The 72,089-nt window shown below is 40.5% G+C and overlaps 2 protein-coding genes across 2 annotated transcripts; one reads left to right on the top strand and one right to left on the bottom strand.

Annotated features, from left to right (window-relative positions):
• The first annotated feature begins 7,341 nt into the window (after positions 1 to 7,341).
• On the top strand, positions 7,342 to 11,789 carry LOC140232691 (uncharacterized). Its single transcript, XM_072312806.1, has 7 exons — positions 7,342 to 7,516; positions 7,791 to 7,942; positions 8,532 to 8,645; positions 9,176 to 9,868; positions 10,192 to 10,259; positions 11,204 to 11,266; positions 11,504 to 11,789. Coding segments are annotated over exons 2-6 (999 nt in total). The 5' UTR covers positions 7,342 to 7,516; positions 7,791 to 7,819; the 3' UTR covers positions 11,205 to 11,266; positions 11,504 to 11,789.
• Positions 11,790 to 21,397: 9,608 nt separating this feature from the next.
• On the bottom strand, positions 21,398 to 67,538 carry LOC140232865 (uncharacterized). The gene is made up of 28 exons (XM_072312978.1): positions 67,363 to 67,538; positions 66,382 to 66,572; positions 65,075 to 65,353; positions 64,341 to 64,429; positions 60,689 to 60,901; positions 59,828 to 60,127; positions 57,932 to 58,042; positions 57,085 to 57,142; positions 54,976 to 55,080; positions 53,628 to 53,692; positions 52,901 to 53,113; positions 51,717 to 51,882; positions 48,104 to 51,073; positions 47,424 to 47,603; positions 46,732 to 46,949; positions 46,169 to 46,297; positions 44,746 to 44,844; positions 43,913 to 44,149; positions 42,382 to 42,602; positions 40,048 to 40,221; positions 39,065 to 39,146; positions 38,278 to 38,442; positions 37,255 to 37,432; positions 34,875 to 35,082; positions 28,668 to 28,777; positions 25,281 to 25,422; positions 24,741 to 24,867; positions 21,398 to 22,561 (listed from the first exon to the last, which is right to left on the bottom strand). Exons 1-28 carry the CDS (start codon positions 67,536 to 67,538, stop codon positions 22,373 to 22,375), a joined length of 7,395 nt encoding a protein of 2,464 aa, XP_072169079.1. The 3' UTR covers positions 21,398 to 22,372.
• Between the last annotated feature and the right edge of the window lie 4,551 nt (positions 67,539 to 72,089).

The raw sequence follows: 72,089 nt of genomic DNA, 5'->3' as shown, positions 1-72,089 counted from the left end.
ACTCCAAACGCACTCACAAGTTTTTTCATTTGTCTTTTCGCCCATATTGTTTCTTCGACTCCAGGTCGATGGCGGGCCAGGGTCATCGATTTGGGCATGGTTTCCCGGCAGACGTCTTCCTCCTCCTACTACTTCACCCCGGAGGAGAAGTTGCGATATCTGAAGGGCGAGTTATATCAACACATCGCCCCAGAGGTCGCCCTACAAGATCAGGCGACCGACGTCCTCAGCGATGTCTATCAAGTTGGTCGTCTGCTCAACATGATGGGGCGAGCTGCAGGCGACGGGACTTTAATGCTCATCGGTGCGCTCTGCGGTAATCCCAACAGAGCTTCCAGGCCTGCTTTAGGAGCTGTGGTCCAAGAGCTGGAAAGGATGGTGTAGATAGGATGCATCGGAGTCCGAAAAGATCTCATAATCTCTCTTCATTTCATTCTTCAAGAAAATACTTGGTTAGACACGCATTTGGGATGTTATTGACGCAATCAACAACATGCAAAGACAATGTGAATTTGATTGTTTATAAGCAACGATTTTGTTGATAATAATGAAACTGGCATAATGATGACGAAATCAAGATGATTAACTTTGAACCAATGAATGAACAGTAAAGTTGGCATGACACTGTAATATTCACGCAAACAAGGAAATAAGATGATATTTGCATAATGCATCAGTTTCATTCTGTATGCGCACTGTTCAGCTATGAAATTACCATCAGACCCATAGATGTCTGCTTTTACCAGATAAGTAAAATGAGTAACGAGGTCTTTCATTCGAAAAGGTTTATGGCATCTTTTCGGACTTTGGTGCAGAGGTAAGTATGTTTGTACATATTTCTATATTGTTATCTTTCTTCTTGAATCATGATAGCTACGTCACAGCGATGATGATGCAGTCATCAAAATATACAAAAAGTCATTGTGAATGAAAGATGAATGGTTCTTATTGGCTTGACTGCAAAAGCCCGTGACCATGCAAAGACAGCCAGCTGGGCTGTGATCACTGAATGAAAATTACCTTGTTGCGGCAATAACCAAAATGCAGCAGCTGCATGTAAAATATTTAGTCTACAGTTTGCTTGCTTGTAATGATCACAGATGCAAAACGCTGATTTCTTTGTCTGAATGAAAGAGTGTGGAACAACAGCGAAAACTGTAAAAGAGAACGAGGAGAAAAAACAACTTTTACAATAATTTCTTTAAATGATGAAACTTTTGTGATGGAACATATGTTCAAATTCAGTGACAATGTCACCTCAAGTTGCCAATCTCTTTTGAAGGGGCTCATGCACAATCAGAAACCTTAATACAGTGCACTCAAACAAACATTGCATTGGGGGAACGGAGATGGAGCATGATCTAAGGTTGTCCATCACAGTGCAGAGCGAGGTGGGGCTCTTCACTTAATTACAACAGCAGCAACAAACAGCGGGTAAGTTGTAAGGAGATGAAATACCAAATGGTTTCCCATCACAGTATAGAGCGAGGTGGGGCTCCTCACAACACAACAATCGTAACATCACAAGCAATATTTATGTTTTCAGGAGATGGAATACAAATTTAGACGTTGTCCATCGCAGTGCAGAGCAAGGTGGAGCTATTCACTCAATTACAACTGCAACAACAAATAGCGGGTAAGTTGTAAGGAGATGGAATACTGTATGAGGTTGTCCATCACAGTGTAGAGCGAGGCGGGGCTCTTCACAAAAACAAAAATATAACAACAAAAACGACGACGACGACGACGATAACAACAACAGCAACAACAAAAACCAACAGGTACGTTTTAAGGAAATGGAGGTCGTCCATTCATCGCAGCACAGAGTGACGTGGGGCCTTCACAAAAACAACAATAGCAACAGCATAACCAACTGGTAAGATGTAAGGAGATGAAATACTGAGTAAGAGCTCGTCCATCACAGTGTAAAGCGAGGTGGGGCTCTTCACAAAACAAGAGGAACAACACAAACAACAGGGTAAGTTCTCATGAGATGGAATGATACGAGGTTGTCCATCACGGTGTTGAGCGAGGTGGGGCTCTTCACAAAATAACAACAGCAACATGACAAGCAACAGGGTAAGTTTTAACGAGATGAAATATTACGAAGATGTCCAGGCTCGGTGTGGCTCCTACACAAAATAACAACAGCAACATCACAAGCAACCATAAGTTGTAAGGAGATGGAATACTTCGTGGTTGTCCATCACAGTGTGGAGCGAGGTGGGGCTCTTCACAAAACAATAACAGCAGACACACCGTTGGAAGATGAAATCATGTTGACAATCACGGTGAAAAACATGGACTCTTCACAAACTAACACTTCCTCTATCAAAAGCATTTCCGATATTAATCCCAATTCGGGTTTGGTGTCATAATGTTGTTGGACCTGGGCCCCATTGCATAAAAGTTACTATTGTGGTAACTTTGCCATCCAATGGTAACTACCATGGCAACAATACTCAACAGCCAATCACAATCAAGAATTCCATGGAAGTTACCACTGGATGGCAAAGTTACCGCAATAGTAACTTTTATGCAACGGGGCCCAGAAATGATCACAAAACCAAGCAGCATACCGAGGCTTGAAACAGTCCATAACCACTCCACCTTATTTTGAAGGAAGAGAAATAAACTGCAGACAGGGTGAGGAGGGATTATTAACTCACCTTAGCCAAAGGCTCATGTGAGCTATTGCACTCATTCATTGTCCGTCGTGCGTCGTGCATCGTCTGTCGTCCGTTGTGCATCGTTCGTAGTGCGTCGTGCTTAAACTTTTTACATTTAATCTTCTTCTTAAAAACCCCATAACGGATTTTCACCAAACTTAGAAGGTTTCAACCCTAGGGGGATATGATCGCAATTTGTTCGAAGGGGGGGGGGGGGTGGGGGAGGGGAGGGGCAAGCCCTCCAAACTAAGGAATCTGTAAACATCTTCTCTAGAATCAAAGATGATAGAGCTAAGTTAGTGCTATATGGGTGACTGTGTAGCTTCAAGTTTGTTCATGGCAGATCGGGGGATGGTGGGATGGGAGGGGACGCATGGACTTTTCATGAAACTTGCGGATATCATCGCTTATGATGAAAGAATGTGTATCTTTGCAAATGGTCACCATTCCTATTTTGGGGTCCTATGTAAGGGGCACAGTGCCCCTTTGTTGGGGGGGGGGGTGGGGCAAAGCTTCCAAATTCAGAAATCTTTGAGAGTCTTTTTCTCTGGAATCAGAAGGGATTTCAAGCTGAGTTAGTGCTATGAGTAAGTAGATTGGTGACTAGTTTCTGAGTTTGTTCATGGCAGATCCGAGGTGGGCTCGGGAGGGGGTCAAGTTCGGGCCCAGTTTCATGCTTTATTCATCTTTTTGAAAGTACATAGTCAGACTTTTACCAAATTTGAGAGGTATTATCGGTAGAGTGTAGAATATATATTTGTACAAATGGGCGGAATTCCCCAATGGGGGGGGAGGGGGAGCAGGGGAACAATGCAGGAGGGGGGCGGGGCCCAAATTAAGGAATCTTTACAAATCTTCTCTAGAATCAAAAGTGATAATCTAAGTTAGTGATATCCACCAAATAAATGTGAAATTACATTGGTAACTGCAATCTCAAGTCTGTTCATAGCAGTTCCGGGGAAGGGGGGGGGGGCAAATGTTGGCCTAATTTTCACGTTAGTGTTTCTACTCCTTCTTGAAAACACGTTGATAATTGACAATTTGTCATCAAATTTGGCAGACATTTTCACAAGGGTGACAATATATACATATTTAATACAAGGACCCTAGAATCTCCAAATTAGAGAATCTAAAAACCAGAGTAAATACACTTGTGAATGTGCTTTCAAAGTTATTCATGGTAGATCCAGGGGTCAGAGGGGCCGAATGGGGAGCAGTTTTCAAATTCTGATCTTTCTTTTTTAACTGCATAGTCAATTTCTTAAAAGTACTTGGCGGTATTTTTGCCGTTGTGATGGAAGATACAAATGGACACCATGCCTCCTTGAGGCCCGCAAAGTTGCCCCCGAAGTTTGCTAAGTTCCCAGGTAATGTTCTGCAAGAATGCATGGAAAGTGAACCTGCGATTCTCAGGTGAGCGTAAGACACCCCCTCCCCCCCCCCCCCGCTCTCTTGTTTTGTTTCTTGTTCTTCAAATTGATATAATTAGCATTTGTCATTTACGTACAAAGATACGGTTCAGGGAGCTTGCATGGTTGATGTACGATGCCGTACGATTTCATCTCTCCACGCAGATGAAAAGCAAAGACTCTGAGGATGATCAGTGACTCACAATGGACATAGTGTAAGAACATCATTCAATTGTATGAATCAGATATCTTTATGACGAGACCTTTGGACACAATAAACTGCCTCTATGTGTGATGATGTGTTTGCCAATAAAAACGACAAGACGAAGAGTTCCTCACGAAATATATTGTGTGCCTTGAGTCTTTGTTTGAAGTTTCTTACGTCACTTTGTAGTTAATGCTCGGAGTGAGGCGTGTGTTATGCAATGTAAGGGATGCATGAGAGTATGAAACAAAAACTCACACAAATTAGAGCTCACATAGTGAGAATTACGTACTGGGAACACAGATGGTGTATTATCATGCAGGATTTCTATGCTGAAAATAATCATGTTAACATCTAAAATGACATATACACATGTATATATTATACTATAGTATCAAGAAACCAAAAAAAAAAAAAAAAAAAAAAACTAATAGAAAAGATAAAGAGGAAATCATATTAAGATGCACCAGCGTACAAACACGTGTTTGTCTATCAATGAATAAACCCAGAACCGAGATTTGGAGTTTTGATTTCAAGGCAAGCAGAAGGAGGAGTGTCCGCACTGTTCATTAGGTGAAGTGTATCAAAATTCAGCACAGATGCTGCAGTAAATGAAATGAAAGGTTGGAAATACAACAAAGCGAAGTACACTTACGAGCAGTGTGTCTGTGCCTGTGTCTGTGCTTGTGTCTGTACATTGTCTGTGTGGTATTGAACCATATTAAGGAAGCGACTGGAATAGGTTATAAAACTTTTACAGGGATAATTGGCAACTAAATCATGCTGGCATTTAAAACTTTTCATATCCCGTTTCCTCGTCATGGGTGAATCAAATCTACCATCACATTTTTTTTTTTTGACACCAACAACTTAAAACAAAGTACCATTGCAATGCATTTTGAAAAACTTGGAACAATTCATTTATCTTTTCCCCACTGTCTTTCATGCAGTATAAACATTTACATGTATCTACTTTCCCAAACAGCTGCAATAATGGGATGATATGTTTATATATTTCATCTACACACAGGCATATAATACAATGTCTGACAATACGTATATAATTACAAAATATGTACAAAGGTACCAAATAAACACGGCATGAAATATTGTCTTCAATATGAATTCATGAAACGAAATGAAAGTAGATTTGTAGTCCGAGACGATATGACGAACCTTTTGTCGCATACTAGTAGAGCAGAAGGGCAGTGTAGGTGTATGATGATTTCGTGAAATAAAAGATAAAAGAATGATTGATGGTTGCAACCCTGTAATTGCTTTCCAGCTAATTGTCTCGCCCTTAATTCGTCCTTTTATCCGTGGTCATACATCAGAAGCAACTGTGGCACTGTACTGTATAAAGGTGAAGCAGCAGTTCACATATTCAAATTTATGCATAATATGCACGGACATGAGGAAGAACAGCCGTGCTGGCTGAATCATGTGCCGTGCTGAAAAAGATATGTATAATGAAATGAATATGAAATGAAATATACACACATGTTTGAAGCTAAGTTCAGTTTCCGTTTGAAATTGGATTTATTTCATGTAAAAACCATTTAAGGAAGTATTCAAACGCATCGAATGAGCGACTCCGCACCATGTTACTTTGGAATAAAATCCAACGAGAGTTCCTTATTCCGAAGGTTCGACCTACCGAAGGTTCATTAATCTAAACACAAAATTGAAGTTCGTAAATCCGAAAGCTCATATTGTAGTACGCACCAGTTTTTTTTTTTTTTTTTTTTTTTTCCATTTTCGGATTGAAGAACCTTGTTTTATTTTCAAACTATCGACGAACCTTCAGAATGACGAACCCTATTTTCATTTTCGTCTATAAAGTGACCTTCTGAATGATGAACCTTTATTTTATTTTCGGATTAACGAACCTTCGGAATCACGAGTATACTTCATTTTTTAATTAATTAACATCATGATAAGTAGGCCTATTATGTAATCTGTGCGTTTCGGATTAACGACCCTCCTTTCATTTCCGAAGTATGTCAAACCTTCGAAATAACGAACATTACCCTTCAAAAACATCAGTCCCTCTTGTTTCCCATGTTTCACTTGGCAAAGATGATACCAAAAGTGTCTTGAATGATTAGAGCTTCTTCAGCAAGGTAGCTATGGGAATGATTAAGACCTTTATCTGCCAGTTTACTGATGTTGTCAAATTTGTTTTACTGAATCGTCAAGCTTCAAGTAAGCTTTTTAGTGTTCAGGAACAACATCTATGGTCAACGAGAAAAAAAAAGATAACATCAAAAATACGAGGGAAATTCGAAACAGGATATCGGTACTAAAGGAATTCATTGTCACTATGACTTCAGAATCATAATTATAGATCTTTCTTGAATTTAAATGGTAGAAGGACAGAGAAGTTACACAAACCTGATACCTCAAAGAGGATATAATAGTAGGCAGTGAGTATATAACCTGCTTGTACAACGTACAACTCCACCTGTGAAAGGACAAAAAGGTATAACTTCTCAGTGACACGATGCATACAAATTAGTGTTGCCAATTTGAATACGTAAATGCATTGATTACCGGTCATCATTTTCAAAACCTACACAAAGACAAATAGATATTATAAGATTTCCTGTATTCATAAGGGATGAGTTTTGGTATTCTTCCTTGTCATGGTAGAATTACCAGACGACAAAATAACATTACTTGAAAAAAGAGTTGATCATGAGCAGCATTACGTCTTCTTATTGGCTAACTGTATTATAAACTTTATTATAATGTAAATATAGCACAGTCTGCAAGAATCTTCAGCCTATTGAAGGAGGCAGACTTAATCAGTTATAAGAAGAACAAAGAGATTTTCCCCAGTGGTGGGGAGAGGAAAAATCTCTCTGAAGAAGAAGAAGAACTGCTAGGTATTGTTGTTGTTCTTTTTTTTTTTCATAGAAAGAACTGCGTAGATAACTCGGCGCAGACGCATCATTCACGCCGTATGCTCTGTTGCGTTTTATGTATGCGCGCTATAACCATTTCTGACGTCATGACCAAGAGGTCTGCGTTACGCACCTTATACGCGCATGGGATACGCCTTGTGGTATGCAAAAATACGCGCGTTGACTTGACAACATATCCAGGGTAACAGAAAAACAGAGCAATAGCATTCTGTGTGCTGACTTCGATCGGAAGTGTTTTGTCACGGAATTTTCTCTGATATTTTCGTATTTCTGCGCTCAGAGAGACGACAAATCGTATTTTGTCAGGTCAGTATTAATCATTTACACTCCATTACGCTAGCATACGTAATTACTAGCTTTTTAGTTCACTGATTTTCATGATATTAAATTTGAATTCTTTCTACTCGAGATAAATCAAAGACACAAAGTCAAACCAAGGTCACGCATTACACTGCACTGTACACACATGGACGCCGGGACACATGCAAAAAAATTGAGTGGGGTACTTCGTGACTGCATACGATGGACAATAACATTCATTGAGTCTAGACACATTTTTTCTTTCATCTTGTTTTTGTAGATATTGAGATCTAGTCTGACAGACGACAAATGGAGATGTTTCCCAAGTCCCTAATTCACGTTCCCGTACCATGGGAGTTACAGAAGAGGGCTCGATATGTCGAACCGTGGGTATGGGCGACCGCAACGTCACCCGCGAGCAGCCCTGCAGATGTAAGCAAGACAGTCCCTATATGTCACTTGTATGCCACTACAATAAAAACCATTGCACTATTCTTTTTTTTCAGTGCTTCAAGAATATTTGGTGCTACAAATCCACAATAACGTTTGATTCAGATTTAACAAATATGAGAATGTTAACGAAATATACAAAGGTAATCGAATGATTGTAGTTACAATGAAAATATTATTACAACTATTATGAAAAGTATATTATGTATAGGCCTATATGCCTACATGGATGATTAAAATCACTCAATACAAGCCCAGGACTCCCCTTAATTTTATACTACGCCTACAGATCATTGAAGTTCAATAAGTAAATAAGTAAAAGTAAATGAATAGATATCTCGTTTTGAAGTATTCATTTCAAGGGGGAAGACAATATGCAGAGTGTTGGATATATTTACTTTTATCTAATAATTTTGACAAGGGATTGACCATAGAATGCACTTCAGCTTAATCGGACGTTTACAAGTGTTGACTTAAAAAGAAAAAAAATAATGTAAATTCTAAGTGCTTTTGATTTTAAGCAGTATTTACGGGAAATTTTGTTTGTGTTCTTCATTTCCCCGTTAATAAGCTTGCTGAGACAGCCCGCAAAGGTCCAACGCCGCCAGTGTACCTGGCAGGCAACCTTCTCCTTCAACGCTTGCAGGAATCCCTCAAGAACAAGCTGCTGAGGGAACAGATTGCAGTATGTTGAAAACCTAGAGCTATTTCTTTAAATGACATTTTTTTTTCCTCTCTTTTTACCTATTAAGTTCACAATACAAATCAAGAGAAAGCACAGAAATTTTACATTAAAAACTAGTTTAAACCAAGACAAAATTAGAAGTCAAACTTTTAAAAGTTAAAGGGTCTATATTTTACTCAGTCATCATCTACTTGAGAAAAATAAACCAATCAAATAACAATAACAACAAACAGATTTTCTTTTTTTTTGATGATGGAAATGAATAAACTATTGAATTGAATTGAATTGAATTGAATTGAATTGAATTGAATTGAATTGAATTGAATTGAATTGAATTAAATTGAAAAGTAAAGCCAATACCTGTTTAATGGTTGGTAGGCCAGAACTATGTTCTAAAATTATTATTTTCTCACATGTAAAGAGGCTGTCATGTTACATTCTCATCAATTAGTTATTGTACATGTATCATATACGATTACATGAATGCCGAAAACATTTTCTCTATTGTACTATCTCCTCATTTCTGACAGGCTTTATCCAGCAAAGTTCAACTGGCTGAGAAGAAGGTAATGCGGGCGAAGCGGACTGCAAATTTCATCGGGGGCATGGCCAGCCACTCCCTTAAGAAGGCGACTCGCGCCCAGGAGGAGACTCGACTGGCCGACCTGATGGTGAGGCAGGCGGAAGATCGTGCGTGTCGTGCTGAGGAAAGGACACGGAATGCCGAGAAACGGGTGACAGCGATTCAGGAGGAGATACGAGTAGCCGAGACCAACTTGCGGCTGATCGGAGAGAAGGTGATGATCGCTGAAGAGATCGCGGCGAGAGCTCAGCAAAGGGCGTCATCTGCAGAAGAGAAACTGGCTGTGGCAGAAGAAGGAACTAACATCGCAGAGGAGAAATCTCGGCTCGCCGCCGAGAGAGCGACACGAGCCGAAGATAGGCTTATCATCGCCGAGGAGAATGCGAGGCAGGCAGAAGAGAAGACGATCATTGCCGAGGAGAAAGCGAGGCAGGCAGAAGAGAAGACGATCATTGCCGAGGACAGAGCGAGGCAGGCCGAAATGAAGGCGACGATGGCCGAAGAGAGGGCGAGGAAGGCCGAAGAGAAGACGAGACGGTTCATGGACAAGTATCTGGATGCAACATCACAGATCGAGATCTTGAAGATGGAGCTGGCTTTGGCTAAACCTAAGAAAGATCCTCCAAGGAGCCATCTTCAGGTGAGTACTCTAATAGAGCCTTAGAAAGACAAAAGAGAAATGGATATTCAATGTCATCTTGTAATTTGACAATACAAAAATAGAAGAGGAAATAGAACATCTATAGCAAATATCGAGATCATTGTATATATCTATCTTTTAATTTTTGAAGCGCCATGAGCACTGATCTGTGCGCTCTGCAAGTAGCCACTATTATTATTAGCATTATTATCATTATTATTATTATCATTGTTATTATAATTATTATTACTACTACTAAAGTGATGCATAGAAAATTCAACACAAAAAGAATAAAAATCTGCTTCTTTTTTGCCTATCCCCAGGATCTTCAGACTGTCGTGACTGTAACTTCCGCGGCCGTTTCTCCCTCTCGTAGTCCGTCAGCATCATGGTAAGAATACTTTAAACGTTATTTATTAAACTTAAACACAGTGCGTGTCCCGCCATTATCAACTTTTTTTTTAGACTTAAAACCTAGATGCCTTTAAACATTCTAGATCGATACCATCCAATCAAATAATAGGGTTTATGAATGTCAGCTACAAATCAACTGAAAACCAACAGAAGATCCAATGAAAAAAAAAGATGAGACCGGCTTGTACTTATCGTACTTCCCCTTTCCCAAAGATATACATGTTCTATAATTCTTCATAAAGATTACGACGGGTGAAGTCGGTAATAGTTATTCTGTGCATTATAGATAAGTTTGATAGAGTGATGTCATTTGAAGTGCTTACCTTTAATCGTCCGCTATGCTCTTTGTAAATCAGTACGCCATGTCAAGCCGCAGCCTCGGCACCTCCTAGCACCCTCCCATCCCCATCCTCACACGATTCGACGCCAGTCGGCACCGCTGGTCCTTCGTCACCCAGCCCCTCTCCTGTGTCAAACTCCCTGTCCCCTGTGTAAGATTGTGGTTTTTAAGTGATGTTTCTTAATAAATGAATTTCGTACTTAATGGACTCTTTGTAACACAGAGTGCAGCTAAAATGGGATATCCAGCCATCTTGTCAGTCGGAAAATGAAAACAAACAAAAAAACAAACAAACAAACAAACAAAAATTTACGCTTACTTGACGAAGAGATAACATGGTATTGTTTAACATAGAACTGAATCTACACAAAAAGAAAATTGCAATTGCCCATGTAAACTATCTGAGTTTTAACCTTCATTCAATAACAAAAGACAGTGTTTCAAATCGCTCAGAATTTCGATGATCATAATAGTTATCGTTTGAGTCTTCTCTCACATTTTGGAAGACTTCTCTTTTTTCTCATAGGAAGATAAAGAATTCTATACCGTTAGTTTCCCTCTGTCTCTTTCTCTTCTTGCAGACATGCGCCCCTTACATCCAAACCGACATCTTCCCATCAAACGTTGGCAACCCCCACTCCTCGGTAAGAACTATTAAACTCACAAACGTTGGAAACTATCATGTTAACACTGCTTGCAGTATACCAAAGTGTAATCCTTCGACAATCGAAGGTTGACATTATCTTGTTCTTGTGATGATTAACATTTTATAAGTATGCCAACATCATTCTTTCGTAAGCAATGAGTACACATGTGATTCCTAACGGAAAAATTGACGAAATTGGTACGACTACAGGATTATTTTGTACTCTCTTTGCCAGGCCTACCAGCACTCCATCTCAGGTGGGTACGACGACTGGGGCCGTTGCCAATAGCAACACCACGGCGAGAACTCCCAGTCCGCGTGGTGCTGCTGCACCATCTTCACCATCCGTTACCAGCAAATTTTTGGTTACCAGCTCGTACATTTGGACCATCACCGATCTCAAGGAGTTCCACCCTACCAAAGGTTCCATCATCCTTGGACAGGGGTCCTACGGCACGGTTTATCTGTGCAGGCACCGCACCACCAATGAGCCAATCGCCCTCAAGACTTTCACGCTGCCCTCGTCTATTAGCCAGATGACCAAGAAGGTAACTTTTCTTGTTTCAATCATTGTTTTACCTCTACATTCCATCATGGAATTAATCGTTTCTTCATCTAACTGCTTCTTTGTATATATATATGTTAAAAAACAACATTTCTATAGGTCGTCCATCTGATTTCAAAAGTGTGGTGACTATTGTTTGATATGCTGATAAGGATCAAAGTGATAGTCACAGTGATAAATAAAAATCATAGTGATAATGATAACAACGATAGATGATAAAAACAAAACAATGCTGCAAGGTTAGATGTAAACAATAATATTTACGTTTCCATTCATTTTAACTTAAATAACTTTTCAGGTAGCTGAAATTCAAGAGGAAGCCGCCTTGTTGGACCTATTTGGCAGGGAGGAATGCTTCCCAACGTACCTAGGATGCCTTGAGCTCGGTACTGGGTGTATCGGCCTGGCGATGGAATTCATCGGTAAGCTAATAACAAACTTTGTAATGGTTGACTATACGTAGTCGGGATAACTATGCAATTTTTTACCCAAACAATGACAACTTATAGAGAATTACAGTAACGACAGGACGCAGAACATTAGCACCAAAGCGACTGATGTCGAAAATTCAAGAAACATTATTAGTTGTGGCATTCAAATTTGGGAAAGCAGTAAGTATTATTCATTAAAAAAAAAAAAGACTACAATAATGTATTTTGTGCCACTGATGTGTTATTCTAAGCAAGTGTTAGGTCATATTGTTTTCATCCCAACTCACAGAAGTCATATTCACAAATTCACGGTGAAATCTTAAGTTTTAAAGACATCAAGAAAGTATCAATTCTATATTTGTGTTAAAGTACTGAAAGGAGAATGTCAACTTAAGTACTATAAACCAGCGTTATTATCAAACTGTTACCAGGTGACGCGGTAACGGGAGAGACCGTGACTCTCCACAAGGCCATGCGGGGCGGGGTCCCTACCATCACCCACACCAACTGGTTCCGTCTGGCCTTAGAGATTTGCAAGGGTCTTCAGCTCCTTCATCAGAGAGGATATCTGATGAATGACTTAAAGGAGGATAATGTCCTGTTAGACAAGTCCCCTTTAGGTGAGTTCAAGTTCATTAGACCAAAATACATGTCAAACACACTCGTCCCCCTCCCCCCCCCCTTCCCCCATTTTTGATGAGCTTTTTGCAAAAGACACTTACGAAATATTTTTATTTTAATCCCTCGAGTAGCACACCTAACGCATCAACGGACAGCTAAGTTTGAAGATTTACCAGATTCATAGATTGATGAAAATACTTCCCTCTTTTACATTTCAAGAGTGAGGTTAAGGAGTGTATTTCCAGCCATCATTAAATTTTTATTACCCATGAATGCATATTTTTGTTCCTCACTATACTCCAAACGCACTCACAAGTCTTTTCATTTTTCTTTTCGCCCATATTGTTTCTTCGACTCCAGGTCGATGGCGGGCCAGGGTCATCGATTTGGGCATGGTTTCCCGGCAGACGTCTTCCTCCTCCTACTACTTCACCCCGGAGGAGAAGTTGCGATATCTGAAGGGCGAGTTATATCAACACATCGCCCCAGAGGTCGCCCTACAAGATCAGGCGACCGACGTCCTCAGCGATGTCTATCAAGTTGGTCGTCTGCTGAACATGATGGGGCGAGCTGCAGGTGACGGGACTCTAATGCTCATCGGTGCGCTCTGCGGTAATCCTAACCGAGCTTCCAGGCCTGCTTTAGGAGCTGTGGTCCAAGAGCTGGAAAGGATGGTGTAGATAGGATGCATGGGAGTCCGAAAAGATCTCATAACCTCTCTTCATTTCATTCTTTCAGAAAATACTTGGTTAGACACGCATTTGGGATGTTATTGACGCAATCAACAACATGCAAAGACAACGTGAATTTGATTGTTTATAAGCAACGATTTTGTTGATAATAATGAAACTGGCATAATGATGACGAAATCAAGATGATTAACTTTGAACCAATGAATGAACAGTAAAGTTGGCATGACACTTATTCACGCAAACAAGGAAATAAGATGATATTTGCATAATGCATCAGTTTCATTAAATATGTGCACTGTTCAGCTATGAAATTACCATCAGACCCATAGATGTCTGCTTTCACCAGATAAGTAAAATGAGTAACGAGCTCTTTCATTCGAAGAGGTTTATGGCATCTTTTCGGACTTTGGTGCAGAGGTAAGTATGTTTGTACATATTCCTATATTGTTATCTTTCTTCTTCAATCATGATAGCTACGTCACAGCGATGATGATGCAGTCATCAAAATATACAAAAAGTCATTGTGTATGAAAGATGAATAGTTCTTATTGGCTTGACTGCAAAAGCCCGTGACTATGCAAAGACAACCAGCCGGGCTGTGATCATTGAATGAAAATTACCTTGTTGCAGCAATAACCAAAATGCACAAGCTGCATGTAAAATATTTAGTCTACAGTTTGCTTGCTTGTAATGGTCACAGATGCAAAACGCTGATTTCCGTGTCTGAATGAAAGAGTGTGGGACAACAGCGAAAACTGTAAAAGAGAACGAGGAGAAAAAACAACTTTTACAATAATTTCTTTAAATGATGAAACTTTTGTGATAAAACATTGCTATGTTCAAATTCAGTGACAATGTCACCTCAAGTTGCCAATCTCTTCTGAAGGGGCTCATGCACAATCAGAAACCTTAATACACTGCACTCAAACAAACATTGCATTGTGGGAACGGAGATGGAGTATGATCCAAGGTTGTCCATCACAGTGCAGAGCGAGGTGGGGCTCTTCACTTAATTACAACAGCAGCTACAAACAGCGGGTAAGTTGTAAGGAGATTAAATACTAACAGGTACGTGGCCCATCACAGTGTGGAGAGAGGCGGGGATCCTCTCAACACAACAGCAACATCACGTGCAACAGGTTAGTTGGTATGTCGTATAAGGAGATGGAATGCTAAGAGGTTGTCCATCACTGTTAAGAGCGAGGTGGGGCTCTTCACATAACAACAATCGCAACATCGAAACAACAGGAATGTTGTAAGGAGATGAAATACTAAGAGGTTGTCCATCACAGTGTAGAGCGAGGGGGGGGGCTCTTCACAAAAACAAAAACGTAATAAAAACGACGACGAAAACAACAACAACAACAACAAAAACCAACTGGTCAGTTTTAAGGAAATGGAGGTCGTCCATCCATCGCAGCGCAGAGTGACGTGGGGCTCTTCACAAAACAACAATAACAACAGCACAACCAACTGGTAAGTTGTAAGGAGATGGAATACTGAGTAAGAGCTCGTCCATCACAGTGTAAAGCGAGGTGGGGCTCTTCACAAAACAAGAGGAACAACACAAACAACAGGGTAAGTTCTCAGGAGATGGAATGATACGAGGTTGTCCATCACTGTGTTGAGCGAGGTGGGGCTCTTCACAAAATAACAACAGCAACATCACAAGCAACAGGGTAAGTTTTAACGAGATGAAATATTACGAGGATGTCCAGGCTCGGTGTGGCTCTTACACAAAATAACAACAGCAACATCACAAGCAACCATAAGTTGTAAGGAGATGGAATACTACGTGGTTGTCCATCACAGTGTGGAGCGAGGTGGGGCTCTTCACAAAACAATAACAGGAGACACACCGTTGGAAAATGAAATTATGTCATCGATCACAGTGAAAAACAATGATGGGCTCTTCACAAACTAACACTGCCTCTATCAAAAGCATTTCCCATATTCATTCCAATTCGGGTTAGATGTCATGTTGTTGCACCAGAAATGATCACAAACCAAGTCGCAATGCCGAGGCTTGAAACACTTTACCACTCCACCTTATTTCGAAGGAGAGAAATAAACTGCAGACAGGGTGAGGAGTGAGTTTTAACTCACCTGAGCCAAAGGCTCATGTGAGCTATTGCAATCATTCGTCGTCCGTCATGCGTCGTGCATCGTGCGTTCGTAGTGCATCGTGCTTTAGCTTTTTACATTTTAATCTTTTTCTTGAAAACCCCATTATGGATTTTCACCAAACGTAGCAGGTAGTAACCCTAGGGGATATAGTCTTAATTGTTCTAATGGGCCGGGGGGGGGGGGGGCAAAACCTCCAAGCTAAGGAATCTTTAAAAATATTATTCTCTAGAATCAGAAATAATAAGTTAGTGCTATACATAGGTGCCTGTATAGTTTCAAGTTTATTCATGGGGGGGGGGGGGGGGGGGACGCATGAACGTTTCACCAAACTTACGGATATCACCGATATAGAATATGATAGAATATGTATCTGTGCAAATGGTCACCATTCCTTATTTTGGGGTCCTAAGGGGCACAATGCCCCTGTAGTGGGGAGGGGGGCAAAGCTTCCAAATTAAGAAATCTTCAAGAGTCTTTTTCTCTATAGAACCAGAAGGGATTTCAAGCTGAGTTGGTGCTGTGAGTAAGTATAGATTGGTGACTGTAGTTTCCAAGTTTGTTCATGGCAGATCCGAGGTGGGCTGGGGAGGAGGGGCTTAACTTCAGGTCTGGTTTTCACGCTTTCTTCATCTTTTTGCAAATGCATGGTCAGACTTTTACCAAGAAATTGACAAGTATTATCGCTCGAGCGTAGAATAATATATTTGTACAAATGGGCACTATTCCCCACTTGGGGGATGAATCTTTTTTTTGGGGGGGGGGGGTGGAGGGGACCATATTGGGGTCTGATTTTCACATTGCAGTTTTGCTCCTTGTTGAAAGCACATAGTATTGTCACCCAAGTTGATAAGTATTATCACAATAGTGACAATTATTTAATACATGGACCCTAGAACCCTCAAATTAGAGAAGCTAAAAACCAGAATACTCTCGAGTAAAAACATTGGTGAATGTACTTCCAAAGTTATTCATGGTAGATCCAGGGGTCGGGCAGGGGCTGAATCGGGGTCATTTTTTGTTTAACTGCTTTGTCAAAGTTTTTTAACTCTTGGCAGGTATTTTTGCCATTGTGATTGAATATACAAGTGGACACCATGTACCCCTTGAGGCCCTCAAAGCTGCCCCTACCCTAAAGTTTGCTAAGTTCTCAGGTAATAGTCTGCAAGAATGTGTGGAAGGTGAACTTGCGACACTTATCAATGCTCAGGTGTGCGCGAGACCTCCTACCCCCCCCCCTCTTGTTTTGTTTCTCGTTGTTCAAATTGACATGTTTAGCAATAGCATGGTAGATGTACAATGCAATACAATGTAATCTCGCCATGCAGGTTAAAAACAACGAGGATAATAACCATCCAAACCCGTTTACGAGGGTGACCTGCCAATCACATGGATATAGGGTAAGAACATGAAGTAAGATGGAATGATGATGACCTCAATTTCTATCCTGACTTATCACTTCCATTGTATGAATCAGATATGTTTATGACAAGACCTACATGATAAACTGCCTCCATGTACGACGATGTGTCTGCCAATAAAAAACAAGACGACGAATAGTTCCTCATGAAATACATTGTGTGCCTCGAGTCTTTGTTTGAAGTTTCTTTCTTACGCCACTTTGCAGTTAATGCTCGGAGTGAGGCGTGTGTTATGCAACGTAAGGGATGCATGAGAGTATGAAACAAAAACCAACACAAATTAGAGCTCACATAGTGAGAATTACATACTGGGAACACATGGTGTCTTATCATGCTGGATTTCTGTGCTGAAAATAATCATGTTGACATCGAAAATGACATATACACATGTATATATTATACTACAGCATCAAGGAACCGAAAAAGAATGTATTAAAGGGGATGGCTAGAAACTGATCAGTGGGAATGCTGGGGGATGATTGTTACAATCCTTGTGGGATTCATTTAAGAGTATATTATATATCTATTGTTGTGTGAAAATTATTTGCTTCAGAATGGTCTCATATTCAAGTAATGTGCAGTTTAATGTTTCCAGGTTAGCATGCCTGTACAGTGACGGGGCGATCGTTGACGCCCGTCATCTACATCATATTTTTTGACACCAACAACTTAAAATAAAGTACAAAGTACTATTGCAATGCACTTTGAAAAACTTGAACAATTCATTTATTTCTTTCCCACTGTTTCTTATGCAGAATAAACATTTACATGTATCTACCTTCCCAAACAGCTGCAATAATGGGATGATATGTTTATATATTTCATCTACACAAACAGGCGTATAATACAATGTCTGACAATATACATGTATTTACAAAATTATATGTACAAACGTACCAAATAAACACAACATGGAATATTGTCTTCAGAATGAATACATGGACTGAAATGTCTGATGAGAACAAAATGTAACAATTCATCATTTTTCTGTTAGACATTATCACAATGAATTGACAAAGAACACTGTATAATGAATTTTACATTGTACATATCAACTTTAGTAAATCTACAAAAGAACCAGGGACTTTCACTCATTCATACAGAAACTACAAAAATCCACGTATGACCAACATACTTTTCTCTCTCCCCACAATTATTTCCATACTTTAACAAGCACAATAACAAATCCATACTGAGTCACACATCTTACGATTACACACACTGTGCTGAAATAGTGCAAAATACTTTTTAGGTGCTATTACACAAGTAACAACATTTATCACCACGTATAAACTTTATCTTCATACCAAGTACATGAAAAGAAAAACATCCCACAAAAAATAAAGAAAATACAGGGAATCCTGTTATAACTACAAAGAGGTACCTTTTAAGGAGGGGAATTCAGCAGTCTAAACTATCCATTACTGTAATTAGTTGGTCTCTGTTTTTTTTAGTATGTTTACGACAAGGCATCGATTATAACAATTAAATTTGGCAGTCCCAAGAACCTCGTTATGACGGGTTTTCACTGTAACACTTCGCTCTTGTTTCAACAGTGCTCTGTTTACACTCCAAATTCATCAAAATCAGGTGTAATCATGAAATATACAATGAAAATATTGAGGCCATATACACTGCATTTCAGAAGAATAGAGGAGGGTGGAGGCCTGTGCATTATTGTTGACACAAGTAGAATCAATAACAGAAAAGGTAGAAAACAATTAAATTATATCTACAAGATTTTCATGGCAGAGATAACAGCTGTACCAGATAGGATCAGATCTTGAGTTGAACTTGATGGCATGTTATCAAGGAAAATATAAGAGATTAATATATTCAGACCCATTCACTGAGAAATCAGTATTACTGACTATAATAAAGAATATAGTAAGCACATGAACTGGAAGATCCTAGTTTTCTACTGTTCTATTCATTTTCACTAAAATATTCTTCAGTTTGAGTTACAATTACACAGAAATATTGTGTGCATTTCATTTCATTCATGAGTGATTTTTCTTTTTTTTTAAACTGATTTCATCATTACTTCTGAACAAGAATCCAGTGGAAACAAAGAATGCTTCAATGCCTGCAAGTACCTACAGTCCCCTACAATGACTGTATACAAACTGACTAATGTATGGGATATTTCCTTTACATTTGCACAAATCAACATGCCCACAGCAAAACAGTGAAGACAGTGACAGCAACCCGCACATCACTGGAAGACACTCTCAACCTTTATTGCACTAGAATGAATGCTCTCCAAATTCACTCGACTTTACCATATTTCAGTTTCCAACAAGTACCGAAAGCATCCACAGTTACTCAATAACACACAAAGGCCAATTCGCCAATGAATGTGTCTGCACACAACTTACAAACTTGCGCACATTACAGAAAGCGTATATTGGTGTACTATATAAAGCTACTTACCTTCTTTGTACTATGATACATGGCAGTGACATTATGCTGGATATATTCTGGACAAAACACTGACAAAACCACAAGTAGGCAAACATATATCAATTACTAATGCCACATCGGAAAAGAATATTCAATAAAATTCATTGATACCGTTCAATGCCCTCACATTCATAGATTTGGTCAATTTTATATAAAGTTACTAACAGTAATACCCACATAGCACCAATCTTTGATTATTCAATTAGTAATCATCACTTTTCATGAAACCCATAATGTCTCTGAAAGAATGACAAATGAATATGAAGAAAAAAAGTAAAGAAACTACAAGAAAGCAAGAAAGTAAATGCAAGACAGCCATGGCATTTGAACAGCATCAAATGAAAGATTTTACATCATTTCAACATCATGAAGTCAGGAAATGTGCATCTCAAAAATAGCCATCTTGGTCTCTTTGACTGTAATGTCATTTACTGAGGATTTGTCACACCGTGACTCATATGTGACCCGCCAAAACAAAAGGATCCTAAAGTTGCTGATGGCTGAGCCGAGAAAATCGAGTTTGAAGTCAGATCATCAAAATCGGTAAAAATGATTGGATTTCTGTCTTTGGCATTATTTTGTAGTCTCATATATTGTCTATCATCTAGCCGAAATTTCGAAGCTAAATAATCAAAGGAAAGGCAAGAAATAAGTTTTTTTCTGGGCCATGATTTTCCAACTTTCAATGGAACACAAACATGTCCTAATATTTGGATTTAGCGTCGCAGCTAGACTCCACCCCTAACAACGAGGGAGTGATCTCATTGGTCAGTGTGTGGCATCCAAGTTACTGATTGGTCGTGCGTAGACCACTACCACTAAGCTTCAATGAACATCGCGGAGGTTGCTAGGAGCATACTTTCTATTGTCAAGAGGTGAAACTGTCTTGCCTCCCCCTAATCATGATAGCTTCCGAAGGAAAACTTTCAAGGCGGTTTTGTGGAAACCGATTTCCCTCGACATGCGCTAATAAAATCATTGACATCTCCGGAGCCAAGTACTTTTATGAGTCGTGTTATATATGAAATTAAAGTAGAAGAGTAAAGGAATAATGTCATGTCATTTTCAGAAAATTGTCCTCACCCGACTTTCAGATTTTATTGTTGTAGCGGGTCACATATATTTTCGCCATGCAACATTATTGCCTTGCTACCTTCGATTTCCTCGACACGAGGACCTCCAATCCTTCAGGACATACGAAGTCAACAATTTTTCCGAACTCAACCAGATGGGAATCAAGTTGTGTTTTCTTTTCTTTTAATTTTTTGTTTTTGTTTTTACAGAAGAAGAAAATAATGCAAATAATGCCATACCCACAAAACTGCAGCAGGTTATTTCAGCAGCACCTGAAATATCAGGACATAAACCAGACATCATGTACACACCTATCTGATATTCACATTCAAATGATTTCATATGATGATATCAACAAGGTGCTCATTATATAATTTCACTATGCTGTTTTCACTCCTTTGCCTTTATTCTCGATATATTTTACTTTGATCAAGTCTTTGCTTCAATGCAATACTGTATACGCCATATATTTAGCATGTCTAATTTTTCGCATATCAAAACTTACCCAACATTTTAGCGAGTGTTAATGCATTCATGATTGTGCAGAGTACAGCAGTGGACGGAGAAATCAGGAAGTGCCCAAATTCATTCACACAGTAGGTGCACCAAGACTTAGGCCTTCAAAATTATATTGTATATGGGGAATATTCCATGAGATTTTTTTCTCACAAATTTCACGAGCTGGATGCTATTTGCAAATTTAAAGACGTGTGAATATATTGAATCTGATCACGACATGAATGTGGCTGACATCCATGCAAACACTTCTCCATTCAGGACTATACTCCACGATTGCGAATTCAACCACTCACAAAATCGTTTGGAAGTCCCTATTCGTGAGAAATTAGACTGGATAAATACATGGCGTATACAGTATAATCACGGCCCCTGTTCATGTACTTATGTACCAGTACATGACTTATGCGTGCACTGTCAACTTAATGACAGGATCACAGTTAATATTTTAGTGTGTTGCTGACTCGCAAAAATTCACAAAAATAAATACCCCACTATATGACATAACAGTAAACACAAGTTCTTCACTGCTCATAGGAAAGTGGAAGAGTCTTTTTGGTTACTATCAGCACATCTATGCCATAAGAAATGCAGTATTTGATAACCATGCACCTTGCCATGAGCATAAACATTCCACCATAGCAATTCCATACATCATTTGCTTTGGAATGATGGTAGCAAATCCAAATGGGACGAATAAGTGCAGGCCTCAGCCCTCTATGTTTACTCTAAACAACAGGAAAGGACATTTGGAACATTTCATACTGGATTGTACTTTTGCATTGTGAGCTTGTTGCCGACTCAGCTTGTCTTTTTTGGGACGAACAGCATCCTGCACATGATGTCATCACTGACTGCCGGGTTGATTCCCAAGATCATGCATAATTATAATGCTGTCATTCAGTATAATGCTTGACCACCCATGTAGTGGTCATTGGTCCAGATGATTCCTAGCAAAATAGGTCACCATAGCTTGACTATCCAAATATAATCAGCCTAAGCATTTGTTCAACATGATTCACACTGACCCTCTGCTTGCTAGACTGACCATGAAACTGGTGTCACTCTGACCCCAAGAGCCAGTCTCCGGGTTAACTTGATGACCAGGATGTCGCCACCTGGTGGTCTGAAAGATTTTTGAGCTGATCTCCTGGTCAGTTTGACCAGAAGATTCAAGTCGCTTGGTCTGGATGAGTCTCACAGACATTCTCCTGTCAGTTTGACCACCAGGTTGTGGTCACTGGTGGTCTGGATGACCATGAATGCCTGGTGCTTTCCTGCAACCTTTGGCCTGTAGCTGACCGGTATCCTGACAAAGTGCTTGGCCCGGATGGTGTGGGTGTGGTGATGGATGTGAAACGGTTGCTGCGGGCTGAGAAATTTGACCTGATGTAGATACACAAAGAAAACCAGGAAAAAATAAGCTTGGGGCAGAGTAACCACAGCTCACAAAACTTGGCAAAGCAGCGATGAAGGATCTTAATTTCCTTTCTCTACATGTATCCCATGACCTTTCCCACTTGATAAAGGATCTTGATATTTCCCTTCAATCAATCTGCCATAATTCACCCATGAATGTTAAGTATCGCGATGTCTTGAGATGATATATCCAGTTACACCAGCAGCAAATGCGTTCTCTCACAAATTTTGATGGTTTGAATAATGATAACAAAGTAACAATGACCATAAAGAAAGAAGTGAAATACAGTACAAATCTACTTCTGACAAAAATAGCGTGTAGCTTTACATGATACTCTGCAAATAGCTGTTCAGACAGAGAGAAAATGAAGCATATGTAGAACGTGCTTGTCAAGTACAGATGAAAATTATAGCCAAACTCTGAAAATAATATATATCGTCGCTGGGGTGACAAGACCTTGTATCTTCAATTTTCGTGAAAAATGACTTTTTCCGATTAATGGTCAAATAATGGGTTAAGTGATGTCCTGACCAAGTCCCAACTGTCTTAATCCAAAAATGACGCCACCACAGCATGTCAAAGGAAAGGTTATCCCATTCACTATAGTGCTTTGGCTGCCACGTTTTTTGGCTCTCCTGAACATTTGACATTTTGTAGATATGAGGTCTTGTCACCCCAGCGACGATATACATAGTTCACACCTACTAATACATCAGTCTTGTGACTAATTTTATGGAAAACAAGGAAAAGTAGAAATTACGCGGTGTGTAATATATGTCCCCGCCGGAAGTAGCATTTTGTAGCAAAATGTACAATATAGGTAAAAAATCAAAGTCAAAGGTCAAAATTCTGTGTAGAAGTTTTGAAGCCCTCACCTAGTGCCATCACATAAAGCAAACGGAATCGAAATCGGGTTAGAAATGGCGAAGGAGTAGCATTTTGTAGCAAAATGTACAATATAGGTCAAAGGTCAAGGTCAAAGGTAACAACTGAAATTCTGTGTAGAAGTTTCAAAGCTCCCATGTAGTGCTATCATATAAAGCAAACAGAATCAAAATTGGCTCATAAATGACAGAGAAGTAGCAAATTGAACATTTTGATCACACACGGACGCACAGACGGACGGACGGACAGACGGACGGACGCACAGACACACACACGTACGGAGCCCGTTTCATAGTCCCCTGCTCGAACTCGTTTGGCGGGGACAAAAACACACAGAAGTCTTCCTCCATTATTATCACTTAGTCAATCTAAAGCAACACAAAAATTGCCAAACAAGAATTGAGGACTCGCCTGCTATATCAAACTTTAACAGAGACACTAACTTTTTGCAACCACTTAAAGGGGATGGCTAGTAACCGATCAGTGGGAATCAGTGGGAATGCTGAGGGATGATTGTTCCGATCCTTGTGGGATTCATTTAAGAGTACATTTGTATATCTACTGTTGTGTGAAAATTATTTGCTTCAGAACGGTCTCATATTCAAGTAATGTGCAGATTAATGCCCCGTCACTGACCAGGGACGCTTACCTGGAAACATTAAACTGCACATTACTTGAATATGAGACCATTCTGAAGCAAATAATTTTCACACAAGAATAGATATATAATGTACTCTTAAATGAATCCCACAAGGATGGAACAATCACCCCTCAGCATTCCCACTGATTCCCACTGATCAGTTACTAGCCTTCCCCTTTAATGTTAATCAGACCCTCTGTATTATACACTAGCTATCTCGTTCACTTCTGTTATTTTTGTATTGATAAAAAGTGCCAAACATTCTTTGCAACATAAACCCCATGTGTACTTCAAAGAGCCAAATGGCCAAGAAAACCCCACAGTATAGTATACACTGTCTAAAGTCCCTGGCATAGAAAGGGTTAACTGTACTGGAGGCAGTTTGTGGACACAAGTGTGCATGCCATCACACATGACACATTGTCATTTGTAAACGTGAATGCTCCGATTTAAAAATAAGCACCATCTTTAAGGTTGCTGCAATACTTTGGAACCCAGCTATAGAGGTATGGATATTCAGGCCAGGATAAAGGGGCTGGCAACACCTTGTCTCCCCCCCCCCCCATCCCCCTTCCTCAAGGCTAATATCTGCAATAATAACAACAATAAATTCATCTTACCACTTGAGCTTCTCTGCTGGTGTTCTTGCAGGTCAGCTTCAGTGTCTGGGACTGACCAACGAGGGCGGGCTCAAACTTTAGAGTGTCCTCCTTCAACACGACCCCATGGGGCGTGTCTTGGTGAGGCCTGGGGAAAGAAAGATATTAACAAAGGGAGAAGAAAGAATGAGATAGATAGATAAATAAATGGAGAGAAAAATGGTTGAAAACGTCTTTACATTTTAGGCACTCTGATCAAAGTTCCACCGAAAAGTGAATTTACCTGATCACATACTTTTCATGTCTACAGTGCAGCTATCCATATGAAAGAGCTGATATGAATTTTAGTATGAGATGAAAGACATTTCACTGGTTGGTCCTATTTTCCTAAATTACACCATTTCAGTCCGAGGAGAGCAAAAGAATCGGTCGGAGAGTCAATGAATAATTGAACTGATTGTATAATGACACCAGTAAGCTCACAGCTACTTTTTCTTGATGTTGGCAAGCATTGACTCCTTACAGAAGGCCACAATCAGAAATAAACAAATTCATACGTACTCTTCTTGGGGGGCTTTGTTCCTGTCGAACTCTGGCGACTGCCCTCCCCTCCTCTTCAACCTTCCCACAAGGCCGAGCATGACCTTTGACATGCTGGAGTAGAAGAGGGATCTCACGCTCTGGTCGGGAGCCATGGAAATTTCTGAATGATATAGGATTGTGGGAGGGGGGAAGTGATGGAAAACATATCGTTCAAGTTCAAAGTCAAGTTTAAGTTTCTTTCCACAAATTCAATTAAAGTGCCCAGTAAGCCAATCAGTTAGAATACCAAGGACCACACAAAGCAGGGTATTCTTGCCAAAAATTATTTATAGCAAATAGAGCATTCATATGGAAAAAGCACTATTATACCTGTAGTATTAGTACAGATTGAGATAGTAGTGACTGACAGAATCTTGGTTTGGAAGCTTTTTTTGGGGGGCACCCCTGAGACGCGCTGCCTTGACGCTTGATAAACAGCAGCAGCGGCTTCAGGGACAGCGCGTCTCTGGTGATGTGTGTCTTTTGCCTGAGACGCGCTGTCTTTGAAGATGTTGTCGTTGTTTATCAAGCGTTTTGATTGTGAGATCATGTTGTTGCCAAATTTTTACCTCCACGAAATAATCCTTATTACTCTAAAATCTCGTTCTTCAAAATAATCCCCTTAATCGAAAAAAAGCTACGACTATAATTTTTTAATCTTTTTAAGATAATAAAGATACCACTACCTTTGGAAATGAATGATGTTCCTAGGTGTACTGGGTTTGTACTTAGCTCTCTTTTGTATCGTCATGTAGGGTAGCCATACTGTATCCATTTTTATCGCGCGCCTTCGTATCTTGTTATCTACTATCTTTGGTAGAAGTACAGATTTGCGGGCACGCGCGCTCTGCAGTACTCGCGCGTTATCGGTAAAGGTACGGTAACAACGGTACGGTACGGTTGTGCCAACGGTAAGCCCTCTCTTTACGTGAGTATTTTCCCGGTAGTCATGTCAGCTTTGCAACGGTTTTCAAACGGTAATGCCTGAATGAAAGCAGATCGGTAAGACAATATTTTACCAGTAAGGAACGGTTTTCCCGGTAGAGCATTTTAATACTTCATAGCGGTAGTGTAGCATACTGTACACATGAATGTATGCCATGTATACATGCATAAAATTTGCTATATATGAATGACTGCAGATCTGACACCGAAGCAGAATGCCTGATCACATTTATATAATCATAATAATATATGTATTCACATATATATTCATATAATCATATATTCATATAATCATATATTCATATATTTATATATTCATATATTCATAGTATGGACCTGTTGATCATTTGTGATTATTTGTAATTATTTGTAATTATACAGTTACAGACAAGCTTGATTTCACATAGACCATGTACAAAGTACAGCCGGGCCAAAGGCGGGGCCTAAGGCCGGACCCAAGGCCACGGGCCTTAGCCCAGAACCAGGGGCCCAGAGCCCAAGTGGGCCCAGGCCCAGGGGCCCAGTGGCCCAGGGGCCCAGGGGCCCAAGGCCGGGCCGAGGCCAGGAGCCTAAGTGCTGGCCCAAGGCAGGGGGCCCAGCCAGGGGCCACCAGACTGAGACCACTAAGAGTACCAGTCATGACTTGCTGTGATAATGATGTGACAGGCCTGTGCATACACATATTATGTAAATACACTGTACAGGGCTATGCATATTATGTAAATACACTGTACACTAACTATACACAGCCCAGTCGCTGTATAAATCGCGACAGGGCTGTACCTGAGCAGCCCACAACACAGAGCAAACACAAAGCAAATTCTACGATTGCATTTAGTTTTGATACTTGACATCATTTTTTGTCACCTCAAACGCATCAAAGACAATCTTTATTAATGAGACTTCATACCGTACCTGTTTTCCTGGGGTTATTTGTGGGAATTCTGCGATCTGGATACTATTCGCAAATCTAACAACATGTGAAAATATCAACTCCTGATCATGTAACGTGCATGTGTACATTTCTGTGTTCACTGCTGTATTCCATGAACACGAATTCAACAACTATTGTTATATCCTGTAATATGAGCTGCCAGGACAAAACTCACATAGGCTCTGATTCTGTATAGCAATCACTTTCAAAGCAATGTATTGATACATTGCTTTGAAAGTGATTATTTCATTTTTCACATACATTTTGTCTCTAAATAATTGTATTTTTTAAGGAAAAAAGCTTAAAAATGGAATTTATGTAAATTTATGCAAATTAAGCAAAAGGCATTAATTGTTTTTATTTCTAAATGTGTCCAATAATCTCATTACCCTTGAAAATATCAGGTTCAGCACTTAAATCACTTCAAATGGGTGCACTAGCAGTTCCAAGACCTTTCTTTGGAGTATAATGCCTCTGTAAAACATGGAGCTATTGACCCCCTATTCATCGGATGTGCTGAAAATGTATTTTAGGACATTTCTGGAAGATTTCGCTGTAATTCTTTCCTTATTATCATTTCCTTGTGATTATTTCATTTTTTATATACATTTTGTCTCTAAACAATTGTATTTTTTAAGGAAAAAAGCTTAAAAAATGGAATTTATGTAAATTTATGCAAATTAAGCAAAAGGCATTAATTGTTTTTATTTCTAAATGTGTCCAATAATCTCATTACCCTTTAAAATATCAGGTTCAGCACTTAAATCACTTCAAATGGAGAGTTTTATCCAATTTTTTGACAAAAGTCTAGAAGTTGGCGGCCATCTTGGATTTTGGTGGCCATTTTGAGTATTTCGAACCAAAATTGATCTATAGACAATTACCTTTACAATGGTACCAAAAATTAAACTTTTACATCAACTTGAACTGAAAATCAAAAATAACACATGCAAGGCCCCCCACTAATCCAGGTAATTTGAAGGAAAAAAACATAGCAGAAAAATTATTTATAACATATGGCACATGTTTTAAATATTAATTTGGCCACATGAATGATGACCACGGTATCATGAATCAACATGCAATCAATAAATCAACATGCATGTACATTTCTACTTGTTTGTTCATTTTCCATCTGAGAAGATGGCTGGATAGCCCATATTCAGCTACGTTAAGCTGGTCTTCCATGGGGTCCAGTTGGATGTGAGGTGGGACCACTTCACCGGGTTAAACACCCTGCTCTTTGCGATGAATGAATGAAGCGGGATCTTTTACGTGCCTGAGTTGTTACTCTCTCATACACGGGACCTCCATTTTATGTCCTATCCGAGGGACAGAGTGTTATGCATTGCATGCATAGGTCCTTTAACCCCTCTCGGAACTGACATTGTACAGTAGCATTGACACTGAATGTAGTACAATACAGAAGGTAACAACTGAGTTAGTGACAACACACACACACACACACAACATTCCTGAATACTCACCCTCTCTCGTGTGCTCCTCTCCCAAGAACTTGACATCAAATGACACTCCTCTCAGAGGGTTGTCGGCCGAGAGGTGAGGTCTGCGATCAGACGGTTTTTGAACCAACGCCCTGCAGAAAGCCGATGGAAACGAGACAAGATACTGCATTGAAGAATAAGTCTCTCAGGTGAAGGTGGTAGCATGATTTTTAACAGACTTCTAGCATGAAAAGAAGATTAGAATCCATGGCGTAGACTGATATCCCTGCACTCGCCATGCACTGTCTACTAGATGCATGGTGAAATATGGATGTCAACCCTGAACAAACATCTCAAACCATTTACCTTTCCTTGACTGCTATGTCGCCCTTAATTTGAAGAACGCTTCCCCAGACATATACACTGTAGTAATATATTTTCTCCTCGGGACATTTAACACAAAACTTAGCACACAACTTTTACTACAATACTATTAATGGCAAATGAAAAGAAGCTTTGCTGTTGCCCCCAGCCCCATAAAGGGGCTGGGGGCAACACAATATGGCCTTTCTCCACCCAGTGTAGTCCCTTTTAAATGTAAGCACTGTTCAATACCCTGCCTTTATCATTACTCCCACTTTGCCAGGTACCCACTGCGAAAATTTTGGTCAGAAGGAAAACAGTGGGCATACAAAATCTTGTCTAATGATGTATGTGCTAGGCAATATTTGAACTCAAGACCTCATGTTTGGTTTGAGAGTCCAAACTGTTATTCTCTATACCTCAGTGCTCCAATACAATGCACAGAGCATGGCACTTGCACCATCTTTGCACAATCGCATGGATTCGGAGGGACCTCACTATTCTGCCAGGTGCGCGTGCTCTAAACAGCGCTCACATTTTACTCCTTCACAGATTTGACTGAAAAATACTTTATCAAGCCAAGGCATGCAAGGTCAGATTTAAAGTGCAGTGGGATTTTGTAAGTGCAGAAAGCATGCAAGGGGAATAGCTTATTGAGACACATTCTTTTTTTTCTTTTTTATTGTATTAAAAGCTCATAACCAGACATTTCCTCTGGTTATAGCCACATTTGCCACGACGGGCTGTTGTCACAAAAAGACAAATAGTAGAGTAAATTTGTGGTTTGACCCCCAAAAAATTGATACAAAAGGTTTTTCAACGGTTTTGGGTAGATTTTGACCTCCAAAATAACATACTAAAAATCTACTCAAATCCACATACCGGAAAGGGCTTATTTCCAAGATGGCGTCCAAAATGGCCGCCGTGGGCTTAAATTTCCATAGAATGTGCAATAGCTGGCCTACATTTGTGATTTTTGTGTCACTTTCTATGTTTTGGAGGTCAACAAATCCAAAGAAACCATTTTCAAAGCTGATCAGTGATGGGAAAAACCTTAAATCCAAGATGGCGTCCAAAGTGGCCCCCAAAATGGCCGCCATGGGCATAAAATTGCTACTAAATTGTCAATAAATACCGTGCATGTGTGATATATATAAATATATGTGTCAATTTCTATGTGTTGGCGGTCAACAAATCCACTGATATCATTTTCAAAGTTGATCAGTGATGGAAAAGCCTTAAATTCAAGATGGCGTCCAAAATGGCCCCCAAAATGGCCGCCATGGGCATAAATTTGCTACTAAATTGTCAACAAATGCTGTGCTTGTGTGATGTATGTGTCAATTTCTATGTTTTGGAGGTCAACAAATCACCTGATATCATTCTCAGAGTTGACTAGTGATGGTAAGGCCTTAAATCCAAGATGGCGTCCAAAATGCCCCCCCCCCCCCCCCATGGCCACCATGGGCGTGTACTTGTTTTAAAACAGGCAATAAATGGACTACATTTGTAGTGTTTGTGTTTATTCCTATGTTTTGGAGGTCATGCCCAATCCTTCAAATAGTGTCTACCTGAAAAGTTGTCCCGTGTGTAGTGATCAGAATTATTGACCATCTTGTGCATAACATGAATGAAAATATGCTTTGGTAATTTAGAAAGTAATAAATTAATCGACTCTCACAATGATCACCATTTTTCCTCTAGAACGTACTTTCAATTAAAATGCCTTCAAGTTAGGGTAAATCGAAAACATCAACGAAAGTTCGTTCATTGAAGTAGCATTTACCATAGATAAACTATGCTTCCTCTTCGTCCTCCAATACTGTCTTGTTGAAAGGATTTTCGCAGGTATCAAGTTGACAGGGTCCGCAGATGCTGTGGCATGGCAGACCGTATCCCCTACAGCTACAGCGACTTGTTCTACAGCCAGTTGTGCAGTTGCATCGGATCATCTTCAACAACTTTTCTGGAGCAGCGTCCGTGTCTGACATGACTGGAACTAGTTTATTGTCCTCCAGTTTCCAACCCCAGTCTGTTGCCTTCAAGTTTCCGTTCCTCCCCATCCAGACCATGATCTGATAGTATACTCTCAGAAAGTGAAACCTTATTGAAGACGCTGTTGGTGGCAGACGTTGTGGGGTGACAAACGACTTAGCTGAAGCCAGTTTCTTCACAAAGACATTATATCGCAACTTGGCGAGGGAATCACAGGGATGTCCTCCAAATAATACTTTCATGGCATTGTTGCCGTTTTCCACGACTATGTCTCTTGTTTGGTTGGGGACAAGGAAGGTGAATCCCCCTTTGCCAGTTTCTGAAATGCTGACTTTTTTCCAATTCCAAATACTCGAGATGTCGAGTCACACCCAGTGAAGGCATGAAGGAAGAGAAGGTGTGGGCATAGCTCTTCACCCAATGATACTTTCAGCTGGTTGATATTGTGCACCTTCCAGTTCCTGGATGAATTGTCAGAACGAAAATACAGTTCTTTGCTGTCGACGCTAGCGTAATGCAATAATGCACCAACAGATCCGTATCTTCTCCAATCAGGGTAGTTGATTGTTGGTATGACAATGCTCACTGCCGCTTTTACTATGTCTACATCAGCATCCCCTGGTGCATGAATTACGTTCAAGCCAATTTTCTTCATTTCCTCACTGATGAGGTTGATGAGCTGTTGCTTGTTGGAGCTCCTGGACAGGAACTCATCCTTTTTGCCAGAGAATTCTATTCCAGGTGTGGAGCTGACTTCGGGATGAACAATATGGCCACGGCACTTGTGTGTATTGTCCTTAATAGATGGTCCATCATCATAACCATCAAAAATCCATAGTGACGAATAGTGAAGTCAGCATACGACTTGGCTATCACATTGAAACTGTCCCCGGCTGTCCATGACAAACGATGCAGCAAGGAGCCACCATCAAGAACATAGTGCTCAGTTTGGGGAACAGAGTCAGACACGGTATCATTTGACGCTTTGGCGGAATGGTCTCTGATAGCTTGAACTAACTGAGGTTTGTCAGCCTTTCTGAAAATACCTATACCCTCAAACAGGGCAGAGGGAAATGGGCTCAGCTCATAGCCCATGACATCTTCCAACGAAATGTCTCCTGTTTTTGACACAACAAGAAATCTTTGAAAGAGTAGAGCAGGGTCAATTGCTCTGTCTGGACCAAGTTTGACTGAAGATACATCTCCAAGTGTTTTGGCTCTGTCTTTTCGTTTGAAGGAAGATGTGAAAGCGGGTTTATTGACCATACTTTCCATAATCTTCTCTCCAACAGACTTATGTTCGTGGACATTCACATCCGACACGGCCACCACTCCAGTCACAACATTTTTTAGTGAGGGATCTGGAGAAAGCGGAGAGCATTCACTGAGTTTTGAACTGATTTTGGCTAGGTCAGAAGCATCTCTTTCCATCCTTGCGCCACTAGATTCCTTGTGTTGTTCACTAGTCGTGTACAAAAGATCAGTGAATTCCTGCATCGCACTGTTATATTCCGACGTGACCGGCATTGACATTGTCCATAGAGACCGTTGTTCTTCACCCATCCCACTTCCGCGTGTTAGGCCACCTGTGCTCTTCAGGGATCTCATCAAGGTCTGTTCGATAACAAGATCAGGGCTTAGACCCGCCCAGAACTTATTACTCCGTCGGATGACATGGAATCCATCTGCAAACTTGCGAAAGACATCTGGATGATTCTGTTCTAGCTCTCTCATTTCTTGAAGATACAAATAAGAAGACTTCAGGTAGTTGTAATGGCCAGCTGCAGCAAATATTGGCAGACATTCAGTTACAGCATGTAGGTGCATTGGCCAAGATCCTTTTCGACCTGCCATGATCAACTTTCTTGCGACCCCTAACATTGTCTGATAATTTAACCACAACTGACTTGTCTTGGATCTTGTTCGAAGTTTTATCTTCCGTTTGTCCATTTGTTTTCTGATTGTAACCATTGCCTCAGATGTCACGACATTCTCAAGCGTTGTCTCACCATCCAACACCTTAGAGTACATACATTATCCTCTGACTGAGCCACAAGTGATGCAAACTCAGTACTCTCATTCATCATTTCAGATACAACCATTCGATTAAGGCACTTGTCTACCAGCAAATGTCCTCTCACCATACACGACCTCTAGAACCTTGCTGAGCCCTGTTCCTTGCATGAGTGTTCCTATGGCACCGAGCAAGTTCATGAACATATGAAAACAGCCAAGCAGTAACAAGTTTTTGAAGCAACAATGAACACAGGGACAAAGAATTTGTTGTTATACGACAAAAGATCGCACAAACTTGAAACTGAAATGTAGAGCCGAGTTAGTAGTTATAAAGTAAGGAAAATGCACATATGTGGGATACCATATCAGAATTTCAAGTTTTGTTACACTAGCACTTGGTAAGAAATGATTTTGGTCTACACTTTTGGCCTATATTTTGGACTATACAGCTGACCTCCACAATAACGGATTAAATCTAATCCAAACATTGGAAGTATCAGATACGTATTGGGTATTTTGAGTATAGCGAATTATTGGCTGTTTTATAGAAATTTTAACCCCATGGTGGCCATTTTGGATGTCATCTTAGATGCCATTCCTGGTTTTAGAGACTTTCCCTTCACTAATCTGCGTGACAAAATAGTTTTAGTTGATTTGTTGACCTCCAAAATATAGAAACTGACACAAACATATCACAAATACACGGCATTTATTGACAATTTAATAGCAATTTTATGCCCATGGCCGCCATTTTGGGGGCCATTTTGGACACCATCTTGGATTTAAGGCTTTCCCATCACTAATCAACTTTGAAAATGATATCAGTGGATTTGTCGACCTCCAAAACATAGAAATCGGCATATACATCACACATGTTCGGCATTTATTGACAATTTAATAGCAATTTTATGCCCATGGCCGCCATTTTGGGGGGCCATTTTGGACGCCATCTTCGATTTAAGGCTTTCCCATCACTGATCAACTTTGAAAATGATTTCAATAGATTTGTTGACCTCCGAAACATAGAAATTGATACAAAAATCGCAAATATAGGCCAACTGGTGCCCATTCTATGGCAATTTAAAACCACGGCGGCCATTTTGGACGCCATCTTGAAAATAGGCCCTTTCCGGTAGGTGGATTTGAGTAGATTTTTAGTATGTTATTTTGGAGGTCAAACCCTACCCAAAACCGTTAAAAAACCTTTTGTATCAATTTTTTTGGGGTAAGGCTATTTTTTGATGTAGATTTACCCGACTAAAAAGGAGAAACAAAATAGACGTTTCATGCCAAGCACACATCATATTAGATTAAGTTGTCACTGTCCTGTTTTTAGTTTGCTGCCTTATTATATATCTCAAGTGGTAATTGAAGTGTACTTGGGTCTCAAGAATGACAGACCCTACCTCATCAGCTTGGATTTCAAGAAAATCTTGCTGACCTTGCACTTTTTAAAAAATTTCTTGTGCTTACCAGCTTCTACCTACTACTTACTAATTACTACATGGATCTTCCCTTTTTAGATGAGTTGTAGAACACTTGACATTCCCAAGGGAATTATATTTTCTGCAAGAAATCCTATATTTGTCTTAAGGGGGAAATATAACTCCAAAGGGACTGACACGTATTGTAAAACAGTGATACACAAGGCAATTTTGTTACAGTATATGGTCTACATAAATACGCATCATCTCATTCTGGTCAAATTCTGTTATTTTATTACCTGAATTATGACAAATAAGACATCACTGCTCGCAACGTAACAATCTTGATCCTCGCTGCATAAATCATGTGATAGAATATTTGACCAATCATCGACCAGCGGACTATGTATTATTTACAACAACAACAAAGAGTCAGAACCCTGTCACATACCTCCTGTAGCATCGTCTGAGGACCTCATCTCCGTAGAAGAGTCCAACTGCTGCCACAGTGTGAGGCTGGGAGTCGTGTGGGGAGGGGAAGTCGGCCTCCTGTGGGTTGTAGATCACCGTCAGCGTCTTGCTCATCTTCGGCAATATCACAAACTCGTTCGGCTCCACGTTCAGGTGGCTGCTTGTCAGCTTCCCCTTCGTCTGGGGATCTGTTTCGCAAACAAATGAACAAAGAAAGAAATAGACAAAATATCAGCTGTATCTTCTGTGAAGCCTTTTTGTAATAGTCCCACAAATACAGACAGATGGCCTGTGCTTAAACAAACAAAGGCTAGCTGACAGTTACAAATTGAATTGTTACCTTCGAATTATCACAGAGAAAGGGATTTCTTTATCAGTCCTCAATTTTGCTACGTACAACACGCATTTCCCATAGACACTTGCACGGGTATACTCAGGACTCGTCCTCGATGGTTTAACCCTAAAAAGACTGGGCTATTTTGGTAGCTCGAAAGACTGGGGGGGGGGGGGGCCTAAAGGGCCCCCCCTTAAGATCTCGGCCATGGATCGCGCGATCGCCGCGGAAATTTGCACAATGGTAGTGTGCGATGTAATCTACAAGATCATATATTTACATTTTCCAAAATAGTCTTCTTTTATTTTATTTTGATTAATTATGCTAATTTATGTGAGAAATCAGACTTTTTTATCTAAATCAGTAAATAAAGCTCCAAAAGTGCTCATTTTTGGTCTAGATATTCTTTGTAGCATTCTTAGCAAATGTACTTGAAAAAAAATTCGGTATCAAAATTAATTTCTTATTTATTTTATTGTTTTATGAATTTCTTATGTATTTCCTTGTTTTTTCGACCTTTTGTTTTTGTTGTTTTTTTCAGCAAAATTTGTGGCAGACCCTTTTTGAAGCATAACACTACTATAACAAATTGATTTTAGCCATTGAGAGTAAAAATAAGCATATTTATATGAACCATGTGATAAAACTCAATTTGTATTGACTTTGTACACAAAATCACATTTTTGAGCCATTTTCGGTCTCACGTGCATGTACAAAAAGTTATGTAACTTCAGAACCGTACCCCCGGGCATCACAAATTTGGTGTCAAAATGTGCGGGAAACTTGAAAGAAAAAAGTCATAGAGCATCGCGGCGAGAGCATTGCGTGTTGCTGAGTAATCGCGCGAAATGTCGAGGGGGGGGCCTTTTAGGCCCCCCCCCCCCCCCCAGTCTTTTTAGGGTTAAGACGGTGGGTCATTCTGGGTGATTTTAGGGCCAACTTTGAAATGTCAAGTTCTCATTCCATTACCTTTACCCTTGCATCCTTTGTAATTTTGATGCTTAATTTGATATGCATTTCATGCATCATGTTATAATCGTAAACATCTTTAAATATTGCTATTTCTGCAGATGTTTCTTTCCAATGAAATATTTGTCCCTTGGGTGTTAAAACCTCATAATTCAAAATTCAAAAATGTTTAGGAGGGCATTTTTTTTTTCTTCATTTTTGCAAAAAGACACTAATGTTGATGTAAGATAATGTTGAAACACTGGTTTAGATTACATTAATAATTGCACTGTTATGAAACTCAAATTAGTGTTATAGAAAGTCCAACTTAAATCTAGAGGTTTTTTAACCCTGAAGGGGCCGGGCTTTTTTGGCTATGCTCAGACCGGGGGGGGGGGTGGATGGATTCCGCCCCCCCCCCCCCAAATTAAGCTCAAGATGATATTTTAGCCTAATCAAAAGCATTGAGAGTCTAATTTTTGATCTGTAAATCTGTTTTAGCATATTCAACAATTGTACATCACAAAAACTCATTCAACAATTGTACATCACAAAAACTCATTTCAATTCTTATGTATTTTACTGTTTTCAGAATTTCTTATGTATTTCTCTGTTTTTCAACTTTTGTTTTTCTTTGTTTTTTCATTGGAAATTGTCACTGACCACTTCTCTACCATATTTAGCACAAAATTAATCAATGAAAGTGATTAATTGTAAAAATAATCAGGTTTTTATGACTTTCATGACAGAGCACTGTTTTCCATAGGAGATGTACACAAAATCACAAAATTGTGCCCGTTTTGGGGTGACATTCCGTTACAAAAATGGGTGTGGCTTCGCAAAAGTATGGGCGGACGTTGCAAATTTGGTCTCAAAAGTTGCGTGAGACTTGAACGAAGAAAGTCAAGAAGCCTATCAACGAGGCCTTCTCGCGTTACAGTATTATAGCGCGAAATGTCGAGGGGGGGCGGATTCCGCCCCCCCACCATGTATTTCCATTATAGAATTGTTGCAAAGGGAATGACATCACATCACACTAGTATTCATTACACTGATATCAACGTGCGTAAAAACTTACCACTGAAGCACATGACCTTCACAAAGGCGGCTCTGAGTCCCACATTGCGCACCTTGATGGTGTGTACCGTGTGTTGGCCAGGGGTCAATGCACCGATGTCTTGTGAATATGTGTCCCCTCTCAGCTTCACATCCTCCAGACTGAGATTGCTGACTCCACCGTATCCACTCAGGGGCAGCTTTAGAGGTAGGGCAAAGAATTCTATGTCATAACACAAAAGTGTACCAACTAGCAAGGGCCTTTTACTCTTCTACGTCAGTTCAATATATTTGTAACATGGAACATGGAGCAGGGGAATTTGTCTCTAATATTGTAACTTTTTTTAGGATGAATGCAAACTTGTTTGGGCTGTTTGCATATTTCGCAAGGAATACTACAGGTTGTGTTTGCCTCTGCTCCTGAAATATTACTTTGGAAGGAGATGTGTCCTAAAGTAGATCTCCTGTAAAGTTCAATGCCATCCTTTCCAATCCCCTAATTGTAACATTCAGGACATATTCTTTTCAATCAATCAACATCTATATAAAAAATACAATTGCACCTTATAACACACACGTAGGTACCTATGTGTTGAGCACATGGTATCATATACAGTGCACTCCCGTTATAACTAAATTTTCTTACAACGATGTAAAAATTCAGGCCGCAACATTCTCCGCTCTATGTTTTTTCATCATTTATTTGTTCGGTTATACTGAAATTTGGATAAACAAAAGAAAAATGCTGGCCTCGAGGACTTTGTTACAATGGAAGTCCGCTGTACAAGGTAATTCACTAGCATGCCATAGCCATGCATTTGTGGTTGTTTGCTGTTTTAGTTTTGTTTGACACAGAAGTAACAACAAACTGGGTGAAAACCAAGCACTTGGTGCCATCTGAGAAGTCCATGGTATTTCTGTTTCCCACTTCAGTGAGATCTCCCTTCCTCGCCACTGTCAATCTCTATATGTGGGACTGAACACGTGCCCATCTTTGGTCAGAGACCAACCAATCTCTACTGGCCACTTTGGCTGCCCCACTTACCGTGTACTTGCTGTCGCTGTTAATGGGCTTGATGTCCAAGGTGCCCTTGACGCATTCTAGCTGGGTCGGCGTGAAGACGACATTTACGGTGTAATCTTCCTGGCCATGAACAACAACTTGACGACTGCTGGAAAATTTTTCCTCTGCACCTTTTCTGCTCAGGAGCTGCAGGGAATATCACCGAAAAAAAAATTGTTTTTCCTATCTTTTTTTCCTTCAGCAAAATTGCTGAATCCATGGCTATCAAGTTTATTTCCGTTATTATTTTCAGGAATATCATATTTCAGTCATCTGCTGGCTCAAGCTTGTGTGCTTCTTGGTCCCCAAAATACATACCCCCAAAATCTTTGACAGTTCTGAAATGTCAAGGGATGTTCTTTACAGAGGTGTACTGTTCTTCTGTTTTGCTTTGCTTCACTTTGTTTGCAGTAAATAAGATTGGGGAGGAGTCTGGGCCCAGTATAGCTATGAATACACAAGACTGTAAAATCAGAAACATTTGTGACATGATACTTTTGTGAACTTGGGCCGATGGCCTTTTTTTCATGGCACGAAACTTTACCAAAGTACCACTAACACTCAATGCATTGTGTAGAAAATAACTTTTGTGTGCATTTCACGTTCACAAATTTCGGCTCTTACTGAAATCACAAAAGTTTCATGCATGCAAAGATTTCTGGCTGTACAGTACCCTTTTGGGAGAGAATTTCAAGTCTTTCTAGGAGTTCTTATTAATTCATCACATTCTTTCTACATACATATGACAGCAAAAAATTCTCTTCCTCACCTGGAAATCTTCACTGCCACGGATAGTGAGTTTAAGGGGCAGCGTCTCACTGCCGGTGTTGCGGAGGATGGCATTCAGTTTTCTGTAGGGAAGCAAAGTTATGTACCACATTTATAGAAACTTCCAGTGAAGCTGAAAACTGCATTCTGAATCAAAGGCTGTCAACATAAAGACAAGGTTCCAATGACATCATCAAGCTATGGCTCAATGTCGTGAGGGGCAAAAACTGCGTATGGAGAGTGATCGCATAAGTGTTTCCTCCCGCGTCACATCAGGCTAGCCAGGAAGGAGGGGATGCGCTACGCGTACCACGTGCAACAGCTTTGTGCTTTCATACACATATGATTTGTTTTTGCTCCTCATTCAGATGCATGCAACGTCACAGCACCTCATCTATACGGAATCACTTCACCTCATTTCCTGTGTTCGACCCTTACTGGAAGTTCAACTTATGCTGAAACATGCCGATGCATTTCCCTCCTCATGACTACTGTAGATGCTAATTACTTCCAAAGGGGTGAATATTTCACAAATTTTGTGAGGCAAAAAAAACAACAAAAACTCACAAATTTATCAACCCATCAAAATATTGCCCTCCGGTCATGTGAGTACTAATTATGAAAGCAATGCATGAACATGCAACATGGACAGGCAACAGCTGCACACAGATGTCTAGCCTGCATGTGTACTACATGCCGAGGGCATGCAAGCAGTACGATATTTGCATTCCTGAAAGCAAATGCTTTTTGCAAGTCGCACGCAAGGCTTGCCCGGAAAGGTGTGACAGGGCCTTTAATGTCTTCTTCAAATATCTGAGTGGTGAATCTGGTAAATCTTCAAAGTAGCATTTACCACCGCAGAGAATTTATATCCAAATGTACCATGACAAGCTACTAGACTTCATAACTGTTTGAGAATGAAGATTTTAAAAATGTCTATTCGGCACCAAGTCAAATATGCTGAGATGAGGAATTTGGACTTACAGCGATTTTCCCAGAGGTACACCTCCCCACACCATGGAGGACTTGTTGCATAGCAATGGAGGAGCAGCCCTGGTCTCTGCAGACTTCTGCTTCCATTTCTCCTTCGTCAGCCCCTCCCCTTTGAGGATCAGCTTGAAGTTTGGTCCGTCGGGCCGCACTTGGATCAATAGAGGTCTGCACAGAGGGAAAACAAAATCTTGGCTTGTCACATAAAACTCTTCTCTCCCAGATGGTGAATGAATCCCTCAGAAAAAAAAAAAAAAAAAAAATGTCTTTCAGATTTCTGTCATTATTAACCCTTTTGCCTTCAAAAATATTGCATTTTCCCATAAAGTTAGTGCAAGACTCATCCAGTTCCATCCAGGAAAGGGTTAAAAACGTACACCAAAAATTTGGGTCCTGTTGCATATGCAGATACAATTAAATGTAAGTGAGATAATGTAATGTAATTCAGGCATCAGCCAATCAGAACAGAGTATTCAGAGACCGAAGTTGGATTTTCTGACTTGTTTTTGACCTCAACATTTATGCAACAGGGCATTGACTAACATAAATCTGCCCATGTCAATAAGTTAATCAATAAGTCAATAAGGTATGTTCTCTTGTGTTTCTCACCTTTTTGGGAGTGGGGTTGGCATTCACCCCTCTAAACATGTAGGCCTGAATTCACAAAGGTTGTTTACATTTAGACCATGGTTTATGCAAATTTCTTCTGTGTAAATGCGGGTGACAGACTGCATATGTCCACAGATATCCAACAACAATCGCACGTTGATATTCACAAGTCAAAGGTATGCCTATTTCATGCTTATTTTAGTCCGTGGACTAAATTTAGAGCACCTTCCTGAGTTCGGGCCAGTGTCATGAAACACCCAATCCTCTCTTCTTTTAATCTAGCTTTTGTACTAATCTTCAGTGCATCAGAGGAGAGGATTAACCCTAACTTACCTGGGTTATTTAGCGAGCTTGAATTCCTGGGGGGGGGGGCATTATGGCCCCCCCTTCAGATCTCGGCCATTGATCGCGCGATCGCCGAAAAATTTTGTGTGAATATAAAGCCGGATATAATCTACAAAACTGTTAAGTTAAATTTTCAAAAAATTTGCATTTTCTATTTCAAATTAATTAATTATGCAAATATAGGCAAAAAAACTAATTTTCATCTGTAATTGGCTTATAAAAGCTTATGGAATGCTGATTTTTGGTGTAAATATTCCTAGTGACATTCCAAACATTTGTGCGTAAAAAAAAAATTCAGTATCAAAATTAATTTTTTATGTTTTTATTGTTTTATAAATTTTTTATGTATTTCTGTGTTTTTTCGAACTTTTGTTTTTGATGTTTTTTTCAGCAGAATTTGTCATACACATTTTTTGAAGCATAATTATACTAAAATAAATTGATTTCAGCCATTAAAATTAAAAATATGAATCTTTATATGAATTAATTGAAAAAACACAATTTGTATTGACTTTGTACACAAAATCATGTGTTTGAGCAATTTTGGGGTTGACGAGAATTTTTTGAAGGGGCGTAGCTTCGGAACTGTATGCCCGGGCGCGACAAATTTGGTCTCAAAAGTTGCGCGAGACTTGAAAGTAAAAAGTCAGCGAGCGGCGCGGTCAAAAAATTTTGCACGCCGAAATGGTCGCGGAATTCGTCGAGGGGGGGGGCCATTATGGCCCCCCCCCCCCCCAGATAAGTTAGGGTTAACCCTCTCCCTAACTCTGTTACATCATACAACGCTAAAAAATGTATGTGCCATTTGCAAGAAGCACAAGAATGGAGGCAAAGAGGGATGCTACAGGGGATGTTTCATCAATTTAGTCAGCGCTGACAAGTTCCTGAAAATTTCAGTGAAATTCTTGGTTTTGATTGGCTGAGAAGCTCTGGTCACTGACTGCTACTATGGTAATTGTCAGAGACTGACAACTTGTTGGCGCTAACAACTTTGATGAAACGGTGCCCTGGTCTCGGTAAGACCAACAGGGAGGTCCAATGGATAGAGCTGTTGGACATCTGAGTAACTTTGGGACTCCTGACCGCTTGACGAGGATATTCACTCACGCTACAGGACTAGCAAATATAAAGAAAACTGCAAATAGCAGGGCAGTGATACTTCTGTATCATACCTACCTTGAAATCAAAGAGCTCTGTAAAACAATATTACATACAACAGGAAAAAAAAAAAATCTGCATGCTGTTACTCTTGCTCTAGCTTCATTTTGCGCGAAATGAGCAAAATGAGTAGCATAGATAATGCTACTCATTATCTATGCTAGCATAGATAAAGCATAGATTATAAAAAAGAATTAAAAAACTGTGTGTACTCACACTTCCTCTTGGGTGGACACTTGTTTCGGCGAGTAACTGACCACCACGTCCCGCTCCTGGCTTGGGGCTAGGACCAGGGAGTCGGGTAGGACCTTGAAGCAGTCACCCCCTTGGCCAACCCTCAGCCTCAGGTCCAGCATGAGGTTGCCTGCGTTCAGCAGAGGCAGGTTCCGGCTCATGCTGCTTCCCAGGAGGGCTGAGAAGCTCAGCGCCTGGTCGCGCTGTTGAGACAAAACAAAATTGATAACACAAATCTCCATGAATGCATAATCTTTGTGATGTGGGTTCCAACTGCAAGGGTAAAACCTCTCGACTAGAGATACTCCCATTGAGCCAGATTTGAACCCATGGTCTCCTGTTAAACCCTTTCTGTGTCAGGGACTTTGGACGGTGTGTACAAGGCTATGGGGTTTTCTGTACCAATCGACACTCAAAGCACAAAAAGTGTTGAGATTCAAGAGCCTTTTGCACTGCTGCCCCAACTGTGGTACAACCTCTCTGGATAGGGGAATGATAGATCATAATTCTTAAGACACAGCCTGCAGCCATCCGTTAACTGAAAAGAACCTGCGTCCTCGAAAAGTATGAGAATTGTCACCTATACAGGTATCCTTAATATCGTGGGCATCATTCAGCATTAGTGGCTTTCACACTCCACCTCATGCCCACTGACAACTGGCTGATGGGGAGAGGAGGGGAAGCCAACTTTGTAAACAGCATTGCAGTTCTGGTATTCACAGTGCTAAAAAAGGCAAATTTTTTGGTGGAAAACAGCACAAAATACTGTAAAAAAGTAATGCAGTTGGCATCTCCGGAGAGGCCATGCATGTTGATGCAACGACTTCAAATGTTACAAATTTAGCAACATACGTGCTGAAACCATCATCTCCCTCACAAATAATGATATCTTATCAAATCTTTACATTTATGTGGACACAGAGACATTTAATCATGCCCAGCCACATCTAAACTTGTTGCACAAGTACTACAAGTCTGCTTGCAAACATCTGCTATGTGTTTCATCTCCTAATTTCTCTACGAGATGAAACCATGTCTTCAAAATGTACAACTGAGAAGCACTTTAACCTATATAAATAGACAAACAAACCGAGGGTACATTTTACATAAGTACATGTTTATACACTATTAAACTATACTACTACACTACCATGCCTCTATCAAGAACAACTCAGAAGATCACATCTGTAGTGCATAATGAACATTTCCTAATCTACTTGAATACAAACTCTAAGGTAACACTAATGTTCCTATTCGGTTCTCATCATCATCATCATACCAGTTTTTATCCGCATCTGTCCCCAATACAACAGAGGTGGCCGGAATTACCTCACAACTCTAAGAGTAATAGCTCTCATACCTTCTCGCCATTGCTCCCAATTTGGGGCATCCTCCTTTCTTAAGCCAACCCTCCTGAGCTCTTCCTCAACTGTCTGTTCTAGAATGTTTACATGTTGTTGCTGTTTTTTTCTCTCTCTTTTTTTTTTTTTGGGGGGGGGGAGAGGGGGCTTACGGCAAGGGAGTCTGGCAAATGAAGTTTGGCAATGCCGACTTCAGCTGTCAACTTGAGGTCAGCCAAAGGAACAATCCTGTCTGGGACATCCAGCTCAATCTTTAGGTCAATGTGGACATCCTCTGGTGGACCAAGTGGGTGCGAGTCAGGGCGGGGTCCCTTCTGCTGTGTCCACAGCTTGATAGCAATGGCGGGGCGCTGGCCTGGGTCACCGTCCACTACGCCTGCTGACCGGCCCTTGATATACACACACACAGAGTGATATATTGAAGTTTATAAATTGCAAATAAAAAGCCAACATGCCTTCATTAATAGCTTTCATTTTGAACTGTAGACAATACGTCACTAATTTAATCATTTATATGCAAATGTGGAGTTAAAATGAAGCAAGCACAGGAGAAACTGTAAAAGGAAAAATATTTGAAGCATGAAACTTTTGCGAATTGCTGAGCATTAAAAAATATGCATACACTGTATTATTCTTTATGTACTGGATTGTGTAGACAAAAGCTTTCCTGTGCATTCTATTCCTTTCAAATTGTGGCGGCACGTGATATTCATGAAAGTTTCATGCAAGCAAAAATTTCTGGTATTAAGTATTCTGTTCTATTCACTGTATATTTTGATAAGAATTCAACCTAACTTACATAGTACATTTCTGGAAAATTTTACATGCATTACTTGGAAATGTCCCATGCTATCCCACATGAAATAATACATTTCATTGGTCAAACAACAAGACACATCAACGACTGACAATACAAAGTCTGTATTAAAGCACAAATCTCAAGCATAAAGATGTCAATTAGTACAGAGCTTTAGAGGGTCTTTACCGGCAGTGTGATGTGGAGAGGTCGCCCTGGCGACGTGGTGGTGGATTGGGCTTGGTTGTCGCTGGTCTGCATGGATGCACCATACCAAGAAGCCGAGGTCTACAATGAGAAGGAAGAACACACATTGTCAGGAATGCAATCTATTCACCTCCCTGTCTCCTTTAATCTTTTCTGTACCCTTTGGGTTAAAGACCATAGTCTATCTATCAGAACACTTCAGGTAATTTCTACTAAATTTCATCAATTAACATGGTAAGTATCACACTATCCTGTCTTCTTGACACTTTCTCTAGGCTTGGTAATAAAAAGAAAGATATGATTCTATGGTCCTTTCCTTTCTTTTTTTGTTTTTATTCAAAATGCTTTCAAGGTTGTGGTCCACATGTCCCCAGTTGATAAGTACATTGGATTCTTGCAATTGGTCAAACAGAACTTTATTTCAAAGCAATGTACAAAAGAGCAAGGTGCATAAAATTCTTATAAATACAGAATTTCACAGAATGAGTTGCATATCAAAATGCATGATCCTTTCTTCAAAGTGCTCATCTTGGACAGGACAGACAGAAAAGCAGCATTAGAAGTATCAGCAAATAACTACACGGTAATGCAATCACTGAATTATACACAATAATATGCAAAAAAACAAAAAACAAATAATACTCGTTTGCATCAAATAAACAATTCAGTCTAGTCTGATGTAGCACCAACATTGAGCGATCGAGATGGAGAGGCAAAGTTGTAAACCTTATATCCCACTTTTAAATATGGATTTTGATTTGATTTGATAATGGTTTATTAAAACAAATGTGCAAAGTAGTAGCCCGAAGGCCAAACTATAATACATCACATTGAAAAACATGTCAATCACATCAAACAACATACGCTGTGTGAACATTTCAATAATAACAAATAGCGATTACATTAACATAACAAATATACAGCATCATATCAAACTGATAAACAGTTCATACCAATCATTATACAGAATATATTACTTTAAAATGATAATCATAGTTATCAACGTACACGTACGCACACATACACACTCATACACACACATACACATGCACATCACATCCACATGTCTATACAGATAAACCCATATACTCATCTCATGCAGCCATTTAACTCTTGTATACACAGTCACACATCAAAAAAAAAAAGAAATATATATATATATATATATATATATATATATATACAATATCCTGCTTAAGATAAAAATTATAAACATAAACAAAAAAGGCAAGTTGAACAACATGCTGATAAGCTTCATAAGATCCCTTCACAGCAGCTTTCTCCAACTACAGGACATGAATTTTCATCTGCTGGATAGTGCAGGCATAGTGCGGATGCCATACAAAGTTATTGTGATTTTATAGTCAAGTTTGCAGAACCCAATCATTTTACGCAATTCACTCACAGTGTTGACAAAGAAGAGACGGATGGGAATAGATGAGAGTCCTCTGTTGATCAGATGAACGACCTTTGACCTCTCAGCACCCAAGACCATCTGCCCAAAATCAATGGAGCTCTTCGCTGCACCTTCCACCTGGGGCAGCATGGTAAAATGTCAGAAACATGTGTTCAGTGTCAGAAGCGGGTAGAACATATTTTACATATAATCCACACATACATCAGATTTACAGCCTTTGTATCACTCATGGCATGAGAAGCAGTGTGGGTTTTTGGGGGGTTTTTTCAGTTCAATGGGTAAAGGAAAATACTTCAAACACCTCACAAAAACAGACAAATTTGTGGAGAAATGGATTTTATCATCCTATACCAGGAGTGGAAGGCAGTATGAGCTACAATGCAAAACAGACATATCCAATGCCATTTGTCACAAACAAGCATCTTTCTTAATACAGAAGTGGGAGGTGTACGGCAGGTTGCTTTAAAAAAAAAAGAAGAAAAGGATGAGACTCTGTCTACCCAGCAACTTATTGCTGTTGCTTTCTTTGAGGTGGGGCTTGTCCAACTCACCTCTATCTCGGGCAACTCTGCCACTGCCCTGACCGTCGTCATGAGAGGAGCCGTGACCTTGACCAGCCCCACTTCGCTGTCGGCTACCACAGGACTGGACCCCACCTGGATCGTTGCCTCGTGGATCCCTGGCTGGCGTGGGGCAAAGAGAACCTTGTGGTACTCCCATGTCTGTGGGCCGATGATCAGTCGCGGCTGGGTGACGAAGATGCGGTGATGTTCGGGCGGTAACTGGACAAATAGAACCGGAGTAAGGAGACAACTTAATGATGTTGTTTGTTTGATTTTTTTTTCATACTTTAAGCACAACTAGTTCAACAATTAACAACAATTCAACAATTTGACATGAAACTATGCTTAAAATCACTGGATACTGCTAACAAAAAGGCAAATACAGTGGCAACCCTTTCGGCTCTGCAACATAAAAGATGTCATTCTTACTTATGGAAGCAACAAGAGTCACTTGGAAATGAAAAATTACTGGAGACAAACATTAGAAAAGAAATCATCCATATTTCACCAGTACAAACCAAAAGGCAATCTATTAATCCTACCTGCTTCTAAAACAACAAATGTGTTTGAAGTAACTATTAAAGACACCTGTAGTTGTTCTTTTTGTCTTTCTTTCATTTGTCTTTCTATATTTTGACAAGAAGATCAAAGTACAGAAGACTAAGTTTCTTGGCATCCCATGTGGCTTACCTCTTCACCATTGATAGAAAGTGCGACTACCTCCACTGTGCACTGCAGCCAGCGGGAGGATGGATTATGAAGCTGGAGGGAATCCTGGGCAGCTATCCCAATACAGGCAACGTCATGGAAACGGTGATGCGGTGGCACCATCAGCTCAGATACGATGGACTGGGGGAATCCTATCATATTAGGGTGCAGAGGGGCAGAACAAGTTCCACAATAATCACCCCCAACATATGTTTCTCTCAGATTCATGGTTGTGCAACCCTCATAAGGCATTTACAACATTTTAACAAAATCTCAATCTTCCTTATTTTTCCCTCTTATATGTGATATCGACATCTCTATCTCTCTATCCATTTATTTCTACATACAAGCATATATCTTTATATTTCTAATCATCTACCTACCATCACACCAACTTACATATCTAACATAAAAACAAATACATGAATCTATACATAAAGAATAAACATGGAAACTGTTATTGTACATGATATATTAAATCTAATGCAGTAAAACATTTCCCCCTACTCATAAACCATGACAGTTCAGCATCTCCAAACAAAACTGGCCAGAATGGATTTACTGGGCCTACTTGTTGTGATATGGTGTAACTGAGACACAGCAAGTGTAATCTAGATGACTGAAATGTCATCAGACAAAACACAAGACTCACTCTGTGGGAGAATGGTGGCTGGCAGGGAGGCGGCGGTGGGATCCGGAGATAGCCTTTCCCTGCTAAGTGGCCGAGGTGGGGCTGGCACACCCATTGTGTAGTAGACACTGGTTAGGGCTGCAGCCGTTGGGACTGTCGAGGACAACGACTGTGGAGGAGGCACGTAGACACCCGCCCTGTGACTGGCCTGCTGGGTCAAGTACAGGTTTGTGTGACTTGGAATGGGACCGAGTTGTAATCCCATCTGCCCTGGGACCGGCTGAGGGAGGCCATCCTGGAGGCTATGCAAAGAAGTGGGCGACAGCCTCGATATGGGTTTGTCGTTGACGTAGTGACTGAGGAGTGCCGTGTCTGACAGGGCTTGGTTTGTGTAGAAGCGGGATGGGCCCAGAGGGGCTGCTGAGATTGGCCGCTGTGCAAGATCTGGGGCAGTAGTCACAGACTGATAGTGAAGATGGGGTTGTGGGTGTGGCTGCAAAAAAATGGTTTGAGAAGTCACCGTGTCAATTCCGGAGGCAAGGACCGGTGGACGCCCAGTGGAAGAACGGGACTCTGGGTCTGTCTTGCGCTTGGGAGTAGAGCTCATAGAACTACTGTTTGACGAAACACTACCTGTCCGACTAGGACTTTGTGATGACCTATTACTTCTAGGACTTGACAGATTGTCAGTTTCGGCTACCAAAGTCCGATCATGGTCCAGGTCTAGTGATGTTCGCATTTGTCCAGTACTCGGTATTGGAGACTGCTTAGGTGAGTGCCTTGGTGAAGGAGTGGGCGATATTATCTCTCTACTCAATGCCGAGAAATTGGGAGGAAATTCCACATCCTCTGTGAAAATTTCTGGCACAGTGCGAGGCTGCTTGCTAAAGTCTGTGGCACAGTTTTCCTTCATATTTGGTGCTGCCATCTTACTGTCAGTACTACCTCCGGAAATCCTTTGCGGATGTTCGCTGCTGAAGCCAGAGTCAGCCTCTGCATCAGATACAAAATCTCTACGGTCTCTGCTGGATCCTTTTCTGTATTGCTCGTTGTACTTTTCTTGATCTTGGCTCACCGTTCTTCTTTCGCGTGGAGTCTGCTTGATTCGGTGCTTGCCAATCACAATGTCTGCCTGGCTATCGATTGAGAACCTAGAAGCATCGTCAAGGCACTCTGGAACTCTGGACGCTTCATTCCTTGTTACTTCAAAGTTTATGCTGTCATCGTACTCGGCAACGTACTCGCCATGTCGGGTTGACATTTGTGAATTTTGCAGCCCAGTCTCAACTCCATTGAGAAAACTGAGTTTTATAGGAGACACTTTGGAAGAAATCTTTCCCTCAGGAGACTGTGCTATACCACAATCATTTTGCAACATGAAAGAATGGTCAACTTGCATTCTCTCAATGGAAGATGAGTCCTCAAATGACTTTCTATGCCTTCTAGGAATGCTGCTAGAAACCGGGTTTTGTCCCACCATGGCACTCTTTGACCTCTGATGATTCCTGTTGGTACCATTTGCGTGATGCATCAGCAGCAGTTTACTGGACGCTGCTGACTGTTTTCTGGTCGGCTCCCCATCAGGAATGGCTTCACTTCTGCACTCAACACCAGGATCTCGTTCATTCTCCCGTTGCTGTATAAGGTCATCATCATGGCCCAACTTTAATCTTGCATAGTATTCATTTCTATCAACACTGTTCCGATCTCCATGCCTCTTTTCTACACGTCCGTTTCCAGAAATGGTATCTCCTGATCTTATCTCTTCTGGTCTGCGTCTCGAGGCTGCTGGTGCATTCTCGGATATTTGTGGCCTTGGAATAGTTCCACTGACTAACTTTGGAATGGTTGACAATCTGCCAGCATCATCATTACCTCCAGCAGGCTGTCTACTATAACCTTGGTCCTGACCAACTAATCTACCTGAAAGAGCATTATGTCTTGTTTCCTTGACATGAATCTCATGTTGCCGGGGCTGAAATTTCGCCAAAGGTTTGTCTCTTGCGCCCATCACAGAATCTTGGCTACGGTCTGCATCTTTCAACGGTAATGGAATACTTCTCTCAACAGGATCTCCAGATGAGCCAGAAAGCCTTTTCTCGTAATGCTTGTCGAGTCCTTGCAGCTGTCGCTGCTTCTCAACCTGATCCCCATGGTCCCCCTCAAGTTCTTGACTCTTGCTCTCTCTGTCCCTCAACACAAGGCCTGTGACTCCACTGACCCTGGTTTGAGATCCAGGACTCTTTCGCCATGTCCTCTTCTGTTTCTCTGCTTTCTTAGGGGTTACCCTAGCAGGACCAGAGTCTCTGTCCTCCTGCACAGATCCACCAGACCCATCAAGCGAGGAGCGATCCATGCTGCTAGAGGATCTATCTCCACCATTGAGGACTGGGGGTCTCGGCTTCCCTTGCATCTGAGAAATCCTCTGTTTTGCCTCTGCAACATCCTGGTCTGAATTCGTACTAGTTCTCTCACGCCCAGCCAGAGCATTTGCTCTCTTCTGTCTGCTGTTGGGCAAATTCTCAAATTTTGGCTCTCTTTTATCACCTGCCCTCCATGCTACACCATTGCTCTCAGTGTCCTTATCATCTCTCCTGTGAACCAGATCATCTGCCGCCTTCCGCTGCTTCGACATCTTCAGTATCATCTCTGCCAGCTGCTGAGGGTTGGCTGTGCTGGAAGCCTGGGCAATAGCTGCTGTGATGGAAGTAATGTCCAGTGGCGGCGTCTGCTGCCCGCCATCAGTGCCGGCCTGCGGGGAGGCAAGGTCAAAGTTTGAAGTGTCTCTTGTGCCAGCAAAAGTGAGCGGATCCCTAGATGGGCTCCTTTCCCCTCCATCCGGAAACTCGGTGGGTAGAGCTGCAAGTGATGAGTTGCTCTTTACTGTCTGGTGGCTCAAACGTTCATTATTTGTTGTATGATCCAAAATCAAGTCATTCTTGGATCTGCTGGCATGACTGGAGGGCCTGTGTGGAATTGTGGGACTGGCATCTGGAATGACAAAACATACAAAGGTGATTTTGAAAGCAGACAAGTCATTAGAGGATGAAGTGACTAATGATATTTGTTGAACCGTTTCTAGCACTGAAAATAAACTACATTCTCACTTAATCCTTTGACGGTTTAACATGAAGTGGAAAAAAGAAAATTTTTTTCAGACAGAACAGAACAGTTAACTGCCTTACACTGTCACTGCATTCAAAATCTGTCATTCTGACACTTTTTCTTCTTGACATAAAATTGATTTTCATGAAATTTCAAAAACACAAACAAACACATTACAAAGGTTTGCATGCTACACTGACCGTGTGTCATAGACAGTGCAGAAAGAAATCTCTGATATTTCTAGATATAGACAGCTTGAAGTGCACTTATTGAAGGCTTTGTGCATTTTCACATTATTTTCTTCTCTATACAATGTCAGAAGTGAATATATACCTTGACAGCACTGCTGTTCTTTATGGAGTGGATAACAACACAATACATGCCTGTGTGTAATATGACTCTGTCCAAGCCTTAACAAGCATGACATAAATCTTCTGAAAACCCGATGCCATATGATAATCAAATTGTTTTCATCGTACTATATAGCCAGCAACACAGGACAGGACAGAAATGCATCGTTACACCATACCATGAGTATATTGTCCGACGCCAGCTTCCCTCTCCGACGCCGCGTACACGTCATCAGACTCATCAGAATGGGCACCACCTCCGTTGTCATGGTTACTGGTGCTATTTACCCACGCAACGGGGGGCCTGGGTGGGGGTGAAATTATTGTCCCGTCCCCAAAGTTTGGCTGTGAGGGAGGAGGCAATCAGAAGATAGCGGAATATCTAATACAAGAACAAGAGCACTGCAACATACTGTGCTGCACTTGAATAGCAAAATTTGACTGCACAGCTGTAGCATACAAGGTTGTACTTTCACTGATGCTGCTCCCAGTGTTTATCTAAAACTGATACTCAAGTCCTTTTCTTCTCTTGTAATTGTTGATTTTTTTTTTCTCACTGTCTTCTTTCTACTTTTGCCCTCTTGCTGTCTTTTTAGCTTAATACCTTCTCCTCTCTTTCTATTTACAAGATCAGGCTTTACAAAGCAAAATTGTTCAATATTTCTCTTTGTGTAGACTCATACGCTCTTTATTTCTCTCTCTCTCTCTCTGTCTCATTTATTTTCTTGACCTGTGTACAGATTTAACAGATGATTTCTAACACAGTGGGGCATGTATCTATATGGTGTTGGCACATTATAAGCTTTTTTTTTCTTTTAATAATTTCCATTATAACTTTCATCATTATCATCATCATCATCACTATCATCATCATTTTTCATATTCATATCGTGTTTCATTACAAGTAGTAGCAGCAGTACACTATATTGTACAGTGTACAAATGATGCACAGGACAGAGTGGGTCAGTGAAAATTGGATGCAAGGGTTTAACTTTGGAACTGTTAAAACCCACAGGTGCAGCAACGGTTTCCAAAGTTAAATGACAGCATCCAACCCTCACCGATCCATGAAATAGGCCTGTGCATCATTTGTTTATAAAAAGGGCCCGTAAATTCATGAAATTCAACTTTTTCCCCCATCATGAGTCCGGTACACCTACAATACTATACAAGGCTTGAGCCATGCTTTCGGATTTTATCAGACGCACAGCTCACTGTGGATCAGTAAAAATCAATGCATGATAATTGACCACTAAGACTGCAGAGATCCTGAAGCCCATTTTATAATACTGACTTTTTGCCAATGCATTCACTGTGTGTACCCTCTCCTACTCATTTATCACAGTTTAAAATAGCAAAATACCTTGCCAGAGTGTACGTCTTCCGACAATGACCCCAGCGCTTCTGATCTCATCCCAATGAATGTTCCAAGAGACACCCTCTTGGCATCCTGTTCCCATGGCGATGCCCTAGACCTATTGAGTGACATGCGCAGGTTAAGCTGGCTGCCGTCAGGGAGTTCCCACGCCGACGCATTCTCCACATGATCGCCTTGGTCATGTGACATGTGCTCATCCTAGGCAATACCAAAAAAAAAATGATATTCAGTACATTTTCCTTGGAGTCTTGCATACAATGTAATGTTAAATTCTTAGCACTTGATGCCCTGTAACCTAATGAATCAAATTTGCTTGTGATAGATAAACACTTCATTTTACAAGTATGTGCTTTCTTTAAGAAGGCTTATTATCATATGTATGTAATGCAGCTTACAGAGTGTCATCATTTTCCGACAAATTTTCCGACCAATTTGCCCCAAAGTGGAGTGATGGAACTTATATCATTTTTCTTTACAGAAACTTGACATGTTCAATAAATTTTCCGATCACTTTCGGAACAAAAGGGCTTTTTATGTCACATACTCCTTACAAGTGAAAAGGAATCATGAAACATGGGAGCCACTCCAGGTTGGGTTGTTACGGCAGCTATCGTGTGTGTGTATACTTCCATGGTTTTCAAACTGTCTCAGGCAACAAGAAAGGCACTGAGCACCTGCTTATGGCAAAGGATAATGAGACAGAACTGCTTACCTGACGAAAAATATTCTCCTCTTCAAATATTTCTTGATCTTTTTCGATCATTGCCATGGCATCATCTGGGGACAGAAAGATCAAATGTCAGAGACTTGAGTTAAGTTATGGAAATGGCACATTTCATGTACTGAAACAACATTTCAGCACAAGAATAATGTGTTGTGTAATGGTATAAAATGACGCATTTGCTGAAACAGGTTTGTTGGCTGTAGCTAGGGTTTCTTTTTAATGCAGTTTGTGTGGAAATGATGGTCATGGCATAAAACAGTCATTGATAGTCATGACATAGAATCAGAAAAAACTAGCACACACTCAAGAGGACTCGTTGCAAAAGAGTAAAGGTAAAATCAAACACTGCCCATAATGGCAATGTGTAGCTAAAATTTTGAAGATGAAATCAAAAGTCATGACTAAAGAATTACAAACTTGCTATGCCTCAATTGTACAGGAACGGCCAGGCATTCTTGAGGCTTACGTCTTTGCAATTAAGTACTGTAAAAGTGGATATTTTCGCGCGACTAATTTTTCGCGCTAGGCCGGGTCAGAAGAGTTTCGCGTGTTTTTAATTCCGCGGAATCAAGACATCACGCACAGGAATGTATGGCAAGCAAAAATATTCGCGTGTTTTTATTTTCGCGCTAGTTTCTGGTTGCGCGAAATGCGCGAAAATTTCAACACCGCGAAAATTTCCACTTTTACAGTAGTTTTGCACCTCCGATACACATAAAAAATGTTGCATATAATGCCCGAGTGCAAAATGAATTGGCGTGCCTTATACTCTGCACTCCATTTTAGAAAAAAAAAAATCAAAACAAGAGTAGCATTTACTGCGAAAGATCTGGAATGATGGCACCCAAGTAGCGCAGAAAATGCTTGGTGAGTGTACGCAATTGGAAATGTTTAACAACGCGCAAGGAAGAACTACAAATAACAATCTCTATTTGTGGTGTACACGATTTGCAAAAACAAAGTGATGGTTTGAGAATTTGTGGCTGCGTCTTCTACCAGGTATATGTAAATTGAGCAGTCACAGTCAGTTAATTTTAAAGAAACTATTAATTATGTATGATAACACAACCACAATGTAACTGTAATAAATTAAATAGTGTATTTAAAATGCACACATTGTAGACACACACAACTCACAATGTAGTAAAACAAACACACACACACACACAAATAGTGATAATAATAATAAGAAGAATAATAAGAATAATGATGATGATGATAATATAATAATGATAATAACAATAATAATAATAACAACAACAACAACAACAACAATAATGATGATAATAATAATAATAGTGACAAGAAAAACAGATATGTGAGCACACTGATTAACCTGAACCAAAGAACTCTTCTTCACTTTCAAAGCCTGCGTCTGCTGCCGGAAGTCCATTTTCATTTGAGAAAGGCCCATCATCAAAAGGATTTGGGGCACCGGCCACTATATCATTCAAAGAGAGATTGAGGGAGGGTGAGAGATAAAGGAGAAAAAAAAAAAAGAGAGGAAAAGGGAGAGGGAGAGAAAAAGAGACTGAGTTAGGGAGTTATGACTAGCAAGTAAATAGCAAAGAAAGTATAATGGCAAGAAAGCGTTCCCATATGCACATGTGTTAGTTCACTAAAGACAAGCACATCATTCAATGAAAACGAATAGCCAAAAGGTGTCTAGGTCAAGGAACTTTGTGCCATAAGCAAACTGGCTATGATGAGGGAAATTCTACTGCGGTGTACTGTAGTGTCATGAAAACTGGGTACCTTTTGTTTATGTACACTTTGTACATATAAACGAGACATAGCAAGCTGATGTTTAATCTGCTTTATAAGCAAATAAAGTAAGTAAGGAATAGATGCATAACTTTCATCCTACACTTGAAAGGAACCACATTCTCTGGTTTGATGCTGTAGCTGTTTGAATGCAATTTTCATTCACTGCTAGTACGAGGTAGAATAAAACTTCCTTCTCATTTGAGACGTATTTCATTATTTGGCATTGTTTATTTTGGTTCTGGAATCCTCAAAAATGTCCAAATTGCTTAACCCTAATCAGGCTGGGGGGGGGGGGGGGGGGGGCGGAATCCGCCCCCCCCCCCCCTCGACGTTTCGCGCAATATCTTCGCAACACGATTAGCTCCCGCCGCGATGTTTCATGACTTTTTTCTTTCAAGTATCGCACAACTTTTGAGACCCAAATTGTTGCGCCTGCGCGTACCGTTTTGACGCAACGCCTGTTCGAAAAAAATTTGTCAACCCCAAAATTGCTCCAAAACGTGATTTTGTGTACAAATCCAATGCAAATTGTGTTTTGTCAATTAATTCACATAAAAATTCATATCTTCACTTAGAATGGCCGAAATCAATTTATCTTAGCATAATAATGCTTTGAAAAATGTCTGTGACAAATTTTGGCCAAAAAACAAACAAAAACAAAAGGTCAAAAAACAAAGAAATACATAAGAAATTCAAAAAACAATAAAATACATAAGAAATTAATTTCGATACAGATTTTTTTTTATCCTATGTCTCAGAAGAATGATACAAGAAACATTTTTAAAAAGAAATTAGCTTAATTGGAGCATAAATAAGTGATTTAGAGCCCAAAACTGATTTTATGCATAAATTACAATAATTAATTAATATAAAATATAAGAAAAATTTTTCGGAGAAAGCAACCATACATTTTGATAGAATACGTCGCGGGCGTCGCGTGTGCCGATTTTCGGCGCGATCGCGCGTTCCATAGGCGAGATCTGAAGGGGGGGCGGAATCCGCCCCCCCCCCCCCCCCCCCCCCCAGATATAGCATAGCCAAAAAAGCCCAGCCTGATTAGGGTTAATCCAAGGCTGCACACTGGCACTGGTTCAACGGTCCCTAACCAGTAAAAATCACTGTTAGACCAGTAACTTTTTCAGGAATTTACAAGTGAAAATGGAAAAGCTGGGTACCTACTGGACCAACGGACAGGTTGGACCAGTAGAAGAAATGGGCCAGTGTGCACCCTTGCTTAATCTTAAAAGGTTCAAAAAATGCTTATGTTCTGTTTCAGTTTGGCAATATTTCTGTTTTTGTTTGTTTTTTTACTGTTTAAAATAAATCTTGTGCAGATTCGATGAATTCCAGCATTTCCATCTTATACTTCTCCAATATAGGATCTGCAGTAAACTTCAGGGTTACTGATTAATGATGAAGTTTTTTGCAGCAAACTTTGTACCCCAGGACTTAATGGGTGGCAATGATTATCCTTGTTAAAACAAAATCCCTCACTGTTCAATGTGTGCATGGTTTTCAAATACATATGAAGAAATGCTCTATGCTGTGACTGAATATGAAGTACTTTGACATCTATGAATCTCCGTGAGTACTTTTCTAATTCATGACTACCAACTGGGCAGTTTAGAGAGAGAGAGAAAAGAAAAGAAAGATAATTTATACAAACTAAAAGTCTTACTGAAGTGATTAGACATCCCTGAATGGAAATTCGTCTCTGCTGTGTTTCTGGTGGCACTCTGTGTTAAAAAAGAAAAGAAAAAGAAAAAAAAGAAGGAAAACACATTGTCAGGGGAAGGAAATGGTAGCATGTGAGCTGCTGGCATAAACAAGTCACTGGATTAGCATCTGCTCTATAATTATGCAATAATAACTCTGTTCTTTTTTCCTTTATCTGATAAAGCTACATGCTACTACTCACACACCACTTTATCGTTCCCATGTCACCAATATTATTACATAAACATTTATGTGTATACATACATCTGCAAGAGGTATCAAATGAGTCAGATTTTGGTGATCACTGCTCTACAGAGTAACAACAGTGAATACAAATGCAGCCTTTCATCACAAAATGTACTGCAACTCAAAATGATGTTAACTGTAAAATAAACAAGAATTCAATACATACTTAATTTCTCCACAGAAGCCTCATTGTATCTTGACCATAACAGTACACAGAACTACAACGACACTGTGGCTGTTTGAGGTTTAACCTGTTGAGGACAGGCTGATTTTGCTACAACACACATTTCCCACAGACACTTGCCCGAATATACTCAGGACTCATCCTCAACGGGTTAGGACAGTAATAAAATCAACTCAAACTTGCTCAACTGAACTAACCAAACTTAATTTATTTCACTGAAATAAATATTCAAGACATATAGAAAGCACAGACACTTCGATGCCTGATAGATACTGACAATTTCAGATTTTCAGTGCAAAGTTTCCACGAGGAAATAGTCCTGACTTGGCATTTAGCATTTTCTCAATCAGCACGTTAAAAACATGAGGCACTCCCTCACCTGACGATGGCTTGATGAACTATGTCGCTGAGGCGTGGGAATCCTACCAAAGTTTGTTGACCCTTGGTCCCAAATATCGGTCTCTCCAATTGGCTGTACTCTGGACTGACTCTGGATGTGGGAGAGAATGACAGCATGTTTGATTACCCAGAGAGACTCACACAGCCACTGTTGTGGGACCTAGGAATTATCCGAATTATGACGGCAAAAGTCCTTGATGAGCCCATTCTCACAGCTTTAAAATCTTTCAAATATGTGAATACCAACTCAGACAAAACTTTCAATGGTGCAGCTAAACACAGTATACATAACTTCGAAATACCAAGCTTTGAGCCACCTGCTTCATGAAAAAGAAAAAAATGGAAAATTTCAGATTTTGAAAGATTCTCATATGTTGAAGATTTGATTGGAAGTGACTGAAATATCTGAATATGTTTTCATATTCTACAAATGCCAAATACTGAGCAACCACTAATCTGCAACATGCACATAAACATGACTAAGAGGTAGCATGTAATACAATTGCATACACACTGTACTCGAGAAGCAAAGCTACATTGTGCAGGCTATAGGCTTAATGGTGATGCTGCACAAATGGTTACTACAAAAAACTAGAAATGTCGCTACGGCGACTGGTGTATGCCTCCGCCATAATACATGGTTCTCCTAATAGGTCTATAGTACAATGTCTTGACAATGTGTGATGACAGTTTCACACAATTGGCAAAATATTAAAATGACAGGTTTGCCACAAATGTGCTGAATGTTCACTTTCCTAGAACTAGGTTCAATTGGATGAATGATTAAAACGTCAAGAGTGCAGGCACTTGGGGGAACTGATGATTTTCACTTGACTTTTGACCCTTTTACAAGTTTATGCATTGAGTAATTTTCAAGGTATTGAGAAAAAGTATAATTTCAGTATCAAATGGTAAAATAGTATTATCGAAACCTGGCCTTTGACCTTTGACCCCACAGTTCCAGAGAGAATCACTGTTAGGTAGAACATGCATAAATATGTAAGTTTCATGACAATACCTTGAGTTATTTTTGAGATATGGAGGAAAAAGTGCAATTTAGCACTTTCACTTGACCTTTGACCTTTTGACCTTTGACCTTTTGGCAAGAAACTTCCCACAGAATATATATTGGGTTATACATGCATACATCAAGTTTAAAAAAATCCTTCAGGCATTGCATAAATATAAGGAAAGTAGTTATATTTTGAGGAGTTGACCTTGACCTTTGACCCCTGACCTTTGACCCATGACCCCCAACTTCCCTAGATAATCACTGCCCATCGGTACAAGCATATATACTAAGTTCCATGAAGATACCTTGAACCATTTGCGAGATATGGAGAAAAACATGAAATTTCAAATTTTTTTTTTCACAAAATAACCTGTGACCTTTGACCTTTGACCCTGTGACCCTAAAATCCACACAAAGTATCATCCCCCAAGGACATACCCTCATACCAAGTTTGATGGAAAACCACCACACGGTTCTTGAGATATCGACAAAAACAAAACGGGACGGACGGACGTACGGACGGACGGACGGACGACCCGAAAACATAATGCCTCCGGCCACTTCGTTGGCGGAGGCATAAAAAGTCAAATTGAAGCTATCTTTGTACGTCCGAGAAAAGCGCACTAAAGACGATATTTGTTCGGGAAAAAATGCAAGCAAAAACAAAAACAAAACAAAAAAAAAAAAACCCACCCCCCCCCCCCAAGAATTTTCCAACCCGAGGATTTGAAATGATGTTTTGGGAATTCCAGGACAGAGTTCACGGATTTACAACCTCCCACTGTAGCATTTTACATCCTATGGAGTGAACATTCTTTATGTTCCTGCATGTAATCATGTACATAATGTCCAATGGCCACTCACTGTGAATACGTTCATGTGAGGTGCTCTATTCTCGTCATCACCATCCCCCTCATCATCTGCATCGTCGTCATCATCGTCAACGTTCCTGGAGCGGGCCCGTCCATCCGCGGCTCCATCGCCGTCAAATTGGGAGGCGGTCAGTGTCCAATCCCTACTGCTCCCATTCATGCCCTGCCCATGGAATGCCATTAGAGTGGACTGGCCGAAGGTGACCGGTGCATCTGGCACCCCAGAACTGGTCGTCTCCCCATCGCTCATGCCGTCTCCGCCCCCGCCTCCATCTCCAGGATCCAAGATTACCTTTTTGACAGAAAGCACACACAAGAAGAAGAATGGATGTGATTTATTTTTTTTTTCTTTGCAGCATCACAAAGCTATTTAAACTATCATGATATCAAGGAGACAAGTCAATTTCCGTAATTTACTCTGATCGAAATGTCACCAAGCAATAAATGCAATTCTGCAGATATGGAGCTCCCTTGTTGGGCTGGAAATGGCCTACAAATAATAACATTGAAAATGCTTACAAAGTGGCTACTTGTATAGCACACAGGTCCACCTTTTGGTGCTCATGGTACTTCAACAGAAATAAATGTACAAAACACAAGAGAGCAGGAAGAAAACTACACACCAACTAATTATCAACTAAAAAAGGAACAAAATTCTTCTGAACACAGTAGATTACAATCACGTAATCCTTAATGCGAGAGGAACAAATCAGTTTCCAGTTTGGATTTGAATGATTTTGTTGATGAAAGTTCACGTATTTATTGAAAAGGTCCTTGATTCCCAAGTTTTGGTCCTACGACTGAAAAAGGCATGATCCTTCTCCTAGCCTGTAGAATCAGACCAGTTGCTCACCACTTCTCCCTCTGCTGACTGCCTTGGTTCAGCCAGTGTGGCGGACAGCGGATCGTCATCCTCGGAGCTCCCACCGTCCAGCTGAAGTCTGGGCTCACGATTTTCCGGGGTGCCAGCTGCTGCGTCATCATCATCGTTGTCGTCTCTGCCTTCACCGACTCCAAGCCTGCTCGCCAGATTTGTTGCAACGTAGTGCTGTCTCTGAGAAATCTCCTGCGGGAAGTCAACATACAGGCGACTCCCATTTTCACAAAGTCTTCGGGACCAGCAGTTTTCTTTCATTATATCGAAATTTTGTCATAGCTGAACAGTCAAGTATACATAAATACATACAGATGACAATTCGGGGAGGCAAATTTTTACTCCCTTGTATTGAGAATTTCGTTATAATGGGAGTGCACTGAATTTTCAAAAGATGATTTTTTTTTTTCCCTTTTGTTGGTTCTCATGACAAGTCTTCCTTTCATGTTATGGTGCTCAAAGTGCTTTTCCCCCTTTCCAGTTTGTGCTCATAAAGCATTTCACAATATATGATAAATTACCCAAGTCACTAGGATTAATCCCGGACACATCCAGTGCACTCATTCTACTCCATGGGAAACATTTCAGCAAGGCTGTCATCGCACTCTGCGCACATGCTACATCAAACCATATTAATGTTCAGCTTTCCTCTGGATACCCACTCATATACCTCCATGTAAACAAAGGAACATTTGGTCCTCTGTCGAAATCTAGTAGAAGCATAGAAGACGAAGTGCCCTTAAAGGCAGCCGGTCGTCGCAGGCGATTCGCAGCTCAGTAGAAAAGCACGACAAGCTGCTCCTCCCGTTATTGTACCCCCGTACGTACCGAATGCCGAACACGACGCTACGCAGCGCACCAGCGAAAACCTGATGGGGCACGAGCGCCGTGCGAGCTGTCCACTGTAATTTCAACATGGACGCCCGAATACCTACCGAATGGGGCCGAATGGGTGCATGCACAAAACCGCACAACAGCCATGCGCATGAAAATCTCTCCCGGTCCGCGACACAACAAGTAGTGAGAGCTGTCGGGTGTACGTACGTACGTATCTGGCTCCAGTCTCTGTTTATATGCGCTATGGTGCCAATTTCAGCAATCTAGGCAATAATATTTAAAAATGTCTGAAAATATTATATAACAATATCATAAATTATTCATATATTACGTTGTTTAATATTTGGTATTTATAAATATGCTTTGATGAAGAAATATTAAAACTCTAAGCTTCATGTATAGCAAGTTGCAATGCATATGGCCATATGGCAGGTTGTTATGATCTCATCGTGCAATGTTGTCTGCTGCGTCAGCTGCATGTGTTATACGTACAGCTTACAGTACGTTGGGCCAGATCGTAACATAACAAAGTTGATAGAAAGTCGTCGGTACCGGTATGTCAGTATCAATATTGTGTGTGGTATGCGAGTACTGTTTGCAATAAAAAGTGCTGTACTGTTTCGGCTCAGCCTTGGCTTTGGTTTAGTAATGAAACCTCACAATGGAGATCAAACAGCCGTCCAACTCGAGGCAACGTATCTACTTGTTTGACGCTATCGACGAGTGGAGAACGCAGAGAGACGTGTTCTTAGCTGGAGGACAAGCCTAGTAAGAGACCAGAGGGGGAGGCTTCAGCGTCAGCGTGCCGATGAAAATTTTGCTTTCCACTTGCTGGAGTTGCATGAACAGTTTTGCAGGAATTTTTATTTAGAATGTGCAAATTCGTGTTACGACATGCACGGTGGAATTGTGTTGCCACGGCTTACGCCAATCAAGCAACCCCAGCTGGCCAAGTCAACAACTTCAAGGAATCCAGATCCAGATGATGTGTAAGTAGAAGTCTACACATGAATCAGTGATTGAAGTGGAATGACTTTTTCTAATCTAGTATCAGTAACTTTAGGGCATTTGCGTTTGATCGACAAGTAGGCCTATTTTTCTATGTATAATTCCGCGTTCTCATTTATGTCAAATTATGATAATGCCGTAATTGAAATGACATTTGCTGGGTCAGTTTAATGTCATTAGTCCCATTAAATGAGAAGTTTTTCATATCAATCATGTTATGCAAATTCCCCAAGAATATGATTTAGGATTTGCAAATAAATTTTAAAAAAATGAATAGATCTATCGCAAGCTCCATCATACATGTAGTCTAACCCAATAGATCTGGTAGAACTCTAACGTTTAAACAGGGGAACTAAAGGTTCAAAGATGATAGATCTAACAATAATAGATTCTAGCTTAGGCCCTACTTCGACTTGAAGGTATGTCGGTTGGTGCACGGCCCCCTTCTATCACGGCCACAGTTACACTGTGCAGTGCAACTGTGGCCGTTGGCCCTGCACGGGCACAGTCGCTTCCCCGTCCTGAATTTACACACGCCAGGGCAAGTATGGTTGCAAGTGGACCTACTACTAATCGACCGCCTAATGTTTATCTGCTTGATTCACGTAAAAAGAACTTGACCTTCGTGATTGAGAAAATCCAGCTCTATCAAATGCCGTTGTTCCGTTTTCGATTCGAAGTTTCAGTGCAAAAATATCGCCGACGAACTTGCGTGGCCTCGTTTCAGCTCCCCGCAGTAAATCGCGTTAATAGAATCGACCGCTGTTTTTGCATTGACAATGCACGCAAACCGAGTTTATTGAACACCGTGTTGTACGAAGCTTTTTAGAAGCCTTTTAGAAACTTCCATAGACATTACATTGTGCTGTCATTACGATTCGGTGAAAATATTCATTCGAAATTTTGTCCTTGATTAAAACCATTAATGAACAATGAATTATCGCGTTTTCCCACACCATCCTCATCTACATTCAAAGCCAATCCATTTTTATGTGCTTTGCGCGCAGAGAAGTGCGTACTAAATGTTCAGTGCGCGAATTATACGCGGTCGGTTTCAATAAGGGTGGTCGATATGTGGTACTAGTAGGGCTACACAAGACACAGGGTCTCCGACCCAATCGTCCGCGTTCAGAATGGACAACTCGGCGGTAATATCCGCTACCCATGACGATGTGTCATCGTCCATGATGGCCACCCTACCTATATATAATCTGATCTGACGATTACAGTGTAGTTAACGACTGACGACGATCGACGGTGCGATGAAGAGAAGGCGTACACTGTAGTCGTACATGTATAGGCAGCTAGCTACTATAGCTCATGCGAACATTGCATCACACAGTACATACAGTATACCATACATTCAATTCACATTACACAAAACGTACTCCCCGCGCTCAGATCAATCAAGCGAGCAAACGAGATACTATAGCGCGATACATTGCTTTAGGGATATCTTGCGCACACACACATTTCGCTTCGTAGCAACTTCGGAAGCGAGTTTACGTGCTGCCGCCCGCGGCTGAAATATGTCCATGTATCCTCGCGACTGGGTGTCTTTAAAAGACCTTCAAGACCTGGAGTAAACACAGGATATCTAACAACAATCATTTTTCATTCATCACTGCTTTATTAGGTAGAAAGTTTAAAAATCCAACAAACAGATGATAATGTACTACTCTAGAGCCCTTTAGCACACACAAAATGGAGTATCATACTGTATGTACTGGAAAATCTGCATAGGGGCTACTGCCCCCCACTCACACAAATATACTAGTCATCTTACCTGTCTGACAGCATTTATCTCATCTTCAGTATCGATTTCGCTGCTTCCGATGCCATCACTGCCTTGGGTTTGTGACCTTGCACCTGGAACTTTGACCATACAGCAGCACATCAAAACAAAGGGATAAGCAAGGGTGCATGCAAAGAAAGAGACAATCAACAAACTGTGTGCACTGACCTGTAGCCCCATGCCCAGACTATGGACAGCAGGATGAAGGTAGTGATGCATATCTGCCTAAACCACATATAAACATGCTTATATTCACAATAACCTATTGCACACTTGACCCCATACATATTATGTATCAGTGTAAAGCATATGTAGGTTGATATTCGACTACACAACCTTTAATTCAACTTTTGAAGGCACTTTTATGCTGTTCTATCTATGAAAGATAATAACAAATTAAAGTTTATCAGTTCACGCATAACTAGAGATATACATGTAGATGCATTTACTGAACTTTTTGTGAAATATTCACGAATTTAATCACCTCTGTAAAGCTATTGTGCTTGACCGATTCTAGCGATTACAATAATTGGATTTTTTTCCTCCCAACTTTATATAATAGACATGACTACACACTGGGTCCCAAATGTTCTGGTACACTATGATTAAAGCAAAGGGTGAAAAGCGGGCCTTGTTGTTTGGGGAAGAGTACTTCACAAAAGGGAAAGTACCTGACTGTCGCTACTTGGGGAATATAAACATTCAGTTAATAGTGAGTTTCTCACCAGGAGTCGCTTGCCCCTCGAATTCCGACAGATCACTTGCAATCCCCCTGTGGGAGTCATCCTCTTGGCTGTCGTTGTCGTAGAACATGATGGAGGGCGCACTCATCTGGGAGAAGGCTAGCCTAGATGGCTGCCCCTCCCTGGGGCTCTGGGACGGGAAGGCGGGGCCGCTGGGAGCCGATGGTGCCATCTCCTCCCCGTCCCCGATGCCGGACCGCGGTGAGTTGGGGTCCTGTGACAGGTCCATGAATTCATCGTCGAGTTCTTCAAGACCTGAGGCTGTAGAGAATACTATTTCATGAGTGATTCAAAAGCAACTACTGAACCTTCAGGTTACTGAACCTCTTCAAATGCCATAAAGATGGTATCATGATAGCAGACACGTTTAAAAGAAGACTAATTCTTTTTCAGATTTTAATCACTGTATACATACATGTATGGGATAATTAATAACAAGCATTTATGTTGAGGGTACCGATGAAACATGCATTCTTTCCTGTATCCTTTTTTATTTTTTTTTCATCTTTAAATGATGAACAAACAACAGAGTTGACAGTACATAATGACCTATTTGTACGAGTATTACCAGAGGGAAATAATGCTTCTTTTCTTTTCCTTTAACAAATACATGGTTGCTAGCTAGCTACGGTTGTTGTCAGTCATGGTTCGCAGGTAAATATAGCAAGGAATATTTCAAATGGTTGTGATGGAGGTGTGGCATGGACATGAATGATGAATACATTGCAGCATTTTATATAATCAGACAATATAGAATTATGTGTGGGTCTTTGCAACTGATTGACAAATTGCCCTTTTCTCACATCATCACATCCCCACATAGCCTAAATTTCTCTGGCACAGTGTCGGTGCAGTGTCAAGGAAACTTCAGAATAGATTGAGATAAAGCTAGCCTATGTAACTACTAAATAGATAGACAGACAGGGACATGTTGCAGATAGGGGACAAGTTGATGGGTAGATAGATAGATAGATAGATAGATAGATAGATAGATAGATAGATAGATGGATGGAGGGATAGATAGATAGATAACAAATATAGACAGATGGTATGAGAATGGAAGAGGGAGAGAACTAGCACAGTTGACAATCAGGCAATTTATACTAGACATTACACAATGATATCATAATTCCATCAGTTGATATCTCAATCGATGAAACAATATAGATACAAAAGCAGACAGAAAGCGGCACTCATACATACTGACAGTCCACTACCTTAGTTATCGCTAGTTCTAGGTATTCACTCAAGTGTGCCTTGCTTCCACATGACCAATGAGACAAACTCACCTAGGTCGTCAAGGTTCAAGATGCCAAGAGATGTGTCGGTCAGTTCAGAGGGGGCGTAGCTGGTCCTGGACCGGGCACTGTCTGGTGGGGCAGCAAGTGGGTCATCATCACCATTCCCTGTCTGGCCTGGCGGCCCACTGCCGTTCGGCCGATAGAACTGTGCATGTGAGTAGTCCAGATCTTGTGGATTGCTGCAGAGATGGACATAAATCACATGTGAAACACAGCTCCAAGAGATTGCGCAAACACTGAAAATGAGGATGACCTGACGTAGGAGTGAGGTCGCGGACAAATCATTCTTTGGTACCTTTGGTTGCAACATTCAGATCATGAGACTTCAAGAATTGCCCCAAATGCTGTCATGCAACAATGATGATGCTGACATAGTAAAATCTTGATTTTAAAACTGTTTATGAAAGGGCATATTCCTGGTGCACATTGATACACTGCACAGCACACCACCAACAGTACACACATTAGGTTCTTTTATAGATTCTAGAATGAGTGAGGTAACCATAACAGTGAATTCACTCAAACTCAGATTTCTCTAGCTGGAATGCCTTGGACAAACTAATTTCTTGGAAGGTGCACTAATCTTTTCTCTGTTACAATTTTGTGGTCCATGAAATGAAAACAACTTGATGAGAAATATTAATTTTAATTTGAAAAAAAAAATCCACAATGTCATATACATTTTCTTTAACAACAATGGAAATATGATATTTCGTATCTTCTTTGCATCATACAAATACACAAAATCAAATAATCACTAAATTTGTAAACCAACATTATACATGTATTTCATATCAAATAAAACTGATGGAGTTGAAAACAGCTAAGGCTGTCCTGAAAGCTAAATGGCTGCTTTTAGCCTGTGCCTTCTAACTACACAAACACGCGTATGATCCACTGAGAATACTATGTTAGTACATGTATAGTACTACACTAGATTTTCCCAGTTCTACAAAAAATTATTTATACCTCTTTCTGTGATGTAGCAGAGGCCTTGCCACTGAAGATGCTGCAATTGGCGAGCCAATGGAAGACCTCAAAGTGATGTCCTGATATAGGCCAAGAGCTGAATCAAACTGTCTGTCATCTGCAAGCACGGAGTCATTGTCCAGAAATCGCAGCACTTTCTTCTCCTTGCCATTCATCTCGTCCAAATTTCACTATCCCACGGACTTTATAAGCAACATGGAGAATTTGACACCGCAAATGTGCATCCAGCTAGGAAAGGTATGAAACAAGTTGGATAGATCGATTAAAATCTTTGCATCTGACTGACTGAGAGTAAATTTGTCCACTAGCACATGCATGTAGAATGATTTCATCGTAACTACACATAGGCCTAAAGTTAATTCATACAAACTGTAATAGTCTTGCAAGATAAATATAATAAGTCTACTACTGATCGACCACCTATTTTAAGATTGACCACCCTTGCGCAATGGCTTTCTCGTGTTAAAAAAAAAAAAAAAAAAAAAAAAAAAATTAACAGTATACATGGGACGGGGCACAATACACTGGAACATAAACACAAATCAAGCAAAATGAGGAGGGTACGCGTAAATAACTTTGAGGAAACAGGAGGAAAAAGAATTGAAGAAAATCCTAAACAGTAATAATCTATACACATAACTGATGTTAACACATATTTGCCATTCACAAGATTTACATGCTTTATCAATGGAGAGCAGGCTGTCGATTAAAATGAACTTGCAACAGCACACAGTAAAAAACGTCACTTGCATTTGTCACTGAGAATTCCACGCGTACAATACAAATCAATAATCTGAGTCCATTACATGAATCTGCGGTATTTTCTGCCATGGTGAAATGAAATTCAGTTGAAACTGAGGAATATTTTCTACGGTACAAGATATCTAATAAACAAGTGGTCGATAAGTAGTCTAGTAGGTCCAAGCATACATCTTTATCTAGTGTTGGGATCTTACTTACCGCATGTACCGGCGACCCCAACAAGTTTGGGTGCTGTTAACTGGTTACAGCGCCCCAGGTCTAGGGTTAGCATGGTTAGGGATGTAATGTGTTAGACTTTTACTAGTAATAAATAGTATTGCCTTTTGAATATGCCACTACCATGACTAAACACTGACTGAGACCCCTGTTACACATACAAAAAAGCCGAACTAAGACTGGAGGCCGGCCTCAGGCCAGCCTCGGCTATGTGTAAACGGTACTGGGCCCACCCGAGGCTGCCTTGCTTTTGCCTTTGGAGCTGCGGTTGACTGGTCACATGACCTTCTGCAGGGGGGATAGCGCAGTAGAGTATCAAAAACTAAATCTACCTTCGAGCAAAACGTTTTACTTACATTGTAAAAGGGTGCTCCTACGGCAAAGTAGGAAAAGGCGATGTGAGGCCGGCCCACGTTTCAACATGGTCTACGACTTATCATGAGCGTCGTTGCTCAAGACGGCCCCGAAGCTCACGTGTGAATGATTCACAAAGCGGCCTCGGGTCGCCTTTCATGTGTAACAGGGGTCTAACATAACAGATACAGTTGTAGGCCTACTGACACTGTACATGTATATACAGGTATGCCGCTGGACAGAATGGTAATTCTGGACACGCACATTTTTGCGTACTGATGACATTCAGTACACGCAAGACTTTGAGGATTAGCCTCACAGAACCTTGTGTGGACCGAAATCTCAAAAAACGCGACATAAAAATGTAAAAACGCAAAGAAATTCACATTTTACATCAGATTTATAGTTGAGTGACCCGCATCTCGTTATAGCTAATATTTATGCATGTTTGAATCACATTTCGTCACTGAAATTCTATGAAATCCCACTCACATACAGGAAAAATGCTGTAAGATTCCAGTATAACCAAAAGTTCACTGATCGATACCGAAAATTTGCAGCTATCGCCCTTCATGCGAACGATGCGGAATAGTTGTGCGCTAAGGAAGGGACCCGCAAGGCCCGCAACTCGTCACCCGCCCTCCCATAGACGAAGCACGTAAAATTCGAGTGTTGATTTTTCGATAAGATTTATCACGTGAACTGTTCGAAATGTTCAAGATAGACATTTTACCGTAAAATACAAAATTTGAGCCTCATTTGCCGAATTTTTCTTTGTTGTCCGCTCAATAAGAATGTGTACGGCGATTCGTGGGATGAATTGTGATTCTGGTGTAAGGACAAGGTACGAAAGACGTCTACTTTAGATCTAACGTTATTCCATTGCAAAAATAGTGTCTGGAATTATAATGCGACAACTTTTTGGAGAGGGCTATATTTGAAGTCTATTTTCCAAAAATTGGAGTGAATAATTTTCATAATTTTGCAGAATTTGTAATTTTCAGGACTTTGTGAATATTATTACTCCTGCTATTTTTGGCCGAAATTTCATCCTTTGAGTACGGAATTCAGAGCCACGAAAAAAAGCGTCCGGTGATACGATCAACTCTCCTACACTTTACACTTAACGTTACAGCTAACTTACCACTCCTGACTTGCACTGACACTTGACTGGTATATTAATACACGCTACACAAATAGCCTAGGCCTACAGTTGAGTTAGATTAACGATGATTAACATCAAGCCCAAGGTCCTATAGTATTACTACATTTACACTCACACGATCATAACGATCAGAGTTCTAGTTACAATTAACTGCGAAACACAGCCCGAACGAGTATAACTGTGTACAAGGAGTGCCCCGGGGTTAAGTTACAACCTGATATTTTTACAGACAATTAAATTTTAAACATGTTATTGTTACTTGTTAATAACTCCGTTAGACTGTCAGCGATCATCGATCAGCATTGGTCAGACACAGCCTAACACCGGTTACAGGCAGGGCAAGGGGGAAGAAGAATTGGCTAGAAAGCCCAGTGCAGTGAGCCAACGTATCAGAATAAAGCAGAACTACAGAAGTCACCAGCACCCTGTTTAAGAGCGAGTCTGGTCAATTGAATCCACATGATGTTAACTGGCTCACATTCACAGAATCACAGTTCTCGGTAAAAAGTCCCGAGTTAAATGAAGCCTTCAGTCCTTCACCTGTTCACCTTCAACATTCAAACTCGTTTGTTAAATTGTAAAATGTAACAAATAATAACGTAACAAATATAATATCACACAGAATTTCTCCTACGTAGAAAGGATATTTACATGATTGACAGAACGCTGTGGTTGTTTATGTTTCCTGACGATCACCTGCGATAAACAGAATCCGTATTCGTGCATGTATTATGGTTCAAATACCGGTAGCTTCAAGAATGTAAACACGAAACAGCGACTCGATGTATCACCATCCGTTTGAAATGGTGTCAGAAGGATCATCATAGGCTAGATTACCACAGAAAACGTACAATACCCACTGCACTGACTGCACGGTGTCCTACATGCAGGCAGCTGCGCAGCGCGCGCTGTAACGTGCGTACGTTGATATTCGTACGATACGCGATCTGACATCCGTCTACATTACCTTTGTAGGTCTCAGAACGTCGCGTCGCGTTGTGTGACGGCTGTGTAACAGTTGGCCGTAGAGAAAACACATACAGTAGTACGTCTTTGGCGGCATAACGGTTGTGCGCGGTCGCAGTCAAGTACCGGTACGGCACGCGCAGCATTTTTAATAAAAATTATTCATCCTCCTGCTATTTGAGTTATGTAGTCAGTCCCCTTTATGAGTTCAGAATACACCTGTATTGTACAATGAATAATGTTGGTGGTGGTTTGTGATAAGTCTAACATTCCTCTATCTCCAAGACGAAATTTGGAGGAAAAAGTTTCACAGTTCAACGTATCTAACATTTTGAATTAAATACTGGAATTTGTTTGGAACAGTTTAGGAAAGGATTTAAAGTTCTACACATGTATTTCTATTCTCCTCCCGGTTCTCATCTAAACGCACTAATAAAAATGAACTAGTGAAGTGAAATGAGTTTCTCAATACACGCACAAAAAAAAAGTTTAAAAAAAAAAGTTTTTTCTAAACGCACTAATAAAAATGAACTAGTGAAGTGAAATGAGTTTCTCAATAAACGCACAAAAAAAAAAGTTTAAAAAAAAAAAGTTTTTTTTTTTTTCTCAATGAACCGGACAGTAGCATTGTATGCTACTTTCCACTCTTTTACCATACTAATCAGGGGGGTGTTTCATCAACGCTTGTCAGCGCCGACAACTGTCGGCGCTGACCAATTTCAACGAAATCTTTGGTTTTGATTGGCTGAGATGCTCTGGTCACTGACTGTTACTATGGTGATTCAAGTTGTCAGCGCGACAAACGTTGATGAAACACCCCCCTGGTATGAGTAGGTTCTACTCCACTAAAGCGTGTTTCAGTTCATTTTGCAGTTAAAAGTGTAGGCCCTACTCTCCTTTGCACTGCACTATTCGCTGCTCCAATTCAATTCATTATCTTTTCTGTAAGCCACATGGTATGTTTCGACATCACAATGACAGTCAATGACAGTAGGACGTATGACTTTTTTTTTACTCTGCTGTCGAACATGCGGTAACATCAATACAATTTAGAGTCCTATGCAACTAAAAAAAAAGAGGAAAAGAATAAAAACTAAAAATCATCCCCGGCTCCCCACCCCCACCCCCACAAAAAAAACAACAAAAAACACGCACCTCAACAGAAAAAATGAACAAAGCGCAGTCCAACTCGGGTGAGCTCACTTTGTTCGCCCCATCCGCTCCACCACCTATAATGCATTCT

This window comes from Diadema setosum, chromosome 9 (genome assembly GCF_964275005.1).
Source record: "Diadema setosum chromosome 9, eeDiaSeto1, whole genome shotgun sequence".
Lineage (NCBI taxonomy): Eukaryota > Metazoa > Echinodermata > Echinoidea > Diadematoida > Diadematidae > Diadema > Diadema setosum.
This window is presented reverse-complemented; position numbering and strand designations above follow the sequence as displayed.

Coding starts and splice junctions, on each gene's coding strand:
- LOC140232865 (XM_072312978.1), bottom strand. CDS start 67,538: ATGAATGGCAAGGAGAAGAAAGTGCTGCGATTTCTGGACAATGACTCC. Junction 46,950..47,423: donor TGGTGAAGAGGTAAGCCACA/TGGGATGCCAAG, acceptor TACCGCCCGAAC/ATCACCGCATCTTCGTCACC. Junction 35,083..37,254: donor GAAGGTCATGTGCTTCAGTG/GTAAGTTTTTAC, acceptor TTTGCGAAACAG/ATCCCCAGACGAAGGGGAAG.
- LOC140232691 (XM_072312806.1), top strand. CDS start 7,820: ATGGAGATGTTTCCCAAGTCCCTAATTCACGTTCCCGTACCATGGGAG. Junction 7,943..8,531: donor CCGCGAGCAGCCCTGCAGAT/GTAAGCAAGACA, acceptor CCCGTTAATAAG/CTTGCTGAGACAGCCCGCAA. Junction 8,646..9,175: donor TGCTGAGGGAACAGATTGCA/GTATGTTGAAAA, acceptor CATTTCTGACAG/GCTTTATCCAGCAAAGTTCA.